Here is a 72,089-nt window from a genome sequence, read left to right as displayed (position 1 = left end):
GCCAATCACCCTACATAAACGTTACACTAGTGTCACACTAGCTACTAGCTATGTAGCAGCTAACTAAAATTAACGCGCGCCCAAAATTTCTCAACCGTCTCTGCCGGTAGCTAACGTAGCAACTATTTAGCTAACAGCTAAGTTATTGATAGGCGCTAACGTTAACACTAATTTAGACCATCACGTTAGCATCAGTTAGATAGCTTCTTTTTTTTACCTAAGCGTTTTATTCAAACACACTTTACCTTTCTAGAAAAAAACATACTTATGTATAGCTACATCTGGATGGATACAAATAATTATCTTATTTCAACTTACCTCAAAACGTCACGAAGGCTCGTATTGATACTAGCATGTTCCTCCTCATCTGAAAGTGGTCACGAACTCCTTCGCCAAGCATTTGCAACCTCATTTGGCGATCGCCTTGGAGTGTTCATGGTTATACTTAACTGCTACTACAACTTGAAATAGAAAATAGTGGGAAATACAGTCTATGCTTGGAACCTACTGTCCGTGTCTGATCTGCTGACTGCAATGAACGTTAAAGAACGTTAACTCATCTATATCCCCGATTTTAAATAAGTGAGCCAGATGAGGTCCAATCATTCATGAGAATCGCAACATTCGATTTAATGTGATTGGACACTGCAGGTTCTGGCGGGGATTCTCCAACAGCAGCAAGCAAGGTTAAAGCTCAGATCTCAGATCAGTGGGTAAAAAACGAAGACGCATCAGTAGTGCAATTTAAAGGCACACTATGCAATTTTTTTTAGCTTAATTGACCTTCATTTAACAGCTTCAGAGTCATTGGAATGGTTATATGACTTTTTTCGGGTTGAATGGTGGCAGTCTCGCTTCCCCCTAGCGCCTGTGAGCGGAAAAACGACCCTTGCAACTGTGGGCCGGCGGCCTCAGTGTCAGGAAGTATAACAAGTGTAACGAATGGCTTTACTGCATTCAAATACACATACACGCTAGGCACCGGCTAGAAAAAGGTAGCGATGGAATTTCTCAGACTTTCGTTATGACAGAGCCACCAAAAAAGAAGCAAAAACCAAGAAAACAGTAAGGAAATTGCCAATACTGCATAGTTTACCTTTAAATTAACCCGGTCCCTTACCTTTCGCCAAATTACATAATCCAATGTCCAAACTGGGCTACCTTCACTACTGTGAACATTGTGATGACCTGGTGTCAAAATCCACCTTCTACAGGCATCGAAGGGATGTTTCAGAAGGGGTGAGTTGGTTCTACCTATCAACATTTCCTTTTTTGTTGTTTTAATAAATGTATTTACCTTGATGTTCAAAACTAATAGGATGTGATAATGGTGAAAATATGACTAGACTACACCACTGGTAGTGAGTCATACATACACTGTGTGATCACCCCCAAATGTCAATAAGTATCCTTGCCTATTTTATGTGGAAACTGCATGAAATGTTCTCATACCCTGCAAATCACTTGATGAGGTCACAACTACCTGACCTCATCAATGACTTTCTTCCACGTAAACAGTTAAACACAAGGCAAACCGCTCGGACCAGTGGCACTGTTCCTCAGGTGAGTTTTGACAATGGCACAAACCGATTAAACCGATTAAAAATGAACTGTTTCTCACTAATAGGTCAATACAGACCTGCAGAGAGAGCAAGATGAGCAAGAGCAAATTTACATTCTAGATGAAATGTTACAAGAATATTTACTGAATACCTTCTTAAACACCCAATAAAGTGAAAATATTGGCTTCACATTACTCATATCACAGCTGTCAATTAACAATTGCTATTACAATTCAACAATAATTGGAATTTCACGCTTTACAGCGTTTCCCATATATTGACTAATTTGTTGCAGCCCACCACAGTATCAGAATTGACCACCACAAAAATGATTTTCTATGCTGTAGCCTACTATTGAAATAGGACTAAATTAGAATAGAATAGTGTTAGAACACTTGTGTTGTTGAGGTTAGCCATAATGTTACAGCTACAGTTAAGAACAAAATGATTAATACCCCCTGGCAAATATTGATTTAATGTTGATTTTCTCTTGACCAATATGTTTGTTCTGACTGAAAATGACACCGTCACATGCCAAAAGGTTGATAGACAATGTGAGAGAAACATGGAATCAAAAAGTAGTGTGTTCATCTTTAACATTTTTATGAAAAACGGCATGTCAAAATTATTCATACCCTTTTTAAATCAATAGAAAGATCTTTATTTGCATTCACAGATCTCAAAATGGTTCTTGTGATATCTACTATCTTTTTTGACGGACTGAGGTCTGGACTCTGGCTCTGCCACTCTAAAATGTTGGTATTCTTCTCTGTTCATTTTCAGTCAGAACAAACTTATTGGTCGAGAAAATCATTAAATCCGCCCCCCCCATACACCTACCACCACAAATACAAATTAATTCTGTGGGAAACACTGCGTTATAACTTAATGCTACTGTACAAAACTCCTGCTTTAGGTGGACACAAGTAAGCATGGAGACCAGAGTTGTGACAGTGAAGACATCATAGAAGACGAAAAGGTGAACATTACAAGCGTTCAGACTTTAATGATGGTAATCAAAACATGCACTGCCATTCAAAAGTTTGGGGTCACTTAGAAATTTCCATTCCACTCCATTATAGACCGAATATCAGCTGAGATCAGTTGCATTGTCATTTCTTTTTTTAATTTACGGTTCTGTGTTATTCAGATGAGCATATCCCTACCCTCAGACTCTGACTCCTTGGATGAGCAGGTAAACACATTTAGATTTCATATTTAATTTGTATCTGTAATCATGATGAATAAAACTATGTTCTCCAAAAGTATTGTAAACTCTCCAGTTAAACATTCAATTACATTTAAACTACATTCATTTCATGCAATCTGCACTCTATTACTTCTACACAGTCTATAAATGAGGATCCAGAGATTCTCAGTGACTATGACAGGGAGTAGCTTGAAGAAGCTAGCGACCCCATGGAGCCTTCAAGCACACACAATGTAATTGTGTTCCTTCTAATGATGCTTTCCAAATGGAAATGTTTCTTTACAGTTTCAGACAGGGCATGTCTCACTTTTAGGGGTACTAAAAGCCTTTCTTCAGGCAATAGGCATGCTGTTCCAAAGTGAACCTCTCAGACACCTCGGCAATCTCTTCCCAAAATCGATGTACCTCGTCAGAAAGCACACAGGTTTTAATAAAGATGACTTTCAAAAGTATATAGTCTGCCCTATGTGTAACTGTCTACACTTTGGATGAGGCAGTCAAGACTGTGTTAGATGAACGTGGCAACATTATTAGGAGGACTGCTAACACTTGTTACCATGTAGCCTTTCCAAGTCACCATCAAAAAAAGTTCAGGCAGAAATGTGGCACCATCTTGATGAGGTCTGTTTTGGGAAAGGGGGGAAAGGAGCACCTTTACCTTAAGAAGATGTACTGCTACAGGAGTATAATACAATCCATTAAGGATTTAGTGAATAGACCCAAATTTAGTGACGCCTGTGAAAAGTGGAGATCTCGCACTGTCCCGGAAGGGACCTATGCAGACGTTTTTGATGGCCAGGTATGGAAAGATTTCGGTGTAGTTGCAGGCCAGCCATTTTTTTAGTGCATCTGGCAATCTTGGCCTTATGCTTAATGTGGATTGGTTTCAACCGTACAAAGACATCCATGATTCTGTGGGAGTTATTTATCTTACAGTTATGAATCTGCCAAGGGAAGAGAGATGTAAATACAAAAATATCATTGTTGTCGGCATCATCCCTGGACCAAAGGAGCCAACACACCACATTAACGTTTTTTTAGAGCCTCTCGTTGCCGACCTGCAAAAACTATGGGGTGGGGTCTACTGCACTAACGGAAATGGCGGGCAGCTCCTAATCCATGCTGCTCTAATGTGCATTGCCAGCGACATTCCTGCAGCGAGGAAGGTGGCGGGATTTCTCAGCCACTTTGCCACAAGAGCTTGCAGTAAATGTACAAAGTTGTTTCCTAGGACAGCAGAAAATAAGGTAGACTTCTCTGGTTTTGAGGAAGATTGGCCCTCCCGAACAAACACAGAACACTGCATGTATGCCAAGAGAGCCAAGATGGCCAAAAACAAAGCCGAAAGAGCCAGAATTGAAGGCACATATGGGGCTAGGTACAGTTGTCTTCATGACCTACCCTACTTTGATGTAGTCCACATGCATGTTATTGACCCTATGCACAACCTATTAGAGGGCACAGCAAAAAGGGTCATGCAAGCATGGAAAGAGCAGGGGGTCCTGTCTAAAGACAACTTTGCAGTCCTTCAGGAGAGAGTAAATTCTCTGAAACTGCCAAGCAGCACTGACTCTGGTTTACCCTCTAAAATTGATGCTGGTTTTGAAGGTTTCACGGCAGCCCAGTGGAAATTGTGGGTTTGTGTTTATTCCACCTATGCACTGAAGGGAATCATACCTGAGAATGATTACATCATTTGGAGAATGTTCATTTCAGCAGCCCAATTGTTGTGTTCCCGTGTAATCTGTCAGAGGAACCTTGAGGATGCACACAGATGCCTTAAGATGTTCTGCACCTCATTTCAGGAACGATACGGAAAGTCATGGTGTACCATGAACATGCATCTTCATTTACACCTAAAAGCTTGCATTGAGGATTATGGGCCAGTTCATGGTTTTTGGTGTTTTTCCTTTGAAAGAGCTAATGGCACACTAGGTCAGTACCACACCAATAACCGTGATACCGAGCTTAATATAATGAGAAAGTGGCTCACTGAATGGCAGGTTGCTGGTAGCCAGCTGACATCCCCTTTTTCCTCTGAGACTTTTGATTTTGAGGTTCAATGCGTTTTCAGCACCAATCCCGTTGTGACATCTGAGCACTTTGAGGTCTTATATGGCCTTGCTCATGACCTGATGCTCACTAATTGGTATGAGTATGACAAAACTCTGGAAATAATGCTTCCTCCCGTCAGACAGAGCACAATGTCATTTGTCCAAAATTCTGCACTAATGTCCATGTTTAAAATCCTGTACCCAAGTGAAACAATTTTGAGAGTGTCTTTACACTATACATATTGTCACCGATTCAGTTTAGCTGGGGATGTCTTTTCGGCATCCAATTATCGTACTGGGTCCTCTGCACTTATCTGTGCTAAGTGGTTGAGATGTGATGCACTAACAGGTGATCCAATCATTGATCTGGCTGCAACGACACGCCTTGAGGGAGGATTCTGTTAAAGTAGCTGAACATGTTGCCGAAGTTAACTGGTTTGAAGAACATGGTGACAAGTGGCACTATGGTAACAACAGTACCTGCACTGTTTGGGGAACACAGTATGTCCCATGGTAACATGCTTCTTACATTCCCTTCAAAAGAATTCTTGGCCAGTGTGCTTCATGCTGCTGCAAAGTGGCTTTTTCTGCAATCAGAGAGGAAAGAGTTAATGTTGTAACAACAATTCCATCTGCAAGATGTGTTCAACTGTGATGCTTTGAATAGAACTTTGTATTCTTTGTATACATTTTGTTAGTCTTTATCCATTTTCCCGTTTTTTATCAGTAAGGCGTGAGGTTAGTTTCTGTTGTTGATTTTGTCTTTTGTTTTCAAGTAAATTAGTTCCACTCCAAATATGTAGTCTTGTTTGGTTTGTTATTTTGGTCTTTACCCATCCTGAAGTGTAAATAATGTTGTAATTTGAGTGTAATTCTAGATCATTTTAATGTTTAAATGTATATAATTTCTACTTGGTTCATCAATGAAATGTTTGCTTGCCCTTACTTGCTTTGTCAGACATTGCAAGACATTAACAAAATCACAGCACATATGCAACAACAACAATAAACTGTGTCTTTTCATAACCAACAATGTGATTTTATTAAGGAAGACCCTTAAAGCAACACCAAAGAACTTTCCCTCTGTCGCACGCACGCTATTTGTTTATCCAGCACCAGCTTTGCAAATAACGATGTCCACAGACAAGGTAGAATATTTTGCATGACTTATAAAAGTACGATGTATTGCGACATCAGATGCAAGTCAAATTTGTAGTTTCTTATGTCTCATTCCATCGAACTACAGATCCGCTACCCGATCTGGCAAACTTACATAGTGCGGTTATAGCCGATAGAGGGCTGCTGGGTTTAATGCAGAAGTGCCGTTCACCCTGTTACGAGTTGATGAACCACTGAAACGATTTTGGAAACATTATTTTAAGGTATAAAAAACTCTTTGGTGTTGCTTTAACGAGTGGACTGACCAATCGATCTGTAACAAAGACGTGACTTAGATCCCGTCTTGATGAGAGAGCTGACAGATTGCAATGTGTTTTTCCGATCGAATTTCCGTTTGAAATTTGCGACACACCGAACTAGGCCTCGGCAACCCGATCCCTCTGATGCGGCTCAGCTTTTGAAAATAATAATGAGTAGGCCTATTTAATTAAAATGTATTAATGTATCTGAGTAATTTATAACTTCCCACCTCACTTGACTCCGTAACCGTAGCCTGCACAATATTGTTAGGCCTACATTCGCAAACAAAATCACCGATTTCCCCCCATTTCAGTCAACGAGAACACTCGTCTTTAATAGTTATTGTAAGCGCTTGCTGTAGGCTAGTTAAGGAAAATGTCAAAAAAGGAAGCATCAGCGACCACAGCTTGCGAGCGCAAACACAAGCGGGCTGAAATGGGAAAGTCCGAAGACTGATTCTGAAAACGGGAAATGAACTGCCCGTTATATATAGCACACTGCAACGAGTTAGTATTGCTGTGTTAACCCTATTCCACTTGGATGTGAGAAATCTCTCACATCTGAAAAATATAAAGACAAACCTGCGCTCACGTTTAAGGGCAATTCCGCACAAAACTGTCACATCCATAACGCCAACACAATGCCATGGTAGGCTATTTAGTTGGCGTTATGGATATAGCCTATGACAGTTTTGCGTGGAGTTGCCCTTAAATAATGACATTCTCAATTCTTGCATGAACCTTCACCTCACTGAATATGAGCCAGCCAGACTCCAAGGCCATCACCAAATCTAATCTCTCTAATGTTCAATTTCGCCAATGACATGTCAATGAAAATTGAGTGTTGTGTTGTGAACTATGTTAGCCTACTTTGCATAGCCTACCAAAGGACACTGGGAAAATAGGGGATGATGTTTAGCTGCCTAAGGCCTACTTCTGTCATTCCACTTTACATTTCAAGTTACTTGCACATTACTTTTATGTGTAGACAACTAGTAGAAAATGGATTAAAAAACCCTCTGTTGGATGAAAATAGGCCTAACTGTATGTTAATTATACAAACGTTTTTTGTAACCGTCTTTATGTGACTCTTCTGAGACTAAAAAAATAAATAAATTTGGTAAAAGTGTCTCTCCAGGCAAAAAAGGTTGCCGAACCCTGGCCTAATCAATCATTAATCTATCCACTATCAGTAGCTAACATGTTTAAATAGAATAGCCCAACACTTACCTCAGGGATTGAACACTCCATCAAACTGGTGAAGTGATTCCAACGTCCTGTCTCTGATGCTTCGTCTTCAAAGCCCCACGAAAAAATCTGGCTATATCAAACCGTAAAAACAGCAGAATAAATTTTAGAATATACTATTGGAGTTAAATAGGCTATAGACCTAGGCCCAAAACGTCCAGACTAGACCTCGACATGGCTGCAACATCTGAACCTAATGAGTTTTTGACAGACGGGGAAGGCGGGAAATCCTTTATACCGCTCTGGCTTAGTCAGCATTTTGTCAAGATAGGCCATTGGTGTGGAAACATAAATAGGTAGACACATCATACTAGGCTTTATTAGGCTACAGCCATCCAACTATGAAGGGTCCACAATAAATAGCCTAGGACCAGAGATATTAAGCAAAAAAGTGCGAAAAACAGGCTATTTGGAAAACTAACTGTTTAAATTATCTTCATGAAATATGTGGTTATATTAACTTCAATCACGCCATCTTCAGTCCCTGTTTCAAGTTAACATGAGTGTCATTAATAATCACAGGATTAAATAATGAAAATTAAATGACCTGTACGGATTAGATGTAGGCTAATACACGCAAATGAACTGATTTTTTTATCGTGCATGCATTAACACTTCTGATGCGAACTATGGCTTATGATTCGTGTGCCACGCTATTAAATAAAATTTAACACAGCATCTTCAATTCTCACGGTTGGACCAATTACAAATGCTAAACTAGGCCTGTAACATATTTTTAATTCTGTTTGAACTTCCATGGTAAACATGTATGACTCCTCTAGTCAACAGGTTTCAAGTATCGTCTTTGTATAAATCGAGTTTGAACTGAGAAAATAGAAAAGTTACAATTGTACAGTTTTCCTCTGTTAGCCTTGTGATGCCTAGGCCTACCGCAAAATCCATTAACTGTGTGCGACCTGTGCTTTGGGTATATGCACCCCTGATATCTGATCACCAAATCAGGAGGCAAATAAATCAATATTTTAACTGATTCTTAAAAACTCAGGATATCATCAAATATGGTCCTGATATGCTGCGTAAAAAATATCCGGTCAACATATCCCCTGATTCCTGCTTATTTCGCCCAGTGCTTTTTGAACACCATCTCAAGAGGCTTATGGCCTGATTCCACATGTACCGTCTTACCATAGATGTACTGGTTAAATTTCTCACAGCCATAGACAATCGCTAAAAGCTCTTTTTCAATTTGAGCATATCTTTTCTGACACTCAGTAATAGACCTTGAACCAAAAGCCACAGGGTGTCCATCTTGCAGTAACACTGTTCCTAAGCCTTCAGAGCTTGCATCTACTGACATTGTCAACTCTTTGTTGACGTCGAAGTACTTTAACACCGGAGCGTTGCTCACTAGTGACTTGAGTCTTGTGAAGCTCTTTTGTTGCTCTGGCTCCCGCGTCTGACAAATTCGGGGATGAATTTTGCCAGATACTGAAGCATACCCAAGAACCTCATTAGAGCGGCTTTGTCCTCCGGTTCTGGCATACTCTGAATCGCTCTGACTTTCATGGTCTGGTTTCAAGCCATCTGCTGTCAAAATGTGTCCTACGTAGCGAACTTCAGTCATCCTTAGTTTGCACTTATCTCTGTTCAATTTCAGATTGATGCTCCTGATTCTGTCCAGCAGTTGTCTTAGTCTTTCGTCATGTTGTTCCATGTTTTCACCCCACACTAGAATGTCATCCACTATATTCACCACTCCCACCAAATCTTCCAGACGTTGTGCAATGCATTTCTGAAAAACTTCTGTAGCGGAAGATATGCCAAATGGTAGTCTCAAGAAGCGGTATCTTCCGAAAGGGGTGTTAAAGGTGCACAGCTTGGAGCTCTCTTCGTCCAGCTGTATCTGCCAGAACCCATGATTGGCATCTAGGACAGAAAATATTTTGGCATTTGGCATTTCAGCAACAATTTCTTTAACTGTGCGCAGTGGGTAATGTTCTTTGCGTATAGCTTTGTTCAGGTCTTGTGAATCAACACAAATTCTGAGTTTGTTGGGTTTAACCACTGTTACCATGCTGTTCACCCAATCTGTAGGCTCAGTTAGCTTCACAATGACTTCAAGACCTTCCATTCTATTTAGTTCATCTTTAACTCTGTCCTTCAGTGCTACAGGTACTTTCCGTGGTGGGTGAATGACTGGAGACACATCTTGGTTGAGCTGGATACGATGTAGTCCCAGCACACATCCTAGGCCAGTGAACAGGTCTTTGTATTCACTCAGTATGTCATCTTCTTTTTCAACTTTGAACACTCTTTTGATGAGTCCCAGTTTTGAGCATGCATCTCTACCTAAAATTGCTGGTGAGTTTCTATCTACGATCTGAAATTCTAACTGAAACTCCTTTACTTTGTGGTAGCATCTTAGCGTTGTCTTACCTTTTGGCTCCATCTTGTGGCCAGAATATGTAACGAGCTTGCCGTTAGACTTGAGCAGTGCTGCTTTCTTGTTCGATATTTTTTCGTCTTTATATGGCAACACGTTGCACTCTGCTCCTGTGTCTAGTTTCAATGTAAGTAAGCAGTTGTTTATTTTCAGTGCTTGTGTCATTTTCATGTGTAGGGACTGTGTCCACTTGTTTCAGACATGTGTTAGCTGCTAGCACGTTTTGATTGACTTCAATACAACCCATAAACATTTCAACATGTTATTCTTGTTCAATTTCATGAACTTTTCTCTCTGATTTTCTTAAGTTGCCTTTTTGTTTCTGAGTTTTGCACATGCAGCTGAAATGGTTCTTTCATGAACACTCATTGCACGTTTTACCATGGGCAGGACATTTCATTGGCTGGTGTGTATATCCACATCTCGTGCATTCTTCGTTGTCTCTCCCTGTCCATTTAGCACTAGCACTCTCTTGTCTGACTTTGGGCTTCATTTTTGTTATTTTATTCACAACTACTTCTGACTCCTCGTGCAGAGCTTTCATGTGGCTTTGTGTAACTTCGTTAGCTCGACATATGTTAATACCCTTTTCTAGATCCAAATCCGTTTCTCTTAGAAGTCTAGCTCTCAGTGTCGTTAATGCCACACACAATGTTGTCTTTGATCAATTCGTCAGTCAAAGTTCCAAATTAGCCTTGCTTTTCAATTCGGCCACATATGCGTCAATGGTTTCGTTTGGTCCCTGTGGTCTCGTGAAAAATACATGTCTCAGATACGTGATGTTTTTTCGGGGCTCGCAGTATCGTTTAAACTTTTCTTTGAGGTCATCCAAGTCTACTTCACCCTCAAAGTCCATGGTATTAAATACCTTTATAGCTTCATCTCCAGCCACGTGTAGAAATGTTGCACATTGCACTTTCTCGTTCTTCTCCGCCAAACCAGATGAGATGAGATACAGGTCGAACTTTTGAACCCATGTTCGCCAGTTTTCTGCTAGATTTCCTTCGAAGCTCAAACTGTTAGGAGGCTCCAGTTGCTCCATTTTTTTTACTTCTGACACTATGTGAAGTTTGTTAATTGTCTAACTGAGTTGTTCATAATAAATCACGGAGACTGTGTTAGGCATGACCATCAATTTATCCAACTGATACTGAACCCCGTATCTCTTGTTATACAGGTAATATTCCCAGGCCCACACTATGGAGGACGCCACCTACAGGTAAGGACCATACATCACAAACGTTATCAATAGCTAATTGATAACATTAACGTTAGCTAATTCTAACATGATTAGACTGTTAACAAACGGATTTGGTTAACATTACATTATAAAAACAATATTTTTCTAACTAATTCCTGTTTACTAAAGGCCTTCTTACCTTGGATATGATGACAGCAGAGTTTGTACAGCTTACACAGTCAGATGCATGACAGGACAGAAAAGTGACTGTTGAAGTCACTGGGTTGGATTTCAGAAGTCAGTCAAGGGTGGGGGATGGGTATTGCTGTGTGCGCATGAGCATATCAAGATGCGATAAGCATCCGTTAGATTTAAAGTAGCTGTGGCCTCACCAGAGTCCGTCTAAGGAGAGCCTCCCCACTCTCTATTAATCCCATACAAACTGAATTTGGCTGCAGTTCACCAGAGTTCACCTAGATGGCGATCGCGGGCGAGTCCAAAATACATGGGGTCCTATGGAGCTACATGGCTACATTTATTGTTTTCACCTATTTAACAACTGAAACCCTCAGATTTTATTTTATTTTTCGCAAAATGGATATGGATTATCAATCAAAAGTGAAATAATCCAAAAGGAGTCATGTCCTTTCGTTTTCTTACAGGTTGGGTCGTTGTTGCCCATAACACTAGCATTGATGCTATGCTATGCTATGATCATGCTAATGAATGACGTCATTGACACGTTTGAAAGGCTTTTTAGAACAATTCAGTGACTTTAAAAAATATAATACTCAACCAAGTGTATTGTCTTTGTCTCCCCTTTCGAATACAATATTCAAATTACTTGAAAAAAAATGATATCCCGAGAAAAGTGGATTTTGAGGGGTACAGCTCCATAGACCTCCATTCATTCTGGACTCGCCCGCGAGCGCCCCTAGATGCAGTACCACACCGGAAGAGTTCCGAGAGTGAAGGTTCTCCCCTTATTAGACATTCTCTGGCCTCACACATTTTTTGTATGCATATAGTGCAACCCAAAGCGCTCCTCACAAAACATTGACACATAAGGCAAAAGATGCTGAGCAGCATAGTCGACATCATACCTGTGACGCCAAGACATAAACAAGTTCACACTGTTCTCCATTTGGAAAATAAGTAATGGAATCTAGTGGATGTATGCCACCATATATGAAGACTACAAATATGTCTGCCACATATTCACACATAAAGTTCTCCATATATTTAGAAAATAAGTAGTGGAATCTAGTGTATGGATATGTATGCCACCATTTATAGAGACTACATATAAGTCTGTCACATATTCACACATAAACTTCTCCATATATTTGGAAAACAAATAATTGGATCTAGTATATGAAGATATAGCATCTTATGGGAAATTAAAATATTTTGTACACATGTATGGACATATAGCTTTGAATGTATGTTTGACATAAATATTTGAATCACATATATGCCCATATAAGTAAAATTACAAGTCCCTGTTATTTGACATATATGTTCATATATTGCCATATATCACATTTTTGTATGGGTTATATCTGTGGCCTGAAATGCCTTGTATGTGAAAAAAAAACTTCTTCCCAAAGCACTTTTGAATTTATTTCCTCAGCATATTAGGTCATATCATAGATTATTATGAAAATTATTTGAACAATGAAAATAATAATAAAAGAGTCTTTGAACTTTAATGTCACTAATGCTGATTATTCAATGATTCATTTGAATTTAAATATTTAAAATACTTTCACAGCAAAAATTATATATGCGATTAATTTAGATTAATTAATCACAGAGTATGTAATTAATTAGATTATTTTTTTAATCGATTGACAGCCCTACCTACTCAAAAAATAAAATAAAAAGTAAAAGTAAAATCAGTCAGTCCATAAGCCATCATGAAAAGATATGTTTTTTCAGCGTTGGTCTGACGATAGCAGTTTTAAAGGATGGTGGTACAGTGCCAGAGAGAAGAGAGGTGTGAAATATTGACGTAATCATCGGAGCAATAGATGGCAGGCAGCTCTTAACCAGTTATAATTATATTCCACAAAGCTTGACACTGATATGAAAACACTTTACTTTATTAATGTGTTTATAATATTTTATGGACCCTGGGTTCATAAAAAGTGCTACCAAAAATTCTCTCTAAAAGGTGATGATACACGAGGCAACTTTTTGAGCAATGTTGCTGGGCAGCCAGTTCCATTTATTCTGATTGCATGATCATTACGATTTTCCTACTGATGATTAAAATTCTCCACAATAATGAGGAACATTTCCCAGCAACATTGCTCAAAAATGTATCATCAGCTTTAGATTTGAAGATTTCTCCGGCCTAAGGATATTGCATTTTCTTCACAGTATGACTCAGTCTTTCGATAATTGTTCCAAAAAGATCATACTATTTTTAGATTATACTGTACTTTAACAAGGTGTCTGTTTGTGGCCAGTAATTTGTTCCCATAATGCAGTGTGCACAGCTATTATGTTCCAGTTCTCACACAGTAAGAAACAGCTTAAAATGCTGATATTTGCTAATTTATCTGCTTTGTACGGCACAATGACCCAGAAATCAGTGCTATTTTATATCAGAAAATTTGTGCTATTTTATTTAACAGTTTTATTAATGTGACGGGGATCATCTTTGTAGTTACATGTTTAGTTGTACATACCGCATTACAAACAACAGACCCCTGCATCCTTAAAATATTTGGAATGGAATTTTCCATAAAACGTTGTCAAATCAACAAAAAAACGTGACTTTATCCAATGTCCATACATCAGTTTCTAGACTAGTATGCAAATCACTGCACTTTTATGCAGATAATGTCTAATTTGCATATTCAAACATAAGATTTCATAAAACTTGTAATACAGAAAAATATTTGTCTAGTGAGTAAACAACTGGGTAAGAATCATGGTGATGGTGATCTATTAGTTAAATATTTTACCCTATTCACCTGTAGTGTCTCACCTTCAGTTTTGTGCTTTGTATAAACATTTTCAAAATCTCTGTTAAGCTCCTAGGCTAAAATCATTCAGTAGGTCCTAAAGAAGCCTCATGTGAAATGTGGTGCTTTTTCCACCCAGTCAAATTTATTCTCAAAATGTTGAGTTTAATGTCGACATGTCGAGATTAAAGTCGACATGACATTTCAACTTTATTCTCGAAATTTCGAGTTTAAATCATGGCAAAAATATTTTTTTTTCTTCATGTGTGGCTAGCCCGTAAACTAGCCTCCAAAAATTGCCGTTTTGATCAGTTAGAGATGAAGTCACATGTAAATGTAGTTTGTTATCACTATGTTACAAAAAACCCTCAAAACAATTCAACTGTACTAAAAATAAAGTATGACCATTAGAAGCCATTGAGGTGACCCCAATGCATAGCATATGGAAGGCATTCAATAAAAGGAAAATTCCGGTATTTAGCACTTTGAGTCCCTTTTCTGGTTTGTTTTGGATGAACTAGAGTGGTGGACACCGACATTTTGATGATTGGTCCTGTCTCGACTTTTCTGACTCGTTTTGAGAGCTTGTTTCGAGTTGTAGAGCATGTCTTAGGCTAACCAGCTATGGCGTGACTCATAAGCATACAACATATCATTTCGAGTGAAAAAACGAAGAGAAAATCAAAAAAAAGTCTAGGTAAAAGACTGTGTACATATTTTCATTTCCGAGCGAAGGAACTACTCATCCCATAAACCCCCGCGCCTCACTAAATAATATAAGCAAGCCACGAACCGGCACAAAATGCAAATTGTCTTGATAGAACAGAAAACATTGTGTGGTTAAAAAGTAAATTATGTAAAACATGTATAAATGTGGTGGTGATGTTTGAAATTGTTGCAGCACTACACGAGAACAACTAGATGAAGGTTGGTATACCTTTATGGTGTTCGTCATGGTGACGCCTCTCCATCTTTCTGACCACTTCTTCATCCAGTTCAACGTCAGCCTGACATAACAGCCTCTGGCTCCTCAGCCGATGGTTACGTTCCACCGCAACATCCAGAACCTGTTTCCAACGCACTTTTCCTCTGTGGTTGCCTCCGGTCTACCTCCACTCAACACCTTCTCCTCTCTGGAGGTTAATGAGGCCACAGACTCGCTCTGCTCCACACTGAGCTCGTGTCTAGACAAGCTGTGCCCTCTTACCACAAGGCCAGCTCGATCCAAACACTCTCATCCATGGCTAAATGATACCCTCCGATCGCAGCGCACCAAACTCAGAGCCGCGGCGAAAAAATGCACAAATCCAAACTAACCGATGACCTCAAAAACTACCAGACACTCCTGACCTCCTTCTCAGCCAGCATCACTGCTGCTAAGACAGCTTTCTACAATGACAAAATCAACAGCGCTACAGACACTCGAAAACTTTTCTCAACCTTCAAATCACTACTCAACCCTCAGCTGCCTCCTCCATCCAACCTTACTGCGGATACCCTTGCCTTATTTTTTACAAACAAAGCGGCGGCAATCAGCAGTCAATTCTCTACATGCCCACACAACGCATCTGACTCAGATACCGCACTCCTACAACCTCTAGGGGCTGCTGGAACATCTTTTTCAGCATTCGCGCCTCTCTCCGAGAATGAAGTATCTAGACTCCTGACATGTAGCCGTCCTACCACATGCTCGCTGGACCCTATACCTACAAGCCTACTTCAGTCCATCAGCCCGACCACCAACTATCACACATGTGATCAATGCCTCGCTAACCTCCGGTACATTTCCAACAGCGTTCAAAATGGCCCGGGTAACACCGTTACTTAAGAAAGCTTCTCTCAACCCTGCTCAAGTCGAGAACTACCACCCTGTCTCACTCCTGCCTTTCCTATCCAAAGGCATTGAACGAGCAGTCTCCAAACAGGTCTCTGACTTCCTTTCACAGAACAACCTTCTGGATCCAAATCAGTCTGGGTTCAAAAGCGGCCACTCTACCGAAACAGCTCTGCTGTCTGTAACAGAAGCCTTAAAAGAAACCAGGGCAACCGCTCGGTCATCAGTACTCATTCTGCCTGACTTATCGGCTGCCTTTGACACGGTTAATCACCGCATTCTTCTCTCTATACTCGCTAACATGGGAATCTCCGGTTCTGCTCTCTCCTGGTTTGAATCCTACCTCACAGGACGCTTGTTTAATGTATCATGGCTTGGTCAGCTATCTGCACCTCACCATCTCACCACAGGGGTCCCCCAGGGCTCAGTGCTTGGCCCCCTTCTCTTTGCTATCTACACCACGTCCTTGGAACAGATTATCCATTCGCATGGCTTCTCATACCACTGCTATGCAGACGACACACAGCTCTATCTGTCCTTTCCACCTGATGACCCCTTGGTTTCAGCACGGATCTCGGATTGCCTCTCAGACATGGCTACATGGATGAAGGCACACCACCTCCAGCTGAACCTCTCAAAGATTGAACTGCTGGTCCTCCCAGCTAAACCTACCATACACCACGACATCAACATCAAATTTGACTCCCTGTCTGTTTCACCTACCAGGACTGCAAGAAATCTAGGAGTTGTTCTCGACAACCAACTAACCTTCTCAGATCATGTTGCCTCAGTTGCCCGGTCGTGCCGTTTCACACTCTACAACATACAGAAAATCAGGACTTACTTGACTCAAGATGCTACCCAACTTCTGGTTCAGGCAATAGTCATCTCACGACTCGACTACTGCAACGCCCTCCTGACAGGTCTCCCAGCCTGCGCAGTGAAACCCCTTCAGATGATACAGAATGCGGCGGCACGCCTGGTCTACAACCAACCCAAAAGGACACATGTTTTCCCGCTGCTCATCCAGCTACACTGGCTACCTATGGCGGCCTGCATCAAATTCAAGGCTCTAACGCTTGCCTACAAAGTAGTCTCCGGTTCTGCTCCCGCCTACTTGAATGCCCTCATACAGACATATGCTACCTCTAGACCCGCTAAGGGCGCTCCTCAGGCTAAGCGACGTCTAGCTCTACCACCGGTATGCTCAGGCCAATCCAAACTTTTATCATCTGTTGTTCCTCGTTGGTGGAACACACTGCCAGTTCCTACAAGGGCAGGGACATCCCTCTCCATTTTCAAAAAACTCCTAAAGACCCAGCTCTTTAGAGAACATCTCCTCCCATAGCACCACTTACAACAAGTCTTGCTGATCCTAGCACTTACCAGCCGTCTTGAACTGACACGTAACTGTTAAAAACAGCACTCACTGATGCACTTATTCTTACTGTACTCTACCGTTTTTTAAATTGTCCTAAAATTGTTGAGAATTGCTTTAAAACTTAAACTGTTAACCATGTTGTTAGTTAGATTATTATGACCGCCGTGCAGCGAAGCGGCGGTTATATAGGTTTAGTCAGACTTTTTTTTTTTTTTTTTTTTTAGCATGTCCAAATGTCCGTCAATGATTCCCGGGACACTGAAAGACCGGGGTAGACGAAACTTGGTGGGCATGTAACCCCATATGGATAGCATGGAACCATCATTTTTCGTTTTGATCTGTAGCCAACCACCCCCCCCCCGCCGCTGGACTGCACCCTCCGAAAGGGTAGGGCAGACATAGTTTTCTGTGAATATCTCGAGAACCGTAAGGTTTAGGAGGTCCACCTTTTTTTGTATGTTGGTCTTAAGGGGGCATGTCAACCCATCCCATTACCACTTATTTCATGTATAGCGCCACCTAGTTAAAAATTAAAAAGCAAAACATTAGGTGTTTTCATCACAATAACTCTGGCTGACATGGTCAAAACTGCACAAAATTGAAAGTGTAGGATCATTATGACACCCTCCGAATGCATGCCAAGTTTTGTGAACTTTCGTTCATGGGGGGCCTTACAATAAAATAATTTATGTGTACACAGTGACCGTGCACCAACAAGGATTCCCGGGACACTGAAAGACCGGGGTACACGAAACTTGGTGGGCATGTAACCCCACATGGATAGCATGGAACCATCGTTTTTCGTTTTGATCTGTAGCCCCCCTCGCTGTACTGGACCCCCCGAAAGGAGGGTAGGGCAGACACAGTTTTCTGTGAATATCTTGAGAACCGTAGGGCCTAGGATGACCAATTTTTTTCGTATGTTTGCCTCTAGGGGTCATGTTAACCCATTCCATGTGCACACATGTGCATAAACAGATACACACGCACACACATACATTCACAGTAATCATCGTGATGACACATACTCACACAGTAGACATATGTATGCATGCATGCACATGCACAAACACACATCATGAGGCAAACACACAAGCACGCACACACACACACACACACACACACACCCACACACATAAACATAAACGTGTACACGCACACATGCACACAATTCAAGAATTTCTCAGAATTATGAACAGGCAAGATGGGGGTGGGGTTGTATAAAATGAATTTTACATGTGGAATCTATGAACTAATTATGTTTTGATACTTGTTGTCTAGCAGATACCAGTGAGAATTGAGTGTGGCTAATGCAATTTAGTGAGACAGTTAGAATTATATAGGCCTTTCAGCGTGATTTATTTTTGTGGAAAAAATGTGCTGGACTGGGCGGCGGTCATATTTTGTACCGCTCTGCGGTACATCTAGTTTTGTAGGCCTATTAACAGATGGAGACTAACCGTCGCTTATGGCGGGCACTAGATGGACTGAATCGTCTTCCGCCTTCCAAAGCTGCTTCGGGAGCATGTAAGTTACTGATGCATTGACAAGTCTGAGTCTGACTCGTCTCTTGAATCCCATCTGAAATCTGATCAAATCTCCGGCATAATCCTATGTGAAGTGAGCGCTGTCCTTGGTCACTGAAGCATCACTGAAATCAGCGCGCTTCATCTGGACAATTTTTACCCAGGCACGGAAAAGTTGCTTTTGTTAGGAAAAAAGTGGGATCTGTGTCCTGTCTGATTGGAATTTTTGCAACCCGCACAAACACAATTACGGAAGCGTATTGCTGCCACACTAAAATAGATAAAAAGGCTCAGTATTATGTAATTACGTGAAAAGTTTCTTGTTAACAAAATCTTTTTCACGTTTTAACAAAATCTTTTTCACGTTTTAACAAGATATGTATCACGTTATTACATGAAATTATCACGTTATTTCATGATAATGATATTTTCACGTTATAGCGTGAAAATATCATGTTATTTCAAAATATGATTTTTTCACGTTTTTACAAGATATTTATCACGTTTTTACATGAAATTATGTTATTTCAAAATAACGAAACTAAACTAAATGAGGCCACGAGAGCTCATGGCTGGCATAAATGATAACTAGTTGTGTCTATGAACTTGCACCCTGATTGCTATTACACAGTGCTGCTTGATGAGTGTTTGTTTTTGTGCCTGTGTGTAGGCTACGTGTGTGGTCAATTCCCAGCTGACTGAGGAGCAGCGAAGAGGGATGTGTGTGTATCGGCAGAGAGCCGCTGAAAAGGTGGCCGATAGAGAGGTTCTGTGCAGGATAGCCTGCTCACACAGCCTGATAGTTCTGCTTTATGTTATTATGAACACAATAAATAAAACATTCGCTAATTGGCGCAAGAGGGAAAAAGGGCTTTGATAAATATGCGAATCGTCACCCAATGTGGGTGAATGTACTGTATAGAGCGCTCTGGCTCGGTAGTCTGCATGTCAGGTCAGCGCTGTCATTTCTAAGGCTGTGGGGAAGGGACGCGGAGAGTGAGTGAAGCGCTGCAGTCAGTGCAGGCTGCTGGAGAGCACAGCAAAGAAAATATTAAACAGCAATAGCATGCGCTTTTTGAGATCACACTGTAATCAGCCCGGCCCCACCGGGAATCCTCCCGACTCTCCCGATTGCCACTCCGCTAGGCTAGCCTATACTGCACACAGGTGCAGAATATTCTGGACAATGCTTCGGTGTTCGCATATAATAGGCTATAGGCTTATAACAATATCATCCACCGTGTTCAATAACGAGAATGTCTTCCTCTGACCAGTCCCAGTGCAGAGGAAAATACCTAGCTGGAAGTTACCAAATGCCCAATGTCCCAGACCCAGGGGGGGACAACATGTATCCCACTCTGCCCCTCATATTGAGTAATGCTACTTCATATAAGTAAAGCGCTGCAACGTGAGAACAGTCTAGGCTAGCCTACATAATAATCTGACATATGAAACGCACCGTGACCGTCAGCACTGATGCTGCTGACACAGTGGCTGCGTGATAACTTAATTTGGCCTTGATCGTGCAGGACATTTCAGAATGTCGAGTGTGTAATCCAGTGGTCCCCAAACTACGGCCCGCCACCTCATTTTGGGTGGCCCCCCAAAACATGTCCGTGGTATATAGCAACCGGCCCGCACGGGAGTACGACATCGTCAAACTATAACCTCCGCAATTTCCCCCATTCATTCTCTATGGCGAGTCTTAACAGTACACATGTAATACTCTTTTTGTCCACTGGTGGTTGTTTTGGCGCTGTTTCGCGTTTGCCATCAAAAACGGAATGAAATGTAGGCCTATCTGCAAAAAATGCAATGAGGCTATGCTGACTGCATCAGTGCTCAAAGTATTCTAAAAGTTTATCAATGAATTGTTAATAACTAACTAACTTATATTCAAGTCATTTTTCTGGGACTTTCTGGGATAATTATTTTTATTTGTTCAAATGTTGAATGGTCATTTCAGACCACTTCAGCACTTCATAAAATTCTCATAGTTTGAGAACTTTACATTTTCAGAGTTCACACATTTTTAATGAAATATACTTTTGGGACTACCTGCTAATACTTTTGGGAATGCAAAAGTCTTTTTATTAGTATTATTTAATTTGAGTTACATTTTACACTGATATGGCATGATGGCAATATAAACACAGCTAACAATGGTATTAAATGGCAAAAGCCTATAGAATAAATATAATGGAATATTCAACTAAGGCAGACTGTTGTTGTTCACAGCAATAAGCTATTTATGGTTACTGATATACTCCGAGTCTCTGGCCCTCTCTTACAGCCATGCATAGTAAGCTGGCCCTCGGAAGAAAAAGTTTGGGGACCACTGGTGTAATCCATCATAAATGGCTAGGTTCAATGGAAAAGTTAGCTGGACAAATGAAAGAAAACGAGAAGGATTCAGTGAAGCATAATAATGTTTTAGAAAACTGATGCAACTGAGATGGAGGACAACTGCACATAGAGTAGAACGTAGGCCTGTCCGAAGGAACTTACATTAAATGAGGAGATATTTGCTGAATGTCTCAAAAAGTGTTACAGAAATTGCTTGGCATCGCTTATTCAATGGCTCTCTACCGAAACACCTGTAGTTTGCGGAGGACGAACGAGAAAACACTCGTTTGATAAATCAGCCAGTAGTAGACAAATAACTTTTAGAAATAATCTGTACTGCAAAAACGAATGTTGGTGGGTATTTAAACTATCTAGCGGGTGTTTTAACAGCTGCAAGAAATAGAAGCTTAATGGTCTTTATGTTCTGGTTCGTAAATTATTTTCATAAAACTTCAAGTTGCCCTATAACTTTACTCTCCAAACTCTTCACTGCACTGTAGGCAATTAACTGACAGTATGATAGGCTATTTATTTTCTGTAGGCTACAATAAACACATTTATTTTTTTAACTTTTGCAATATTACGCACTTGGCTACTGAACGCAAATCAGCAGGAGAGAGAATGCACGTAGCCTACGCAGCGTGTAGCGCAATGTGTAGGCTATTTGGTTAGCAACTAACAATGTTAGCCAATTCACTAACTTAAGACTTCAGTGCCATCATATACAATGTTTTTTTACACAACAAATACAGAAAGGATGGAAGCAGCAAAAGTAGAGAAGTCATTTCAGATGAGGCAAGAACAAGGTGAATTTGTATGCTTGTCAAAACGTAGTCCTACCCTGCATTAGAGGAGCTGATCATCATACCAAGCACACTCGCTGTTTAAAGTCATACACCACGGTAAACTAAAACTAAAATGTTACAAAGGTGGCAAAAAATAATATAGGGTATTATTAGCCATGACATTACTAGGCTATGAATCGTTCGTTCATTATTTATTTATTTATTTATTACATATTTATTTAATATATATAAAATATATTAAAATGAAAAAATCCCTTCCAGTGTTTTACAACTGTTTTTTCTAGGTGTACATTCTCATAATTCACAAAAAGTGCAAAACATCTGCAAAATTAAACACTGCATTCAAAACCCAATAATGCCATTTCAAAATATAATTTTAGGGACATTCAGGGTACAGAAGGTTGTAACTAGGGATGTAACGATTACCGGTATAATGGTAAACCGCGATAAAAATGTTGACGATAACAATTACCGTTTTCTTTTCAAATATCATAATTATCATGGTTGATTACTGCGGTGTAGAAACCGTGTGTTTAATCCTTCCCAGCTTCATCCGAGCCTGCTTTTGACATACAGTAGGCCTGGTACAATGAAACAAAACTGGTACCCTACTGATTCTGTTGTCTAATTGATGGTTTTAACTACAATTCGGATTAGGCTACACCTGATTTTAAAAGGCGGAACATGTTCACCGCAAAATGTGCACTGTATCATGTAGCCACTCTGCATCTTTTTATGTTCGCGTCCACATTAAATCCATTCCACTCACGTTATCAGGAGGACAATACAGGAGCCTAAAGTTTTTTTTCAAACGCTTACTTTGGTCTCACTCATTGGATCCAAATAACAGAAAAAGCAAACTCCAAGTTATGGTAGGGTAAGTTTAGCTATAAGCATATAGCCAATTAAACATGAAGAAACTTTTTGAAACTAGTTTAGCTTGTATAGGCCTATCAGTGCTTTCTGAACCTATTGAACACACTTTTAGAAATACCGTGATAATACCGAAAACCGTGAGGTTAAATTTTCATACCGTTACATCCCTAGTTGTAACAGTAATAAAGACTTTTATAGTGCATTACCAAAACAGTTTTTCAAGTGTGTCAAGGAGAGAAATACTGAGAGAGAAGTTGTTTAAAGTTTAGACAATTGCAGTAATAATAATTAGATTAGATTAGACTCAACTTTATTGTCATTGTGCAGAGTACAAGTACAATAACAAAGAAATGCAGTTTTAATCTAACCAGTAGTGCAAAAAAGTAGACAGGTGCATAAACAGGACAAGAAATATAGTGCAGCGTAGACAGTACAGTTGGTTTACAGAAGGTTGTTTAGAGTAATATAAATTAAATATAAATATGTGCTGTGTATTAGTAGTTACCTTAGACCAGAATAATTATGGCTATGTAATACATATATATATAATGTTGAGGTTACATAGAGGTGTCTTTGGCATCAATGCTTTAGGTTGAAGTTCTTCATGTCCCTGTTAGTTTTTGGACATCTGATTCATAGTTGATATCCTCACGTTTGGACGGTTTATCCTCATCTGTAAGTAATATGAGACCAAATTAGTTTTAGGCGTTCTAGTTGTATGTGTTTACTTGTCAGTATTTCCATAAACTCATACATCCAGCCATCCACTAACATGCACATTCTTATGCGCACAGTGTACATGCATGCACACACCAGTATTTTATACACCTGTCAATAAGTACTGTATCTGTGTGATTGTTATCAGAGACTTTCTAATGAGGAGACACAGCACTCAAAAATTCCTCCATAGAAATGCATGGGGTTAGTTTGTCTACACATATCCTACCCCTTCCTCGGCAAATCGTCGACATGTGAATACATTGAGCCAATCATATGGTGTGAGGTGAATACATTGAGCCAATCATATGGTGTGTTGTGAAGACATTTTGCCAATCATGTGAACTCGCCGCTGGAGCAAGATTATTGTCGTGAAGCCTTGCGCACACACATTTCTGCTGAATAGAATGCCCGATGAGTGCCCAAAAAGCGTTGTTATATGGCCGCCGAGTGGAGGGACTTGCCTAAAAGGACTTTGTTGTTATGATGATGGTGAAAATGGAAGAGAGGCAGTTGGCAGTTGGCACGGGACAGAGGTGTGGGACAGTTGGCAAGTGGCACGGGATAGAGGCGTGGGTCAGTAGGCAAGTGGTGTAAGACAGTAGGAGAATAGCACGGGACCCACTATGGGACATTAGGCAAGTGGCATGGAACAGAGGTGTGGAACGCAATAGACCTGGAAAGTGGTGCAGGTAAGTAGGCAAGTGGCATGAGACAGTAGGTGAGTGGCGCAGGACAGTGGCTCTGGTATGTAGGCAAGTGGTGAACGCCACCAACAACAGGACAGTAGAGTTTTTACTCCAACTGTTACTGAAATAGAAGTAATATATGAGCCTTCACTACTAGGCAGAGGAAATTGTACAGATAGCTGAGGACTTACATCGAATGTTGTGTCAACCAGATCTAAGCGCGGCCGAAATACTCCAGGGCTTATTTCATCTGACACAGACACGTCGTTTTCAATACTGTACACTCCATCTTGTCTACCTGGAAGTCGAACCAGAAAATTTCTATAATGTCCTGTAAAAACAAACACACACACACATGCATAATTTATCATCACACATGAATAATTAACAAATCATTTTAGATGTACCAAATGCAAATATAGAAATAAAATTACAGACCTCTATTTGAATAGTTGAACACGTCATCGTCAAAGGTTTCAAAACTTGTGAGCCTCTTGTCTGCAAACCTTTAGTGCAGAAACAGTTTTACAGTTAAACATAGTATTCCAAATGTTTCATTTCTTTTCATTTTATGGTGCTGTCTGTTTGTAATTCTGTATGTTTATTAATATATAATATAATGTATTGTAATGTGAAAAATATTTGAATGATCATGTATGAATGATAATACATTGTAGGAATATTACAATTATTATTTTTGGCTTACTGTTGGACAGTACATCATATTTAGATCAGTAAGATAGATATCAGTAATATAGGAGTCCTACAGATATTTCTATTTATCATTATAGATAGATAGATAGATAGATAGATAGATATACTTTATTGATCCCTAGGGGAAATTAAAAGTATATAATATAAAAAAACACAACTAAGCAATAAGGACTGTTGAAGATAAAGAATATAGTAAATATACAAAATACAAATTATACTAAATAAAACTTAATCAAAATCAATTCTAAAAAACAGTATCCACATAGTGGGTGAATAATCAATCAGGTGTGCTTGCAATGACTGAAGCAGGGACTGAGCCTGTGGTTCTCAGTGCATAAGGTAAGGTAAGGTAAGGTGCTCTGTGTAAATGAGTGTCATGGTGATGGTGCAAATGAGTAAGTCAAACAGTGCAACAGTGCAAGAATGTATGTGGCATGGAGGGAGGGGTTGTGCATATGTGCTAATACAGCACGCAAACAGTGAGGCAGAAGACAAATGTAAAGTGACTAGTGGACATACAGTTCAAGACATTGGAGGTGGTGACCATTATGGAAAACAAAGAAGAATATGGGCATTGAATCGTAACCCAAAACGTACCATGATCTGCCATGGCCTCTACGTAGAACCACAATGACAATTACAATGATTATGAGCAAGAGTAGGCCTGCTGACAGACATCCAAAGAGTATGGCATAGAATCCTACTCCCCGGCGAAATAGATCACACTGCGGCCCATAGTATGACTCAAGGAAGGACTCAAAACACCTGGCAGAGAGCACATAGGAAGAGAATGCCTAGTGAGACTTTTTCAGGTTCCTGGGATCTCTTAAAATTTCAGCCAAATTTAAAATGTTTAAAAATAAATTATTCAGGGTATGAAATAGGGATGGGACAAAATGTCAACACAGCAATATGTCATATGACTTCTTTTTGTAATACATTATCACAACGCTGCCACTAAATACTGATATTTTTTGCTAAAAATAAAATTCATGCATAAACATCATAGCATAAACACTGAAATGTGTCCAGAAAACATTAAAATATGCATTTGTAGTATTTGTAGATTTTTAGGAGGTACTAAGTTAAACTGCACTTAGTACTTAATCTGTCGTGAAATGCAGTGAATACATTCATAGTTATTTTTGTTTTGTCTTTTTCTTCATTTATATTGATATATCATAGGTTAATGTTTTGTAATGTGTGAGGGATTACATAATTCCTGAATCATGATTGTTATTGTGGGCAAAAACAGTATCGTGACAGTATTGATTAGTGAGATACACATGATACAGTAAGATTACAGAGTAATGATACACATAATAAAAAAAAGATTTCTACTTCTACTAATTTCTACTACTGTATACTAGTTCACCCATATTCATACTATCTGGCACCTCATGCATGTTTTGTTTTCCTTTCTAACCAACCACCAACCCTGAACCTCATTCCCCCACCACCACCAATTTACTTACTGGCAAACTGGCCCACTCTTTTTATTGAAGCACTCTCCATGTTGATTACAGTAGCCGGGATTTGTAAAACAAGATCCTACACATTTCCAGCCTCCTTCGGAAATCTCAATTGAGTAGTTACTAAATTCTATGTGGCAGGAAATGTATGGCCTCAGATCCATAAGGTCTACAAAAAATACATTTAACTGTTAAATATGCAGTATAGCTTATACATGGATGAATGCACAAATGAAGTGGAATTGTTACTTGGTTCACTTACTCTTTATATCAGTATCTGCCATTGTGAGTGTTGGATCTTCAATGGCAACATTTCCAAGAGCTTCACTCAGGTTTTTGAAATCACCTTGTTGAGTTACAACACTTTCTAATTTTGATCCCAACTGTTCATTAAGGAAGTTTATTTGTGATTCATTGTTGTGATACCTGTATCGTGCAACACCATCTGCAATAATACTTCCTTGCCTGGATAAAAAATTAAATGGGCAAATCAGTGACAAAAAGCAACATTACAATGGATTCATACGGTATATGAGGAATTCTCAAAGCTGAAATGTGACATTAGAAAAACATTCAACCTTAATCTGAATATTCTGAAGTCCTGGAAACTCAGAGGATCAGCTTGTCGGAAAAGAGGTGTGAGCTTCAACAAGAAAAAGGTGCATATTAATCACATAAAATCACAAGACATCAGAAACATCATTATTATGAATAATGGCATTTGGGATAATGGCCATATGGTACCATGTGCAGGCTGTTATCCCACTTATCCCCTTTATGCCATTCATGTATGTATGCAATAGTCATGGATTATAGCACACAAAGGTTCAGTTGATTTGTTCAGTTTGTTGCACGACTTTCTTTGGTAATTGATAGCGATAATGGTGGGTAGTTAGCTTGGTTACTACCTCCTTGGCAGCCAATCACAAAATAGTATTTATTTGTCTCTGGGGGATATAATGGTCACAAACACCTGGCGCGATGTTTACAGTTTTTCTCAGTCGCTTTGGTGCTTTTTTCAGATCAGAATGAAAATTCTCATAACTATTAGTTCAACCTCCACAACATTTAGTCATTTGTGCACATCATAGTAGCAATTTCTCCTTCCTCTGAACAAATTGCAAATACTTTTGGACATGTATCAGTTGCTTTCATACAATTCTCTGCTGTTTTTTAACATTATCATTTGCTTATGTCATGTCAGTCAAAATGAACTATACTTATGAATGCTGAATAGTCGTTCCCAATAAAACTAATAGTCTTCATTTCATTGCTTGAGTCATTACATACAAAATTGTTGAACTGTCACAATGCTGTAGAATTGCAAAGAGCATACAGTAAAAATGTACGTATTCAGTGTCTTGTACTCACTTACTCACCTAACTACAGCAATGTGTAACTTTACTGTAGTTTTTAAATGGCTGTGCAAGTGCTGTATAGTGCTGTCTTGAGCATGTTCAGGTAGTGTCACCGAGTTCTGACCTTTTTTTGCATTGGAAAACACTGAGAGAACTGTCATAATGAAAACATGACAAAGCCATTTGACTATCTTGTTCATAAACGATGGTGTCAAGACTTCTAATTTTGATGACACTGACAGTTTCATTGACATGAATACGTGCTTTTGAGGAATGGACTATCCATTTTGAGCAAGTGACGTGCTTTTGCAGGTCATCCACTAGGTTTTGCAGTTTGCACTAATTGTTTTGAGAAATGCACTAACTGCTGTGCAAATGTTAATAGTGATGTGAGAAAAGCACCAAAGCGACTGAGAAAAACTGTAATGTGATAACAGTGTAAGCATGCACACCTCTTCTTCCAGAATCTCAATAAGAGCTGCTTTATCTGAGGTTGTCAAATTGAAATCCCTTATTCTCAGTGAAAATTTTGCTTTCCTTGGTGGAATTCCATTATTATCTGTAAAAAAAAAAAATTAAATAATTCACAAAATAAATGCAATTTTATCAACCAGATTTGGGATACTTAAGAATTTAGCAGCAGTACTCACCTAATATCACATTGGTTTCATTGAAACCATACTGACAAGAGCTCCCAAAGGTGAGATCTTCATTGCAGTCACACTGACATTTTCCTAACGTAGCATTGAAAGAACATGGTGCGCCATTACACTGACATTCCTCCTCTGGACACACAGGTGTTGTTGTTAAGTGTGAGGTTGAGGTGACAGACGAATTTTGTGGTGGTGGAGTACTTTGAGTGGTAACTGTTGGGAACTGGGTGTGGGACTGTCCAGAGGTTACCAAAGTAGTTGTAGCATCAGAAGATGTTGGATGAAAAGATGATGTGGAGAACTGCACTGAAGTGGATGTGTGAAGAGGGACTTTGGAAGTGCTAATGATTCCAGGTGACGTTTCTGAGACGGTCGGTATGGCACTTGTGACTCTGGTGGATGAAGTCTGTGACTGACTTGAACTAGTGGGTTCTGAGAATTGTGTGGTTGGATGTGTCTGTGATGTGAAACTTGTGGATGTGGGAACATCAGATGAGGGACTTGAGTGATGAGATTGTGGCGATGTAAAGTATTGGGTTGATGTAATCAAAGTTTTAGTAGTCGAGCTACTGACAGGAAGAGGAAAGGTTGTAGAAGTGAGAGATGTTGAAGATGTAGACTGAGAAACAATTGGTGTGGAAATAGGCCCCTTAGTTGTGCTCGCTGAGTGAGGTGACGTGCGTCCTGTCTCTGTGACTTCAGTCGTGGCTGGCGCTAATGAAACGCCGGTGGTCACCATGGTGGCAGCTGAAGCAGTGATTGCCTGTGGAGTTGGCCCCGTGGAGGCGAAAGCTGTACTTGCAGTTAGTTTGCCAGTCGTCTGCGTGGAAGAGGCAGTGCCTTGCGTGGACATTGTCACTGGGGTGGAGGGCGAACCAGAGGTTTGAGTGCTTACCGGCGCCGAACTGGGCTCCTCAGAGCTTGCTGAAGTGCTTCGTTGGACTGTTGTTAGCTTGGACGTCTCTGAGACTTGGGCTGACGTCGTGACTGCTGCAGATGTAATGCCAGTGGTCCCCATGGTCTCATGCGTGGCAGTAGTCATCACGGTGGAGGGCGAGCCAGATGTCTGAGTGCTTACTGGCGCCGAGCTGGGCTCCTCAGAGCCTGCTGAAGTGCTTGGTTGGACTGTTGTTGACTTGGACATCTCTGTGACTTGGGCTGAGGTCGTGGCTGCTGCAGATAAAATGCCTGTGGTCCCCGTGGTTTCAGCTGAAGTAGTGCTGACCTGTGGAATTGGCCCTGTCGAGGCGAAAGCTGTACTTGCAGTTGTCTTGCCTGTCGTCTGCGTCGAAGAAGTGGTCTCTTGCGTGGTCGTCGTCACAAGGGTCGAGGGTGAGACAGAAGTCTGAGTGCTAACTGGTGCTGAGCTGGGCTTCTCAGAGCTTGCTGAAGTGCTTGGTTGGACTGTTGTTGGCTTAGACGTCTCTGTGACTTGGGCTGTAGTCATCGCTGCGGCAGATGAAACACCAGTAGTCCCTGTGGTGCCAGCCGAAGCAGTGCCGGCCTGTGGAGCGCTGACCGGCGCCGAACTGGGCTCCTCAGAGCTTGCTGAAGTACTTTGTTGGACTGTTGTTGGCTTAGACGTCTCTGTGACTTGGGCTGAGGTTGTTGCTGCTACAGATGAAACATCGGTGGTTCCCGTGGTCTCTTGAGTGACAGTCGTCAACGGGGTGGAGGGTGAGCCAGAGGTCTGAGTGCTTACGGGCGCCGAGCTGGGCTCCTCAGAACTTGCTGAAGTGCTTGGTTGGACTGTTGTTGACTTGGACATCTCTGTGACTTCGGCGGAGGTTGTGGCTGCTGCAGATGAAACGCCAGTGGTCCCCGTGGTGGCAGCTGAAGCAGTGCTGGACTGTGCAGTTGACCCCGTTGAGGTAAAAGCTGTACTTGCAGTTGTCTTGTCTGTCGTCTGTGTGGAAGAAGAGACCTCTTGCGTGGTCGTCATCACCAGGGTGGAGGGCGAACCAGATGTCTGAGTGCTTATGGGCGCTGAGCTGGGCTTCTCAGAGCTTGTTGAAGTGCTCGGTTGGACTGTGAATGGCTTGGACGTCTCTGTGACTTGGGAAGAGGTTGTCGCTGCTGCAGATGAAACGCCAGTGGTGCCCGTGGTGGCAACTGAAACAGTGCTGGCCTGTGTACTTGAGCCTGCGGAGGCGAAAGCTGTACTTGCTGTTTCCTTGCCAGTTGTTTGAGAGCCAGTGCTTATTGGTGCAGAACTGGGCTTCTCAGAGCTGGCTGAAGTGCTTGGTAGGACTGTGGATGGCTTGGACGTCTCTGTGACTTGGGCGGAGGTTGTGGCTGCCGCAGATGAAACGCCAGTGGTCCCTGTGGTGGCAGCTGAAGAAGTGCTGGACTGTGCAGTTGACCCTGTGGAGGTAAAAGCTTGTGTTTCCTTGTTGGTTTCCTTGCCAGTTGTTTGAGTGCCAGTGCTTACTGAAGTGCTTGGTTGAACTGTTGTTGACTTCCTCAGAACTTGCTGAAGTGCTTGGTTGGACTGTTGTTGACTTGAAGGACGTGCTGGACTGTGCAGTTGAGGTTGTGGATGCCGCAGATGAAACGCCAGTGGTCCCCGTGGTGGCAGCTGAAGCAGTGCTGGACTGTGCAGTTGACCCCGTGGAGGCGAAAGCTGTACTTGCTGTTTCCTTGCCAGTTGTTTGAGAGCCAGTGCTTACTGGTGCAGAACTGGGCTTCTCAGAGCTTGCTGAAGTGCTTGGTTGGACTGTGGATGGCTTGGACGTCTCTGTGACTTGGGACGGAGGTTGTGGCTGCTGTAGATGAAACGCCAGTTGTCCCTGTGGTGGCAGCTGAAGCAGTGCTGGACTGTGCAGTTGACCTTGTGGAGGTAAAAAGCTGAACTTACAGTTGTTTGCCTGTCAGTTGTGTGGAAGAAGAGTCAGTGCCTTGCATGGCTGTCATCACTGGGGTGGATGGCGAGCCAGATGTCTGAGTGCTTATGGGCTGAGCTGGGATTCTCAGAGCTTGCTGAAGTGCTTGGTTGGACTGTGGATGGCTTGGGCGCCTCTGTGAGTTGGGCGGAGGTTGTGGCAGCTGCAGATGAAATGCCAGTGGTCCCTGTGGTGGCAACTGAACTAGTGCTGGACTGTGCATTTGACCTTGTGGAGACAAAAAGCTGTACTTGCTGTTTCCTTGCCAGTTGTTTGAGTGCCAGTGCTTACTGGTGCAGAACTGGGCTCCTCAGAACTTGCTGAAGTGCTTGGTTGGACTGTTGATGGCTTGGACGTCTCTGTGATTTGGGCGGAGGTTGTGGATGCCGCAGATGAAACGCCAGTGGTCCCCGTGGTGGCAGCTGAAGCAGTGCTGGACTGTGCAGTTGACCCCGTCGAGGCAAAAACTGTACTTGCAGTTGTCTTGCCTGTCGTCTGCGTAGAAGAAGCGACCTCTTGTGGGGTCATCGTCACCAGGGTGGAGGGCGAGCCAGATGTCTGAGTGCTTATCGGCGCTGAGCTGGGCTTCTCAGAGCTTGCTGAAGTGCTTGGTTGGACTGTGGATGGCTTGGACGTCTCTGTGAGTTGGGCGGAGGTTGTGGTTGCTGCAGATGAAATATCAGTGGTCCCTGTGGTGGCAACTGAACTAGTGCTGGCCTGTGCAGTTGAGCTTGTGGAGGCGAAAGCTGTACTTGCAGTTTCCTTGCCAGTTGTCTGAGTGGAAGAGTCTGTGGCTGTCGTCACTGGGGTGGAGGGCGAGCCAGATGTCTGAGTGCTTATCGGTGTTGAGCTGGGATTCTCAGAGCTTGATGAAACGCCAGTGGTCCCTGTGGTGGCAGCTGATGCAGTGCTGGACTGTGCAGTTGACACCGTGGAGGAAAAAGCTGTAGTTGCAGCTGTCTTGCCTGTCGTTTGCGTGGAAGAAGCGACCTCTTGCGTGGTCATCGTCACCAGGGTGGAGGGCGAGCCAGATGTCTGAGTGCTTATCGGCGCTGAGCTGGGCTTCTCAGAACTTGCTGAAGTGCTTGGTTGGACTGTGGATGGCTTGGACGTCTCTGTGACTTGGGCGGAGGTTGTGGATGCCGCAGATGAAACGCCAGTGGTCCCCGTGGTGGCAGCTGAAGTAGTGCTGGACTGTGCAGTTGACCCCGTCGAGGTAAAAGCTGAACTTGCTTGCTGTTTGACTGTTGCCAGTTGGACTGTTGTTGACTTGATGGCCAGTAGTCCCCTGGGGTGGAAGCTGAAGCAGTGCTGGACTGTGGTTGTGGACGCTGTACTGTGTTTCCTTGCCAGTTGTTTGAGAGCCAGCTTACTGGTGGACTGGCCCAGCTTGCTGAAGTGCTTGGTTGATGAAATGGCCAGTGGTCCGAGATGGTGGCAGCTGAAGCAGTGCTGGACTGTGCAGTTGATCCCGTGGACCCCGTGGAGGCAAAAGCTGTAGTTGCAGTTGTCTTGCCTGTCGTTTGAGATGTGGAAGAAGCGACCTCTTGCTTGGTCATCATCACCAGGGTGGAGGGCGAGCCAGATGTCTGAGTGCTTATCGGTGCTGAGCTGGGCTTCTCAGAGCTTGCTGAAGTGCTTGGTTGGACTGTGGATGGCTTGGACGTCTCTGTGACTTGGGCGGAGGTTGTGGCTGGCGCAGATGAAATGCCAGTTGTCCCCATGGTGGCAGCTGAAGCAGTGCTGGACTGTGCACTTGAGCCCGTGGAGGCAAAAGCTGTACTTGCTGTTTCCTTGCCAGTTGTTTGAGTGCCAGTGCTTACTGGTGCAGCTGGGCTCCTCAGAACTTGCTGAAGTGCTTGGTTGGACTGTTGTTGACTTGGGACGTCTCTGTGACTTGGGCGGAGGTTGTGGATGCCCCAGATGAAAATCCAGTGGTCCCCGTGGTGGCAGCTAAAGCAGTGCTGGACTGTGCAGTTGATCCCGTGGAGGCGAAAGCAGTACTTGCTGTTTCCTTGCCAGTTGTTTGAGAGCCAGTGCTTACTGGTGCAGAACTGGGCTTCTCAGAGCTTGCTGAAGTGCTTGGTTGGACTGTGGATGGCTTGGACGTCTCTGTGACTTGGGCGGAGGTTGTGGATGCCGCAGATGAAACGCCAGTGGTCCCTGTGGTGGCAGCTGAAGTAGTGCTGGACTGTGCAGTTGACCCCGTCGAGGTAAAAGCTGAACTTGCTGAAGTGCTTGGTTGGACTGTTGTTGACTTGGACGTCTCTGTGACTTGGGCGGAGGTTGTGGATGCCGCAGATGAAACGCCAGTAGTCCCCGTGGTGGCAGCTGAAGCAGTGCTGGACTGTGCAGTTGACCCCGTGGAGGCGAAAGCTGTACTTGCTGTTTCCCTGCCAGTTGTTTGAGAGCCAGTGCTTACTGGTGCAGAACTGGGCTTCTCAGAGCTTTCTGAAGTGCTTGGTTGGACTGTGGATGGCTTGGACGTCTCTGTGATTTGGTCGGAGGTTGTGGCTGCCGCAGATGAAATGCCAGTGGTGCCCGTGGTGGCAGCTGAAACAGTGCTGGACTGTGCAGTTGACCCCGTGGAGGCGAAAGCTGTACTTGCTGTTTCCCTGCCAGTTGTTTGAGAGCCAGTGCTTACTGGTGCAGAACTGGGCTTCTCAGAGCTTGCTGAAGTGCTTGGTTGGACTGTGGATGGCTTGGACGTCTCTGTGACTTGGGCGGAGGTTGTGGATGCTGCAGATGGCGCCAGTGGTCCCTGTGGTGGCAGCTGAAGTAGTGCTGGACTGTGCAGTTGACCCTTGTGGGAGGTAAAAGCTGAACAGTGCTGAAGTGCTTGGTTGGACTGTTGTTGACTGGGGTGGGATCTCTGTGATGTTGAGTGCTTATCGGAGGTTGAGCTGGGATTCTCAGAGCAGATGAAACGCCAGTGGTCCCTGTGGTGGCAGCTGAAGCAGTGCTGGACTGTGCAGTTGACCCCGTGGGAGGCAAAAAGCTGTAGTTGCAGCTGTCTTGCCTGTCGCTTCTGTGTGGAAGAAGGGACCTCTTTGCGTGGTCATCGCCGTCACCAGGGTGGAGGGCGAGCCAGATGTCTGAGTGCTTATCGGCGCTGAGCTGGGCTTCTCAGAGCTTGCTGAAGTGCTTGGTTGGACTGTGGATGGCTTGGACGTCTCTGTGACTTGGGCGGAGGTTGTGGCTGGCGCAGATGAAATGCCAGTTGTCCCCATGGTGGCAGCTGAAGCAGTGCTAGACTGTGCACTTGAGCCTGTGGAGACGAAAGCTGTACTTGCTGTTTCCTTGCCAGTTGTTTGAGTGCCAGTGCTTACTGGTGCAGAACTGGGCTCCTCAGAACTTGCTGAAGTGCTTGGTTGAACTGTTGATGGCTTGGACATCTCTGTGACTTGGGCGGAGGTTGTGTATGCCTCAGATGAAACGCCAGTGGTCCCTGTGGTGGCAGCTGAAGGAATGCTGGACTGTGCAGTTGACCCCGTCGAGGCAAAAGCTGTAGTTGCAACTGTCTTGCCTGTCGTTTGTGTGGAAGAAGCGACCTCTTGCGTGGTCATCGTCACCAGGGTGGAGGGCGAGCCAGATGTCTGAGTGCTTATGGGCGCTGAGCTGGGCTTCTCAGAGATTGCTGAAGTGCTTGGTTGGACTGTGGATGGCTTGGACGTCTCTGTGAGTTGGGCGGAGGTTGTGGCTGCTGCAGATGAAATATCAGTGGTCCCTGTGGTGGCAACTGAACTAGTGCTGGCCTGTGCAGTTAAGCTTGTGGAGGCGAAAGCTGTACTTGCGGTTTCCTTGCCAGTTGTCTGAGTGGAAGAGTCAGTGCCTTGCATGGCTGTCGTCACTGGGGTGGAGGGCGAGCCAGATGTCTGAGTGCTTATCGGTGTTGAGCTGGGATTCTCAGAGCTTGATGAAACGCCAGTGGTCCCTGTGGTGGCAGCTGAAGCAGTGCTGGACTGTGCAGTTGACCCCTGTGGAGGAAATGCCAGTGGTCCCTGTGGTGGCAACTGAACTTGCCTGGCCTGTGCATTTGAGCTTGTGGAGGTCAAGCTGTCACTTGCTGTTTCCCTTGCCAGTTGTTTGAGTGCCAGTGCTTACTGGCGCCTGAGTTGGGCTCCTCAGAACTTGCTGAAGTGCTTGGTTGGACTGTTGTTGACTTGGACGTCTCTGTGACTTGGGCGGAGGTTGTGGATGCCGCAGATGAAACGCCAGTGGTCCCCGCGGTGGCAGCTGAAGCAGTGCTGGACTGTGCAGTTGACCCCGAGGCAAAAAACTAAAGCTGTAGAAGAACGACCTCTTGTTTCCTTGCCAGTTGTTTGAGAGCCAGTGCTGACTGGTTGAGCTGGGCTTCTCAGAGCTTGCTGAAGTGCTTGGTTGGACTGTGGATGGCTTGGACGTCTCTGTGAGTTGGGCGGAGGTTGTGGATGGTGCAGATGAAACGCCAGTGGTCCCTGTGGTGGCAGCTGAACTAGTGCTGGACTGTGCAGTTGACCTTGTGGAGGCTGAAAGCTGTACTTGCTGTTTCCTTGCCAGTTGTTTGAGAGCCAGTGTCTGAGTGCCTTACTGGTGTGAGCTGGGCTTCTCAGAGCTTGCTGAAGTGCTTGGTTGGACTGTGGATGGCTTGGGACGTCTCTGTGAGTTGGGCGGAGGTTGTGGTTGTGGAATTCTCAGTGGTCCCTGTGGTGGATGAAATGGCCAGTGGTCCCTGTGGTGGCAGCTGATGCAGTGCTGGACTGTGCAGTTGACACCGTGGAGGCAAAAGCTGTAGTTGCAGCTGTCTTGCCTGTCGCTGACTGGAAGAAGCGACCTCTTGCGTGGTCATCATCACCAGGGTGGAGGGCGAGCCAGATGTCTGAGTGCTTATCGGCGCTGAACTGGGCTTCTCAGAGCTTGCTGAAGTGCTTGGTTGGACTGTGGATGGCTTGGACGTCTCTGTGACTTGGGCGGAGGTTGTGGCTGGCGCAGATGAAATGCCAGTTGTCCCCATGGTGGCAGCTGAAGCAGTGCTGGACTGTGCACTTGAGCCCGTGGAGACGAAAGCTGTACTTGCTGTTTCCTTGCCAGTTGTTTGAGTGCCAGTGCTTACTGGCGCCGAGCTGGGCTCCTCAGAACTTGCTGAAGTGCTTGGTTGGACTGTTGTTGACTTGGACGTCTCTGTGACTTGGGCGGAGGTTGTGGATGCCCCAGATGAAAATCCAGTGGTCCCCGTGGTGGCAGCTAAAGCAGTGCTGGACTGTGCAGTTGATCCCGTGGAGGCGAAAGCAGTACTTGCTGTTTCCTTGCCAGTTGTTTGAGAGCCAGTGCTTACTGGTGCAGAACTGGGCTTCTCAGAGCTTGCTGAAGTGCTTGGTTGGACTGTGGATGGCTTGGACGTCTCTGTGACTTGGGCGGAGGTTGTGGATGCCGCAGATGAAACGCCAGTGGTCCCTGTGGTGGCAGCTGAAGTAGTGCTGGACTGTGCAGTTGACCCCGTCGAGGTAAAAGCTGAACTTGCTGAAGTGCTTGGTTGGACTGTTGTTGACTTGGACGTCTCTGTGACTTGGGCGGAGGTTGTGGATGCCGCAGATGAAACGCCAGTAGTCCCCGTGGTGGCAGCTGAAGCAGTGCTGGACTGTGCAGTTGACCCCGTGGAGGCGAAAGCTGTACTTGCTGTTTCCCTGCCAGTTGTTTGAGAGCCAGTGCTTACTGGTGCAGAACTGGGCTTCTCAGAGCTTTCTGAAGTGCTTGGTTGGACTGTGGATGGCTTGGACGTCTCTGTGATTTGGTCGGAGGTTGTGGCTGCCGCAGATGAAATGCCAGTGGTGCCCGTGGTGGCAGCTGAAACAGTGCTGGACTGTGCAGTTGACCCCGTGGAGGCGAAAGCAGTACTTGCTGTTTCCCTGCCAGTTGTTTGAGAGCCAGTGCTTACTGGTGCAGAACTGGGCTTCTCAGAGCTTGCTGAAGTGCTTGGTTGGACTGTGGATGGCTTGGACGTCTCTGTGACTTGGGCGGAGGTTGTGGATGCCGCAGATGAAACGCCAGTGGTCCCTGTGGTGGCAGCTGAAGTAGTGCTGGACTGTGCAGTTGACCCCGTCGAGGTAAAAGCTGAACTTGCTGAAGTGCTTGGTTGGACTGTTGTTGACTTGGACGTCTCTGTGACTTGGGCGGAGGTTGTGGATGCCGCAGATGAAACGCCAGTAGTCCCCGTGGTGGCAGCTGAAGCAGTGCTGGACTGTGCAGTTGACCCCGTGGAGGCGAAAGCTGTACTTGCTGTTTCCTTGCCAGTTGTTTGAGAGCCAGTGCTTACTGGTGCAGAACTGGGCTTCTCAGAGCTTTCTGAAGTGCTTGGTTGGACTGTGGATGGCTTGGACGTCTCTGTGATTTGGTCGGAGGTTGTGGATGCCGCAGATGAAACGCCAGTGGTCCCCGTGGTGGCAGCTGAAGTAGTGCTGGACTGTGCAGTTGACCCCGTCGAGGTAAAAGCTGTACTTGCGGTTTCCTTGCCAGTTGTTTGAGTGCCAGTGCTTACTGGCGCCGAGCTGGGCTCCTCAGAGCTTGCTGAAGTGCTTGGTTGGACTGTGGATGGCTTGGACGTCTCTGTGAGTTGGGCGGAGGTTGTGGCTGCTGCAGATGAAATATCAGTGGTCCCTGTGGTGGCAACTGAACTAGTGCTGGCCTGTGCAGTTGAGCTTGTGGAGGCGAAAGCTGTACTTGCAGTTTCCTTGCCAGTTGTCTGAGTGGAAGAGTCTGTGCCTTGCATGGCTGTCGTCACTGGGGTGGAGGGCGAGCCAGATGTCTGAGTGCTTATCGGTGTTGAGCTGGGATTCTCAGAGCTTGATGAAACGCCAGTGGTCCCTGTGGTGGCAGCTGAAGCAGTGCTGGACTGTGCAGTTGACCCCGTGGAGGCAAAAGCTGTAGTTGCAGCTGTCTTGCCTGTCGTTTGCGTGGAAGAAGGGACCTCTTGCGTGGTCATCGTCACCAGGGTGGAGGGCGAGCCAGATGTCTGAGTGCTTATCGGCGCTGAGCTGGGCTTCTCAGAGCTTGCTGAAGTGCTTGGTTGCACTGTGGATGGCTTGGACGTCTCTGTGACTTGGGCGGAGGTTGTGGCTGGCGCAGATGAAATGCCAGTTGTCCCCATGGTGGCAGCTGAAGCAGTGCTAGACTGTGCACTTGAGCCTGTGGAGACAAAAGCTGTACTTGCTGTTTCCTTGCCAGTTGTTTGAGTGTCAGTGCTTTCTGGCGCCGAGCTGGGCTCCTCAGAACTTGCTGAAGTGCTTGGTTGAACTGTTGTTGACTTGGACATCTCTGTGACTTGGGCGGAGGTTGTGTATGCCTCAGATGAAACGCCAGTGGTCCCTGTGGTGGCAGCTGAAGGAATGCTGGACTGTGCAGTTGACCCCGTCGAGGCAAAAGCTGTAGTTGCAACTGTCTTGCCTGTCGTTTGTGTGGAAGAAGCGACCTCTTGCGTGGTCATCGTCACCAGGGTGGAGGGCGAGCCAGATGTCTGAGTGCTTATGGGCGCTGAGCTGGGCTTCTCAGAGATTGCTGAAGTGCTTGGTTGGACTGTGGATGGCTTGGACGTCTCTGTGAGTTGGGCGGAGGTTGTGGCTGCTGTAGATGAAATGCCAGTGATCCCTGTGGTGGCAACTGAACTAGTGCTGGCCTGTGCAGTTAAGCTTGTGGAGGCGAAAGCTGTACTTGCGGTTTCCTTGCCAGTTGTCTGAGTGGAAGAGTCAGTGCCTTGCATGGCTGTCGTCACTGGGGTGGAGGGCGAGCCAGATGTCTGAGTGCTTATGGGCGCTGAGCTGGGATTCTCAGAGCTTGCTGAAGTGCTTGGTTGGACTGTGGATGGCTTGGACGTCTCTGTTAGTTGGGCGGAGGTTGTGGCAGCTGCAGATGAAATGCCAGTGGTCCCTGTGGTGGCAACTGAACTAGTGCTGGCCTGTGCATTTGAGCTTGTGGAGACGAAAGCTGTACTTGCTGTTTCCTTGCCAGTTGTTTGAGTGCCAGTGCTTACTGGCGCCGAGTTGGGCTCCTCAGAACTTGCTGAAGTGCTTGGTTGGACTGTTGTTGACTTGGACGTCTCTGTGACTTGGGCGGAGGTTGTGGATGCCGCAGATGAAACGCCAGTGGTCCCCGCGGTGGCAGCTGAAGCAGTGCTGGACTGTGCAGTTGACCCTGGCCGAGGCAGTTGTTTGAGAGCCAAAAAACTGTACTTGCAGTTGTCTTGCCTGTCGTCTCTGTGAAGAGGTTGTGGCTGACCTCTTGTGGGGTCATCGTGGCACCAGGGTGGAGGAGGCAAAAAGCCAGATGTCTGAGTGCTTGAGCCAGATGTCTGAGTGCTTATCGGCGCTGAGCTGGGCTTCTCAGAGCTTGCTGAAGTGCTTGGTTGGACTGTGGATGGCTTGGACGTCTCTGTGAGTTGGGCGGAGGTTGTGGTTGGTGCAGATGAATAATCAGTGGTCCCTGTGGTGGCAACTGAACTAGTGCTGGCCTTTGCAGTTGAGCTTGTGGAGGCGAAAGCTGTACTTGCAGTTTCCTTGCCAGTTGTCTGAGTGGAAGAGTCTGTGGCTGTCGTCACTGGGGTGGAGGGCGAGCCAGATGTCTGAGTGCTTATCGGTGTTGAGCTGGGATTCTCAGAGCTTGATGAAACGCCAGTGGTCCCTGTGGTGGCAGCTGATGCAGTGCTGGACTGTGCAGTTGACACCGTGGAGGCAAAAGCTGTAGTTGCAGCTGTCTTGCCTGTCGTTTGCGTGGAAGAAGCGACCTCTTGCGTGGTCATCGTCACCAGGGTGGAGGGCGAGCCAGATGTCTGAGTGCTTATCGGCGCTGAACTGGGCTTCTCAGAGCTTGCTGAAGTGCTTGGTTGCACTGTGGATGGCTTGGACGTCTCTGTGACTTGGGCGGAGGTTGTGGCTGGCGCAGATGAAATGCCAGTTGTCCCCATGGTGGCAGCTGAAGCAGTGCTGGACTGTGCACTTGAGCCCGTGGAGACGAAAGCTGTACTTGCTGTTTCCTTGCCAGTTGTTTGAGTGCCAGTGCTTACTGGCGCCGAGCTGGGCTCCTCAGAACTTGCTGAAGTGCTTGGTTGGACTGTTGTTGACTTGGACGTCTCTGTGACTTGGGCGGAGGTTGTGGATGCCCCAGATGAAAATCCAGTGGTCCCCGTGGTGGCAGCTAAAGCAGTGCTGGACTGTGCAGTTGATCCCGTGGAGGCGAAAGCAGTACTTGCTGTTTCCTTGCCAGTTGTTTGAGAGCCAGTGCTTACTGGTGCAGAACTGGGCTTCTCAGAGCTTGCTGAAGTGCTTGGTTGGACTGTGGATGGCTTGGACGTCTCTGTGATTTGGGCGGAGGTTGTGGATGCCGCAGATGAAACGCCAGTGGTCCCTGTGGTGGCAGCTGAAACAGTGCTGGACTGTGCAGTTGACCCCGCCGAGGCAAAAAGCTTGAACTTGCTGAACCATGGTGGCTTGATGTTGGACTGTTGTTGACTTGGCTTGCGAAGTGCTTGGTTGGACTGTGGATGGTGACTTGGGACTTGGGAGGAGGTTGTGGATGCCGCAGATGAAACGCCAGTAGTCCCCGTGGTGGCAGCTGAAGCAGTGCTGGACTGTGCAGTTGAGCCCGTGGAGGAACAAAGCTGTACTTGCTGTTTCCTTGCCAGTTGTTTGAGTGCCAGTGCTTACTGGTGCAGAACTGGGCTTCTCAGAACTTGCTGAAGTGCTTGGTTGGACTGTGGATGGCTTGGACGTCTCTGTGACTTGGGCGGAGGTTGTGGATGCCGCAGATGAAACGCCAGTGGTCCCTGTGGTGGCAGCTGAAGCAGTGCTGGACTGTGCAGTTGACCCCGTGGAGGCGAAAGCTGTACTTGCTGTTTCCTTGCCAGTTGTTTGAGAGCCAGTGCTTACTGGTGCAGAACTGGGCTTCTCAGAGCTTGCTGAAGTGCTTGGTTGGACTGTGGATGGCTTGGACGTCTCTGTGACTTGGGCGGAGGTTGTGGATGCCGCAGATGAAACGCCAGTGGTCCCTGTGGTGGCAGCTGAAGTAGTGCTGGCCTGTGTACTTGAGCCCGTGGAGGAGAAAGTTGTAGTTGCAGTTGTCTTGCCTGTCCCGTGGAAGAGTCGGTGCCTTGCATGGTAAAAGCCTGAACTTGCTGAAGTGCTTGGTTGGACTGTTGTTGACTTGGACGCTGCAGTCTCTGTGACTTGGGGCGGAGGTTGTGGATGCGAGGCAAAAGTTGTAAGATGAAACGCCAGTGGTCCCCAGGGTGGTGGCAGCTGAAGCTGAAGTGCTCGGTTGGACTGTTGTTGATTTGGACGCCTCTGTGACTTGGGCTGAGGTTGTGGCTGGTTGACATAATTGCTTTTTGTGCTATAACAGTTTATTTTTTATTTTTTTTAGCTTTTGCGGGTGGAGTAGCCTTGGTGGATAATGGTAATGACCAATTTGTTAACTAACATCAATTTGGATTTTGTGAGGCAGCGCAATACTGAACAGAATATTGTATATATATATATATATATATATATATATATATATATATATATATATATATATATATATATATATATATATATATATATATATATATAGACAACCATAAACAAACCAGAAATAATATATAAAACAAACAACCATAAACAAACCAGAAATAATATATACAATGTAAGTGTTTTGTATAGGGATTTTGTTTGCATGTATCATGAGTCTCAGTGCAGGCCTACGACAACAATTGTGTTTTTATAAAAATGGATTCCAATTATTAAAGGTTAAAAACAGTGTTTACATTCTAGACTTGTAAGGAGTGTTACTGTAGTGACTCTTTGTGATCTTTTCTAAAGGAATCTATTAACTTATGCTCATATTCTGGTGTCCACTGAACACTGAATACTGAAACATTGTATATATATATATATATATATATATATATATATATATATATATATATATATATATATATATATATATATATATATATATATATATATAGACAACCATAAACAAACCAGAAATAATATATAAAACAAACAACCATAAACAAACCAGAAATAATATATACAATGTAAGTGTTTTTTATAGGGATTTTGTTTGCATGTATCATGAGTCTCAGTGCAGGCCTACGACAACAATTGTGTTTTATAAAATGGATTCCAATTATTAAAGGTTAAAAACAGTGTTTACATTCTAGACTTGTAAGGAGTGTTACTGTAGTGACTCTTTGTGATCTTTTCTAAAGGAATCTATTAACTTATGCTCATATTCTGGTGTCCATTATTACTAAGAGGTATGCACAACCTAAACTTCTTCAGCTGCTGTAATGCAACTCTTTGACCACTAGGTGGATCTGAATCTTACTTTATGAGGCATTCATTTCATTCATTCACAAACTAAACTGATAAATGCACAATATTTCACTATATTCAAGAAGTAAAAACCCTTATACATTTCCTTAAGATCTGTTGGCACAGCATGCATAGTTTTGTCTTACTAATTAAATAATATAAGACATGTCTTAAGCACCCATTCGAAGGCACTTTTACAAAACAGAAACGTGTATACAACATAGGCACAAAAGAACAAACGTCCCCCTGTTCCACGCGCCCGCCCCACACTTTGAGAACCACTGCACTAGTGGATAAGGAGTTGCGCTAGTAATGCAGCAGCCAGAAAAGTTGTGGATTCAATTCCTGGCTGCCACCGTTGTACCCTTGAGCAAGGCACCCGACTTACTCCGGGGAGACTGGCCACCTTGTAATCATTGATGTAAGTCACTTCAGCCAAATTAAAAAGTAACCACAGTAAGATAGGCCCCTATTTTATCAATATTATTATTGTGGATGTTGTATTAAAATATGATGATGGTGACCATAGCATTCAAATTATTCATATTTTTTTATTTCATTGAAACAGATCAGAGGAGTGCATGTGCCGTTAGCCGTTTATCCTTAGACGAAATACAGTAGGGCCTATCAACTTTGACTGAGACATGTTGGAAGGAAAACTTTAGACTAAAGCTGTTTCCATTAGAGCCAAAGAGTTCTTGAAGCTCCGCTCTAGAATCTTTGGTTAACCAGAGCCGTATCTTTATATGGCTCTGGTTAGAATTGTTTGAAAATGATTGTATGCTTATGTTTCATATTTGTATTGACTGAAACTGATATGAAATAAGAAAAGTGATTCGGGTAAATTTCTCTCATCAAAGATAGTCCACAGCACCCTTGGACTGTCATGCTACCACTTCGACAAACCCAGGTTTAATCATGGTATTATAATAAAAAATAATGAACAACAGAAATTTGCTTTGATTAAATAAGATCGAATGACTAAAATATACAGTAAATGATCAAAAACAAATATTACACTACACTAACCCGCAGGCACCTTCACACCCACAAACTGGTCTAATATCTCAGTCCAACATTTGTGTTGCTGTAACCCTCAAGAAATATATATCTGCCCGCAACATGGAAAATTGCTGCGCTTCCTTGGCTCTGAGTCATAGAAATATCTGAACAATGCCACTCTTACCTGTATCTGCTGCAGAAACCATGATCATCACAATAAATAATATCAAATGAGTCCTGAATTCTGTGACATTCTTCATCTTATCTTCCTCTGAAAGACTCCAAGACACAACAATGTGGATTTGACTATTGAGTGATGATTTCAGATGCTTGAACACACCAATACTTTAAAGTCTAAATGTGTCATGAAATCAACTTGAAAATGTTTTGAAAATGTTTTGTTTCAATGCTGATATATCCTCCATCTTCACACTCTTAATCCATAGTGATGTGCAGTCAAATTAGGCATGTCCCATGAGGATAAGAGAGTTGATGTACTGTAGCTCACACCCTGAGCAAACGTTGCTATCGAAATAAGCGCACTGGGGACAGAGCAGTCTTCTGAAGTCTCAGTTCATTGACTTGCTATTTGCTATCCCTTCAGCATTGACTCATAATTTTCTGCTTAATGACGATAGCATTGATGGCAATAAACATGAACAAATGTACCTGCCCATCTTCACAAGGGCTGCGTGAGGTGAAAGCACAAGCAGGCCACACCTACTCACATGTCTAGCAGACAGGTATCACCCCCACTCCAACCCTCCCACCTACTCACACACACAGACACACCTAATCCTAAATGTTTTTATTGGACACATAGCCTATAGAGGGAGGGACGTGCACAGACATTTTGAGGGGCTATTTCCTTTGTGTTTGTTTGTAGGGGGGGGTATTCTAATTACATATGGCTATTTTAATTATAGTAAGATAATTTGGGTGTTTGCTATCTATTTATTAAGTTTCTTTTTGACATTTTGGTTTGGACATTTTTCAGAGCTTAAAACAAAGATAAAATCTGTAGCCTATGCCTACCATAAGGTTATCAGACATTTTTGATGATGGCTGGGCTGGCTTAAATCCTGCCCATTTTCAGAACTTAAACAGTCCGACCCATGTCTGAGCCCTGTTACATTACTAATTTTGTGTGCATTGATAGCTTACTCTTAAAAGCTGACAAAAAAATGTAGACTATCATAATAGCCTACTCAGATAATGGTTTACATAGGCCTATTCATATGCACTATAGTAATTTACACGTTTAGCACAGACCAGTCCAGGAACCTTTTAAATCCCATGTTAAGATTGTCTTTGTTGAACAAACCCATAAATAAACTTGTTTGAAACAAACAATATTTCCGACAACATTATTAAATTCAATATAGACTAGGTTTGCATGTGCAAAGATTGATTTTAAATGTTTTAATCTGTACAGGCTATGCAGATTCTGCTGTTTAGTTTGTCTAAACCAACAGGCTAATGCTGTGGGAACATTTAAACTTTGCCCTGTAGGGATACTCCTGTTGCAAATCACATGTAAAAATGCAACATAAGTTGTTTAGTCTAATATCGCTCACGTTAACAACATTGGAAGAAGCTTCTACTAGGTTACATAGCTGAAATAATAGAGGCTTGTCAGCGTTTTTTTCTCTGACAGAATTTTTAATTTTCAAAGTTTCATCTAGCCCACCTGTCACATCTCTAGACATCTCTGAGCTCGTCGACTCACACCACTATTCCAGCTGACATTTCGGCCGCGGCTATCGCTCTGGCATAGCAGAAGCTACTTTCGCTGTCTAAGAATGAGGCAATAGAACCGCGAAGACAGGTTTCAAAATAAAAGTGATATTTCATTTTTTGTACAACAAAACGTGTTTTCCCCTTAGGAATATATAATGATATCATGTCCACTACGGAAATAAGTTGACGGATATTTGTCTAAGCAACGGATAGGCCTAAGTTTCATTTTTTTGGAAGGGGCATTTGGCGGGCAGTTGCCCGAGCAACTTTAGACCTGCCCTGTGCACGTCTCTGATAGAGGGTGGAGGTAGCAGCCTACAGTTAAAGTGTTAAAGTTCAAAGTTTGCAGATGACAACACCGTCATTGGTTTGATCCAGGATGATGACGAGTCTGCTTCCAGACAGGAGGTGGAACAGCTGGTCCAATGGTGCAGTCAGAACCACCTGGAGTTAAACCCCAAGACTGTGGAGATGACAGTGGACTTTTAGGAGAAGTCACTCAGCGCTCACGACGCCCCCACTTCGACTTCTATGTCAAAATTCTATGATGGAATCTTATGAGATAGGGCGCCTACTCTAGCCTGTTAGTCCTCTAAAATGTTATATAACATTGAGAAAATGTAGAAACGCACATCATTAGCTACATATAGAAAATACCAAATATATATATATATATATTATTTTCTTTTTTTACCATCGCTTTTGTACCTTTGGTACTTTTTTACCATGGCTTTTGTTGCGCCCTATGCGCCGCATATAGCGCATACTCACTTTTTGCGCCACTGTGGATTAGTAGTGTACGCTTTGCAGTGCTGTGTTCTATTTGCAGAATTCACATGAAAAAATATAAAAATAGGCCACTATCCATTCTTTAGGACGGCACAGTAAATGGGTTATTGATGCTTATTTTGATTTTCAATTGAGCACAATTACGGTTTTCTGTTCAGAAGTTTGAAAATTGAAATGATGCGTCAATTTTCTCATTTTCCTTTTTTGCGCTTGTGGTTGGACTGAACGAGCACCAGGGGAAGAACACCATCTAGCCGGGCCAGAAAAGCCTATTTTTATATTTTTTCATTCGAATTCTGCAAATAGAACACAGAACTGCAATGCGTTACACGGACCACCCTGAGTTGCTCTGGGGAGACTGGCCCTTGAAACAGACATGTCAGATTTAAAACAGTGTTGATATTTCAAAATATTTAGGAACAGGTAAACATGGCAAAAAATAGTAGAGAAGATAATAAAAAGAAAACTTAGTGTGCATGTGGCAAGCATCAGCGGAAACACCAGTATAGTGCACTCAAAAATGTACTTGAGTTAATGTTGTTGCTTTCCACCATTGCCAACACTAATTTGTTGGACACTGGACAGGCATTTAAGAATAACCTTAAGAATGTAGTGGCTTTGGAGGGAAACATTCTAGGGTTAGCAATAGCAAGCCACACAAGTGGTCCCTAGCTGATGAGGATCCTATCATGGCATTGTTTGTAGACCACCGCAAGAAGGTCTCAAAACTGGTGTGTGTGTGTGTGTGTTTGTGAGTGTTGAAGGCAGGAATGCTTTGGCCATTTCTTCTAGGGAAGAGGGGAGGGGCACCCCATTATTTGGTGAGGGTCATGATGTTTCTCTCCTGTAACATGTTGCCCGTCATGATGTTTCTCTCCTGTAACATGTTGCCCTTTGATCCTATTATGTGGTTTAATTTGCATTTACTTTGCTGTTAACATCATGTGGGTTGTGTGAATGTTGACAATAGTTCAGACATTGTTCCGTTCTGTTAACAGGCCTTCACTGTTTACTTTCTAGTAATTGGTGACATATTGAAACATATTTCACCAACATAATAAATGGGTCAAACTTTATATTATGTCCATGCCAGACTGTTTGCTCATTGATCAGAGGTGTGGAACAGGGACACTAGTCAAGCTTCAGATATGCATAGATGACTTTCTCAAAGTAAATGGTAACACTAAAATAAGGGGCTACAGTAAGATTCTGGAGGAACAGATCAGGCAGTCTGCCGAGAGACCTGCCCCAATCGGCGGCATTGGACCATTAAACCACACAATGACCCACAACATACAGCTGGATTTTCTGGATTTCCATGGAGCTGGATTTTCTTTCACTGCCCCCTCCTACCGAATGGGAGTTTTCTTTAGCTACTGCTGCCAACATAGGGTGGCAGGGGTATGGAAGTGTTTAGTCATGACTAGGATTAAATGCACTAAGTCAATACTAATGATAATAATTGAGCCTTTTGATGTATTTTCTGAATGCTATAATATATGAAAAAGGAAGGCTTTAGTGGGGAAGGAGTGGGATGATCTAGTCTTTGGAAGCCCTCAACCTCTGGCTGCACCCCTTGTCAAGTGGTTTGTGATGGCAGTTCTGTTAATCATACAGCAGTTGGACAGTCTCTGCTGATGTTGTGCAAGATCAGCGTCAAACTTTTACAGAAAGTACTGCTAGAAATACCCTTTCTTTCAGTAAAAGCATTGACAAATGATCACTTGAACTATGGTTCATAGTGGTGGACTTTTACATATGACTCCACACCTTTGTTTTAACAGCATAGTTTTACATTTCAGAACAGGCTATACTAAGCAAAAAAGAAACTTACCACTGACACCCTTTACAATGAATCAGTAGTCAATCTCAGTGTTGATCAGAATGGGCGTGGCTGGAAAATGTGGTGTGTTGAGCCTTCTGCTTTAGAGTCACATGTCAAACTACCAAAGAATACCATGACAATGGCACAAGGCACAGCAAACAAATAAATCATAAAACTAAGAGTGAGTGATCCAAGCCCACCGTTACTCACAACAGGCAAGGAGAGATAATTGACTGTAATCAAAATATGCTGTATAGAATGGGTGTGGATAGGTCTGTAGAGACAAATGAGCCTGACTATGTTTGTCCCAATGGACAGAGATTACATGGTTTCTATTTAACTAAACACCATCACAAGATAGTCAGAAGACAATGGTGCCGACATTTAAGGCCAGTAATTTCCCTCACTTAGCCCTTATGAACATCATAGATCATAGTTATAGATTAATGTCATGCAAATGTTACTTTGGGTCAGGGATACCTCTGATGCTGGCTTAAAAAGTTATCAGACTTACATCTGACTTAGTTTTATGGTAGCTTATCACCTCTTAGCTGAGTCACTTTCATACGTTGTAGTTACAAGATAAAATCTACATTAGTAATAAGCAATAATGCCAAGTGTTTGTCCATAGAACACTTAACATCTGATGCCTTAGTCCTTTTCTGTTTAATCTATTTGCAGTTTCCCAGATGTCTATAATATTTGTCTGATTTGCTTTAGATTTATATACTAGACAGGAGGTTCATATGCATTTTGTTTCACTTTGGCTAATATTGCATGACAGGGTTGTGTCGTGAGTGTCTGGGGTAATCTGATTGACCTTGGCTGTTTTTTTCCACAGACACACACCAACACACACACACACAGACCCAAATGCAATGGCCTCGGGTGGCACCCACCCGTAACGTTAGAAAAGGTTTAAATACTTAATAACAAACACTTTCTGATGCTAGGCTCAATCTGAGATATGTGACATAATGCAAAGAAAACCAAATGTGATGCGTGTCGGAAAGAGGGAACAATGAGTGCCAGCCAGCCAGATAGCCTGTTTTATAGCTCCAGGCCGCAATCAGGCAACTACAACCTCCTGTTCAGTAGCTCTGCCCTGCAAGACCAAGAAACAGACAAACATAGACTGGCAGGCAGAAACAGAGAGGGCCGTAACAATGACCACAACCATAGTGTTGTGCAGTGCAGGGGCGCCTGCAGGAATTAATGCTATGGTACGCACGCACACCCAACCCCCGCCCCCGCCAAAAAAAAAAAAAAAAAAACGCGTGGACAATATTTGTCCTTTTCCCGGTTTTAGCCCCGTGCTTTGGTCAGCAAAAAAGTAGGCTACATAGCATAACAACATCCACATGCAATAATACAACAACGTCTACAATGACCTATTCATTTGGACAACTTGATACAGCCCAATACAGGCTAAACTAAGGTTACCTTATTTTGTTCTAGTGTAACGTGACATCTGGCTTTAAACAGCTGTAATAGTTAGTCAAGTCAAGTCAAGTCAAGTCAAGTTTATTTATATAGCACATTTCATTCACAGAGGTCATTCAATGTGCTTTACATAAACAAAACCAAACGATAATAACAAATAAAAGCATAGAAGAGCAATATAGTCAAAGAATAGTTAAAAGGTAAAGATCATAATAAAAAGAAAACATAAAACACACGGTAAAATCATTTAAAAATAAAGAATAATTAGTAAGCAAAAACAAAGGCAAAAGTAGTAAAAAAAAGTAATAAAAGACAAAGTAGAATAATTATCGAGGCAGATTCAGAATTTGTAACTCGGCACAGTTAGCAGAAAGCGTCTGAGAACAGTTTGGTCTTAAGTCTAGATTTAAAAGTGGCTACAGTTGGGGCCTTTTTAATGTCATCCGAAAGTTGGTTCCACAGCTGAGCCGCATAGCAGCTAAAAGCTGCTTCACCATGTTTAGTTCTAACTGTAGGTGACAATAGTAGTGCAAAAGTAACACCAATGTAGAAGCTTCAAAAATACAATATTGCAGATAGGCTAGCATATGTCAGCAACATGTTGAAGTTCGTTGAGTTTGAACAAGATTGTAAGCAAGAATACAGAGGGACAGTGGGCAGGTGGTGGAGCCTTGCGGCTACATGATAAAACTCGGTGGAGCAGGTAGGCTATATGTGACATGCCATGCTGACGATGATGATTATGATGACTTAATTGCGATAATGTAATGATGTGGTTATGATAACGTAAGGCCGTGCTGTGATTATAATAACAAACAGCGTAACTTAAATGTTGTAAATGAATGATTTGCAACCCCGGACTAACCTGACCCTAGCCAGAGGAATGTCGTTCCGCTTAGCTCCGCCTAGCTTCACTCACATCCATCTGGGACCTCTTCCATTGAGAGTGATTTCTCCAACCAACTTTATGGTTTAGCCAATCAGGACGCAGGGCGGCAGTTTCATAGATGTGACATAGCGTAGAAGCGACTGTGAGTCTGTTATTAGCGTCACGGGTTGGCTTTGATGTGAGTGGTTGAAGTAGCACGTCAATAGATGACGGACAAGTGGCTAATTAATATACAGTTAATTAATATACAGGCTAGCCAACTAATATACGGTAACCTATACGATAGGCTACTGGAAGACATTAAAGATAATTAGTTAATGTAGCTATAATGTTCCAAAATGTACCAGCAATGTAGTATAGCCTACAGGAATAAAATATTTCCAGCAACAGCCCTATTTATTTTTTGTTGTTTCAGTTGTCCTACAGTGATTAACGTCTACTACAATCTAGGTAATTTAGCTCTTTACACATCTAGGCAAATTCCTAACTGTTTGGTGCTGCTGTCAGTTGAGCATTGTATAGTTTAAATGTAGCCTATTGAATAATTTGAAATGATACTTTGAATTCAAGCAGAAAATACTCCATGGCTACCTCTGATCAGACAGAGTGATAGCCACTGAGGCCTATCACTTTCAGTGCTCCATGACAGTTGAAAATACATGCTTATTTAAGGATAATGCAAAGATTTTGTATTTTATTAGGTGTGCCTGACCGATTTGAGGGCCGCTTGGGCCAAATATGCCAGGGCCGATTTTTGGTCCCAGTCCGCCCCTGGCTATGCCTATAGATAGATAGATACATAGTGGAATGGTAGATAGTAAATAATATGATCAATTTAAAGAGCAATTTAATAAGGACCCCTTTCAAAAAAACACACAAGTATTTGTCTCAACAATGTTTTCCTTTTTTAATGTCATGTCTCTATTGTCTACAGTCTCCTGAGCAAGAGCAAAGATCAGTGCACTTGAAGGCAGCCTTCTTGCACCTGCAACGCATAGTACACCCTTTTTTGCAGCCACAATGGATCGGTTCATAAAAGCCATGGGAGTTTCTAGATTATCAGGGTCTGGATTTTCCAGTCTAAGGATTACCATTAAGGAGAAGACCATTATTAAAATATATAGAATATTTTAGAGAGTAGACATATCTCCTTTCCGGGTTCAATGCAAAATTGATTACTTTCTCAATTCGTTTTGACCTGCCCACTTGGAGGTGTCACAAAGTTGGACACTCAATGCTTACTTGCATTATGTGTCTGTGTACTTCCTCCTGGGATTGATTTTATCTTCACCTTATATGGTTGTGGTTCTTGGACTTTATATGTTTACTATGCATATAATGGATATGAAAGCTGTAGCAACTGGATTGATAGTAAAAAGAAAGTTTATATTCATGATGTCAACACTGCACAACTAAGTTTATATACATCTGTTCCTGACTTCTGATGATGTTGTGTCGACCAGACATAAATGCTAGGTCAAATTCAGGACTCTTTTCCTCAGTGGTTCCTTGTTAGTGGAATGAGTTGCCCAGTGCTCTCTGTTCCTGAGATAGTTTTGGGTCTTTCAAGAGGGGTCTAAAGGCATATCTGTTTAACATTAGTTTAAGTCTTTCTTATGCATTATGGTTTGGTCCGCTTAATATGTTGCTCAAGTGCAGCCTTTGTGGGTGGGATGTTCTCTAAAGCTCTACATTTCTTTGCAAACAGGTTTTCTGGCCTCATTCACCTCCATGATGTCACTTGTCCTATACATTAGCACTATAAAGCGCTCCAGCAGTTCACTCTGATCATTCTTCAATTGCATGAGCTCATTGAAAGCTTCAGTAACTTCTGTGGAAGATTTCCATGTCTCCCATGCAGTTTGATGTCATTGGTATCAAGGACCAGCAGATCTTGGCTCTCTTCAAGAAATGGGTTACCCATCTCCTCAATCACTGTTATGAGGGACCTAACATGCTTCCTGTGCTGCTCAATGCTGGTGATGGTTTTCAGGTTGTGGTGACCATTTTGGGATTACATTCTGGGATGGAATGAGCCATCAAAGTGAAACATAGAATCAAAAATCTCTCACCAAATGCATAGCATCAATCATGATCGTGGTCACAGGCCTTCATGAGAGCATCTCTGATATCCTCTTGAATGTTAGAAGTGTTTCTCTCACCTGTGCATGAGCCCTTAAGTCTGGTTATACTGTACATCTTGCCTAGATCTATATATCTGTTATAACTTTATAAATTAGGCAAATTTCCAATATTAATGAAGGAACATTGCTTAATACATTAATAAAATGTGCAATAGTACTGCGTCATGTGCTATTACTACTACGTCTTACTATAGGCAACCTTGCGTTTTTTTATATTTATTATTATTTGCCATTCTAACTTCCAAATAGTTTTTTTTAATATAGTTAATGATCAGAAAAATCACTTCATTTAATTTGCCAAACTATAAGTCTAAAGGTGAAAAAAGAAATCACATTTGTATGTGATTAGAATGTTGCCAGTTAAAGGTTCCATTTGAAACTGTCATAATGAACTCAAGCAACCAGTTTGAATGGCAGTTAATGTAAGTTCTAGATCTACACAGTAGAATTCTGGAATGACTTGTACAAATACTCCTAAAGGATGTGTACATTATACAGCAAATATCTAGCCCCAGAGGTCAGATCTGAAGTGGCTCCACGTCTGAAAATAAACTTCAAGGTGTGTAGAGACACTGAACAAAATGTCATGCTTTAGTCAAAAAATGCACAATACTTCTCATTATATGAGCTTAACCAGAGACTTTCTAATGTGGAGACACAGCACTCAAAAAATACTCTATAGAAATGCATGGGGCTAGTTTGTCACGCCAATATGGCCGTTGTCTACACATATCCCACCCCTTCCTCGGCAAAATGTCGACATGTGAATACATTGAGCCAATCATATGGTGTGTTGTGAAGACATCGTGCCAATCATGTGTTGTGATCTCGCCGCTGGAGCAAGATTGGTGTCGTGAAGCCTTGCGCACGCGCAGTTCGACCCAAAGACTGTGCCTGATGAGTGCCCATAAAACGTTGGTATATGGCCGCCGAGTGGAGGGACTTGCCTAAAAGGACTTTGGCTTAACTGCTCCACTATAATGCAGTCTAACGTTCTGACAAGCACACCGATTGCCTACCTTGTTCTTGCCCATCTGGAATAACTCCTCTAGCTTTGCTACCTCCATACTTTCTGTTTTCGTTGTTTAAACTTGTGATATCCATGATGAGTATTGAGTTAGTGAATTAGTGCAACATTGTGTGCTAATAACCATATATAGATAGCCGAGTAAAAAAAAACAAGTAGCCTAGTTGCGTGCCTGCGTGCATATTCTGTTTCCTGCTCAAACAAAATGTGTGCACGTTAATTTTGATAAAGTTACGTAATAGAAAACTGGAAATAGCCTGATGGCATGCAGCTAATGGGATACTGTGCATAGGCCAATTTGGTGTGAATACTCATTACACACACAAGAAATTTTCTCTCGTTGTTGAGTAGCCTGATGGTACGCACAGTGCATACGGACGTACACCTGCAGGCGCGCCTGGTGCAGTGCAATATTGTGCAGTGCAGCCGCAGTCATAACTATTCCCATTATGTATCTAAAGTACATTTTTCACCTTTCTTTTCCATGTGCCTGAAGCAAGCTGTTCATTGGTTGGAATCCACATTCGAGGAATGATCAGCTGAATTTGACAAAAAAGTGTACAGAATTAGAGTCACAGGCGTTTAAGTACTTCAGTTATATCCTGATTCCTGCCCTAGGAGGCTCAGATCTTGGGTTTAGGACAGCTCCTCATTTGCCAGCACAGGAATTTGTCAGTGAATCTATTTGTAGAGACAATTATGGAAATATATAAACAAATTAAAAAGACAAATGACAATGAAACAGTACTTATCACAAAAATGGATGAAAACATTTTATTTAATCTGTTTTGCCCAGATGCATCCAGTATCAGTTGTAACTTTTATAGAAGTCGTCATGTTTAAATATAAAAAGAATAAAGAAAATAGCCAGTCTGAAGGTGTTTTACTTTTTAATCACTGACAATGAACAAGGGAGAGGGAAATCTGTGCTCACTGTACCTGCATATCTCCCTCGCCTGACTTAACTGCTGAATTGCCTTCAAAGTAACTCAATTTCCTCATACACCCATTGCCTTCAAAGCAACTCAATTTCCTCATACACCCATTTCTGACGACATTACATATTTTCTGATCTGATTAGTGAGCTTTTATCATGGCAAGCGTACGATGGGTAACCCCTCTTTTGTCCTGGAAACCGTATCTGACCTCAAGCAAAATATTTAAACAGTGATATATATACACAAAGATAACTTTGAGATCAACAGATTGTTACAATTCATCTCCTTTCAAAAGCTGCACTTAAATACTCTAATCGGTCAAATGTGGGTTTTTAGAGAAGCCTGTGACTTTGCATAACACTTCTTAGTAGAAGTGTTTGCATTTCTTAACAATTCTTAATTATTTCCTAATAGTATTTTTGGAGCATCTCTTCAAAAGGGCTCAATTGGGACTGAAGATGAAAAAAAGGTCCATGGTGGCCGGATGACAAATTACTGGGAAGAGGAGAAACCACCGTCTTAAAGGAGTGTCCCACTAGGAAACTCACAGTCTCTCTACTGACCCCTAGCCATTGTGGAGCGCCGCTGGTGGCCTACTGGTCCAGCTCATGCTCCTTGGCCTCCTCAGCGTTCTCCACGGCTGTGGCCGCGGCGATGGCCGCCTCCAGCTCGGCTCTTTTCCTCCGTCGTTCCGCCTCAGTCACCGTCATGGGATGGAGAGGGAAAAATCCTGCCAGCCCTGTGCAACAGAGTGAAGAGCAGAGACCCATGAGGTGATTTAAGATTCTTCCTGTACAACAGCGTGAAGAGCAGAGACCCATGAGGTGATTTAAGATTCTTCATGAAATTATTACAGGCTTGACACCTTTCTAAGGCTGACTGATGGGTTTATGACTTGGATGAAAAAAGACTACTCTATAAGTGAAGCTCACTGAGAGCTATCACACACAAGCCAAATCAAAGCATTGGCTGAAGAGTTATTACATCATATAACATATGTAACATAACATACATATAACAGTTATTTCTTGAATTTCCCCTGGGGATCAATAAAGTATCTATCTATCTATCTATCTATCTACTGTACTGTTATAGTATAACTGATACAACTGACAACCTGGCATGGTCAGCAGTTGTGTATTAAAACATCACCTAGTTTTGAAGAGAGATATTGAAAATACAATACAATTTTGCCAATTTTCTTTCAATCAAAGCCAGAACAAAGACATTCTTAAATTATAAGACAAATGTAAATTTGTGTGTGAAACTATTCACATATACATTTAACGGGTGTAACAGGACCCATATTAATACAGGACAGTTTCAGTACAGGAGGTACGGTGCAGATATGTGCTGAATGTAATCTTTAACAGTAATTAACAGCAGGCTTTTTTGTGTGAGGAACATACTTCACATATGACTTCCTACACAAACATATTACCGGTAAGTGGGGGAAAGTATATTCCCTTGCACTTCCCTCCTATGCACTTCCTCTGCACTGACAGCTATGTCTAATCATGATCAATTATCCTTATCCTTAGGTCTCCAGTTTGGGAACACTTTTGTTTCCCTGTGAACCTACAACAAGTAGATAAGACGAAAGCAGTGTGCCAACATTATTTAATAGTAATAATAATAATTCAACCAGACAGCGGAATTAAAGAGGTAGAGTTGTAATAGAAATAAGAACTAAGAACTAGAACTAAGAGCTTACAATTTATCCTTCATTCATTGCTTATCTTTGTTAGCAAAAACATTGCCAAGTTTCCAGAGAAAAGTAGTGTTGTGATATGGTATATTCTATGGAATGACAAAATAGGTGAATAACCATAATTCATAGTAGAACACACTAAATTGTACTCACATTGAAGCACTTCAACAGTGTAAATTGAACTTTTGAGACACAAGAAATTCCACAGTTTTGAATACATAACATTAATATGTTATCCATTAAATACAGTGAAGTCACACATGATATAACATCTTTTGTCTTTGTGGTGGTGGAGTCAGGGTGTGTCACAAGATAAACAGACAGGGTCATTCCATGTCAATTCAACCAGGGCCCACGCACTTAGGTCTCAAAAAAATTCTGAAAAAATTACCAGGTGTACCTATGTTACCCAGGAGACACACTGTAAAATTACTCTTATGGAAGATCAATACTTTCCAAGATACAGCCAGTTTTACAGGGGGAGGGGGGTGTCGATTTTGTTTGGCTCTTTTTTTTGTCAAAGTTCACAAGCCCACAGCACAAGAACTAAACCATGTAGGAGGCTCAAATTTTGCATACTGGTACATAAATAGGAATAGTATGTAGCAAAACCGTCACGTTTGGTCTGGATAATCCTGCATGGTCATAGCTGTCCCTCAAAGTTGATACAAATTTTATTGGAGTTTTTGGCTGGGCTCTGTTTAAGCCTTCAGAAGACATATTTGTACTCAACATAGGCTCTTGATTTATTTTCCTTACTGAGATAAGTAGAAACACTCTCACAAAAAACAATGAATAGAAAATAAATTCCTTCAGGGTCTGAACAGCAGACCTTAGAAGTCTAAAAAATCTTTTTGGTTCTCATTTTCAGAGCACCTAAACACCTTGTGGGAATATACAAAGATTTTTTAAATATTTTTTTCTTTATTCTCAATGATCTTTTCTTTTTAAAAACACCAATTTCACTTGTCTTATGCAATTCTTTCTTTTTCACTTTCCACCCTGAACATGGGCAAAATGCACCATTGACATCAATAGACCTCTCCAGAATAAGTCCCGCCTCTGTAGCTTCATTATCCATCCAACTTCCGGCGATTGTCTATGGGAAATAACATGGCCGAAATATCATACCCGGTAAAACATCTGTAGGTAGCGAAGTAGAAAAAGCTGGTGGGCAGATTATTTACACACTTCTGCCATCTAGTTTCCACTGGATTTTTGATTGACAATCAAAATCCAGTGGAAAACTAGATGGCAGAAGTGTGTAGGCCAATCTGCCCAACAGCTTTTCTACCTTTGTCACCTACAGAGTTTGACAGGGAATACGATCTTTCAAAGCGCCATGTTATTCCCATAGGCAGACATTTGACGACGGAAGGATGGATGGATACGGAAGTTAAGGACGGATTATTCTGGAGAAGTCTATATATTTTGTATAGAGCTACCACAGGTTACTCTATACAACCACAGGTGGCAGTGTGGTGACTCTATATAAAACATATTGATGTCAATGGGGCATTTTGCCCATGTTCAGGGTGGAAAATAAAAAAGAAAGATTTGAATAAGACAAGTCAAATTGGTGTTTTCAAGAAGGGATCGTGAGAATAAGGAAAAACATATTTAAAAAATCTTTGTATATTCCCACAAGGTGTTTGGGTGCTCTGAAAATGATAAACAAAAATGATTTTTCAGACTTGTGAGGTCTGCTGTTCAGACCCTGAAGGGATTTATTTTCTGTTCGTGCGTTTTGTGAGAGTGTTTCTACTTATCTCAGTAAGGAAAATAAATCAAGAGCCTATGTTGAGTACAAATATGTCTTCTGAAGGCTTAAACAGAAACCCAGCCAAAAACCAATAAAATTTGTATCAACTTTGAAGGACAGCTATGACCATGCAGGATTATCAGACAAACATTGACGATTTTGCTACATATTTATGTACCACCATGCAAAAATTTGAGGGCCTCCTACATGGTTTAGTTCTTTAGTTATTGGGCTTGTGAACTTTGACAAAAAAAAAGAGGCTGGACAAAATCGACACCCCTCCCTGTAAAACTGGCTGTATCATGGAAAGTATTGATCTTACAAAGAGTAATTTTACAGTGTGTCTCCTGGGTAACATAGGTACACCTGGTAATTTTTTCAGAATTTTTTGAGACCTAAGTGCGTGGGCCCTGGTTGAACTGACGTGGAATGACCCGACAATATGTGAGGCAATACTGTACAAATGATGGAGTTTGATAGCATAAATACACTTAAGAAGGGGAAAATAAAAAGCTACAATAAAACCTCAATGATAATTATGCCATGAAACCAAAACAAACAAAAATAACTTATAACTCTTTATGAGCCCATAATACAGTACTTATGTGCACTATGATTCATCATGTACTCACCTAAAAGTTTGGCAACAGGCTTGGTTGGATGAGCCCCACACCCAATCCAGTACTTAATCCGGTCATAATTGAAACTGACCAACTTCTCATTGTGAATGTTGGGCAGAGGATCGTATGATCCAAGCTGCTCTATGTATTTACTGTCTCGAGCTCTCTTGTTGTATGCGGCCACAATGCGGTAAAACGGTCGGTTGGTTGCACCACCCAGAGACATTCTGAGGACCACATGTCCTCCATGGTACTTCTTCAACAGTAAGGATGCTGTGAGGTGACACAAGCAAATATGGCTTTAGATTATTCTCTCATAACATGCAGAGCATCACATCAAGTCATCAGAGAGATAAAAAAAATAAGATGATTAGTAAATATGGCTTATAACTTTTAAATTAATTAACTTAAAATCATTTATTTTTCAAATTGTCATTGTTCCATTCTGTCTTACTCAACTATTACTTATTTCTACAATTACTTTCTGTGCAGCACTTTGTTTACACTGTAGTAAACACATAAAAAAAGGCTTCATATTATTCATCTAATGTCATGTTTGTAGATTTGATGATGATACATCTTTCCACACTCTTAGATAGTCCTGGATGCATTTTTTTTGGGCAGGGCCCCAAAGCTAAGATACCAGAATTTTTGCCAGAATAATTCCCCCCCATAATTAATTTAGATCTATACTGTTCATCAATGTTTGCATCCACTATGTGTACATTTAGTATGTATACCAAAGACTAATTAGTACAGGAAATATTTTTTTTCACATTTGAGGTTTAGGCCCATATACTCTGGTTGAATAGGCTGTCCAGCCTCAGGAGTGCTACTGCAGGTCCACATCAAGGTTTCACATCAATAATTGACGCACGTTGTAGAGTGCCCTTGTGATTTATCACGACACCAACAGAAACATAGAACCTAAGTGCACATTTGAGATTAAAGGGTTTGAAATGGCATGTTTCCACTAGCGCCTTAAACTTTTGGAGTGGTATGCTTGGCAGGTGAGGGGTTAAATAAACTATGATGATTATTCTTATTTTACTATTAGATATGACACTCGAGCATTATGGTTAATGTTGGATACCATGTGTTTCTAATGTTTTGCTACTGGGCCCATCTTAATGTTGCTCTTGATCATTAGACATGAAAAATAACATCACATAAAGTGTATTTAGTAATATAGTAGTCTGGTTTGGATAGTCTGGTTTATTTTCAGATATCTCTCAGTGAGGAACTTCATACCGTCATTGAGGCTTGTAAGCAGATTAAGAGATACGTGCATGTTTTGTACAACTTCTAAAGAAGCAACTAATATGTTCATGCATACGAACGAAAACTTACTGAGATGAACCATGATCACTTCTCACGTCTTCATGCAAGAAGCGAGGTAGAGATCTAGAGAAGACAATAGCAAAAACCATAAGCAAATAAGTTTCACTTCCCAAGGGCTGTCAATAATTACCTGCGTAGACATTAGCCATCTCAATGTCCACAAATGAACACATGACAACTATAACTAGAACATATACATGAAGATAGCCCTCTCATATAGGATATATATAACGGTACTACATTATAGTTAATTAACCCTGTGATAGTCAGAGTTACATAATTTCAAAACATCTAAGTTAGCATCTTAGTTTGCGCTTACGTTACCTGAAATTTCAATTAATTCAGCTTCCTAGATCATTAAATAATGTGTTTGAATACCCGTGTTAAAGCGACTCAAAGCTGTGTTAGTTGCTCGTAGTCAGACTCGATAAATCCAGATACAATTAGTAAACATTTACAATTCCCCAGTAGACCAATGTGACATTCATAAGCATGGATAGACGGTCCAATGTTGATGACGTAGAAACGTTCGCCTCTCTGCAGCTTGCAGGGACTTCTCAACAAAATAGCATAGTATCGCCATCTACCTACTAGGAGAGTAACGTTTTTACAGCGCACCAGATACTTTTTAATAGGAGAGAAAACGAATGGCTAAAACGTGTGCGTATGTTCAAGTTTTTATTTGTTACGAAACACAATCACATAGCGGTATGTTTAATCTGATTCAAAAGGTCACATCGAGTGGCTCTTGCCTGTTCAGGTGGTTTATGTAGCCTATCCGCAGCTTAATTTTGTGAGGAGAAGTGTATCCCAAATGTGTCTACTCCAGTAAACATTTTGCAACAGGATTATTTATGTAGTAGATTTACAGTATACAGTAGAGTAGACTATTGACCACTGACAACTTGACAAGGCCGATGAGGCTGTGATTGACATGCGGGACTGGAGCTGAAAATCACACAAAATAGGCGGGATGTTCCGAACAATTCGGGACAGCTGGCAACCCAAGTGAGATTATGCCCTATTGATCTTTCGGTAAACCATGTTAGTATTCACCCTGGTATGAACTGCACATCGGCCCATAGGCTACTCTAAGTGATTTTTCATTAGCCTATCCGTAAAGTCTGACAAGGCCTTTAGATCACACTCACCGTCCACCAGGTGGCACTAGCCTACTGTACTACAAACCTGACGCCAATCACTTCATTGAAGTTTGGGAGCATGAGATCCACCTTGTCTCAATTAACAGGGCGGAGACGGTGTTCCAACTGCAGGCGTAGGAAACAGCAGAAAACACTTTTTTTTTTTAGGAGATCACATCTACGATCAGTTTACAGTAGTAGGCCTAAACACCTTCTGCACGTGAATGTTGGTCTAGGCTACTTAGAGACTCGTCAGTAGCTGTAGGCCTAAACAAGGTAGGCCTACACGAAGTGTTAACTGTTAAATATATTTATACTTAACTCCTCTATATGATAATTTGCTTTGTCACTGTTGTGTTGATTTACAAGAACAATAGGAAGAATTTGGAATCCTGAAATACCAAAGTAGGCTAATGATGCGTGTAGGCCATCTTGGCCATAACACTAGTGAATCTTTCACTCAAACTTAGTTCTCTGAAAATTACAAGATAAATGTCACCTTTGAAATACAGACCATGTGCATAGGCTGTGCAGGTGTAAGTGTCTAACAACCTACAACATGCACTAGTCATTTTATGTGCAATTATGAACCAGTGTTGACTTAACGAGGCGGTCATACAATTGCGACTCTTTTACATGCAGTTCATACATGCATCATCACCTCTTTTTGGCCCAGTTCCATTTACAATGTAATTGAAATGCCTTAGTAAAGGTAACAATGTGTGTATATATGTGTGTGTATATATGTGTGTGTATATAGTGAAATGACCATTGAAATTTAATTGCATAATTGTTTCTAATCTATCTAATTGTTTCTAATCTAATCTTTTTTTTTTTTGACAACACCTTGGCACATTATTGTCAGTATAAAACAGTAAGTCCACTTTGGCTAAATCCAATAAATCCAGCTAAATCTTCATCTGTTGCCCACAGAAAACCAGTGTAAGTCAGATCAATATACAGTACATGAACCAATAGTGGAGTAAAAGCCAAATTGATCAGTTGATCTGCAATCATATGAACTTAAATTAAACAAGAAATCTGTATTTCATGTACTTCATGCATCTGTGCATGTGTGTATTTACACTATTGCTCACTAAATATCGTCTCATCAGAACTTTAACTGTCATATCCTCAAACTGAAGCAATTTCATGTAAATCATGAGCCCCAAACTACACTTCCTTCCGTGATCTCAACAGTCAAGGCCTAACATGCAATGCTCTCCAGAGGGTGAAAACACGTCAGCGCTTCCCTGACCACCACGGTAGTGACCTGGCAAAAATGAATAGACACTTCACACAGTGGCACAGCACACCAAATGCATCTTACATGGTGAATCCGCAGTGCACGATCAACTGAAAAACTCATTGATTCCAACGGACGCTCGTGTTCTCGTGAAGGCCCCATGGCCCTCCAGACAGCATTCCATGTTGTGCAGGCCGTAATTGTCTGTGACAGCCAGTTAGTGATGCCCAGATCACCAGATCATGCACCAGAGAAGAGAAAATTCCCCATGTCAAGAGCAGGCCCTCATCAGATGATGTCTGTCTGTGCTGACGTCAGCTCTTCAACATAGACTTAATGTACACCCTCTGAAAATTATGTTCATAATAATTTACTTTAGCCATATCTATTAAAAAATATACCTACATAAATGTTCACCTAAGATAGAATTTTCTTTTAGCTATGACCGCAATAAACATCACTTAAACTATTGATGAGGTAAACCTATGTTGAGTCTATTCATAAAGGCATGGTTTGTGTGAATATCTGGATGCTGTGTGGAGCAGACTCACCTGCTGTTTGATTGGTGTTTTGAGCATGGATGCCAAACGCCAGCCACTAGCTGCCCACACAGAGAAAAGAGAGGTGGCGTGAAAATGTGAATAAGCTTCAGACTGAAGCTAGTGTTTCATTTCACAGCATGTTTAGAAGGGAAATGTTTTTTGTACCATTTCTGTACCAAATACCCATTTAATATGTTAGATTGCTTAAGAAAATAAAACACACACACACACACAAACACAAAGAAAGACAATTGACCCAGATAACAGGGTGAAGCCCCCCAAAAAATTCTCGTCCTCTCCCATGACGTCCATCTCTAATATGATAACCAGCTTTGGCCACAGCTGTTTCTCACCCACCCACAATTTGATTATTTGTCAGTCTAATATTTGTGTTCCACATTTCCAGTGACACCTCCATGTCGTCATCTGTGTGATAAGCTGGAATAGATGGGTACTGGATGCAGTTTGACCGAGTTCACACCTTAATTCAGTTGGATTTCAGAGGATGTTTCAAGATTTTTGGATTTTGTCTCATAGAGTATGGAAATGTCAGACCATTTTTGAGCAATCCTGTGTGATTGTCCGATTAAACACCACATATATACAACTGCAATATCAACCAGTTTACCTCATCTTAGGCTTAAGTCATCCAATTTGTGAATACTGCACTAATAATTTGAGGCAACATATATAAAACTGAAAGAGATTAGATCTGCTGTTCCAGGTGCTCTGGTTGGTCATAATGGTTGAGTGCTACAGGTCAGTCGATTTTAGTACATGATAACTGAAACAAAATCTTTCTTTAGCTACACTTTCTCTCGATTTTAATGTACTTTTAATGATTATTGTTCAAAAATTCAGCATATTACAGTACAATAATCAGTGAGTTAGAATTAAATACACAAATAAAGCGGCAATTAAGGTAATTTCCATTTATGTAGCCATTTTACCGTTTGAGGCTACATTGTGTCATGAGCTGAATGTCTGGGATCAAGTGATCCATTTCTTGTCATGGAATGACTCACGATCGATTAAGTGGGACTAATGAGAACCAATGTGAGACCAGCAGCTTTTATCACCATTCAAACACAGCAGTCGTTTTAGCAAAAATGTCTTAATTGATTAAAGCGGAACACAGGCAGCCCATCACATGTCTTAGAGTGAGATGTCACAAGAGGAGGTCGCCTTGTGGCAAGTGAAGAAATTCCCAAAATGAATTTTCACTCTTATGGTCTTTTGAAAACGACAGACCTCCTAATCATGACTGCATCAGAACTCACCTATTCAAATCAGGATACGAATCTTGCTTTATTGGCTGACTATGTTGTATAAATATATGTATACTAGGAATATGATTCTGGCTGTTGGTTGGCATATGTGCATATTCAATATACATAGTACATCTAATCAGTGTCTTGGATTCACCATCTACTTCATCAGAGAGCATAATCAGTGAAAGAGATAGTGAACAGACGGACGCTCCCTTTGTGGCTGGCTAAATTAAAGCCTATCCTGGAGGTGGCCAGTGAAAGACAAGCTCTCGTTCCCTGTAAAAGGGTGCATAATGTGACTGTGAGGCACTGTTTCAGAGGGGCAGTCTGAGCGAGCTCTTTGGACTGTGTGTGCATTTGCCGGACAGAAGATGGGCAGCCAGGCCATGCAGAGCCTGGGTCAGGATAGTCACAGTTTGTTAAAGATAAGAGTCACGCTCCTCTCTCTGTTTAAGGGCAATTCGTAATTCACTGTGACCTCCTATCTGGATCATGACCCCACTCATGTGTTGCTACGTCCAACTGCAAGGCAATGAAAGGATCCCCTTCTCCTGCTGAAAAGAGCATCTACTCCTCAATTGTGTTCATAAGTGGTTAGACTACATGATACCATACCAACTCTATGGTCATAAGTTGGTTAGTAGAATCTCTTCCTAATGATAAGTTACTTTTGATAAGATTGTTTGTTTCATAGCAGCCAGGAGGGAGAAAGGAAGATGAGTAGAAAGTGTGAGATCTACAAAATGATCGTCGTGGCCTACTGGTTAGGGCTTCGGGCTTGTAACCGGAGGGTTGCCGATTTGATCCCCGACCAGTAAAAACGGTTGAAGTGCACTTGAGCAAGGCACCTAACCCCTCACTGCTCCCCGAGCGCCGCTGTAGCAAGGCAGCTCATTGATCTAATGTGTGCTTCACCTCACTGTGTGCTCTGTGTGTTCACTAATTCACGGATGGGATAAATGCAGAGACCAAATTCCTTGTATACGCAAGTATACTTGGCCAAGAAACCTGATTTACGTTTACATTTTACATTTACATTTTTACATTTACATGATCAGACATCGTTTTGTTCATGTGGTATGACCACCAATGAAACTCTCTGTTGTCACAGGGTGTAGTACTTTAAGGTATGACTGAATTTTAGTTTTTAGCCATTGTTAGTTTTTAATTTGTGGAACACTGTTGAAGGATTTCTTAGCAGTGTCCTCTATCAGAGGTGGCAGAAACCTTATTCACCTCTGGAAAGCATCTCTTACAAGAACTACATAGCCTATATTTTTCACAGCTTGGTTCATTCTGATGTGATATTCTTAGATGATTTGATAAGTTTCTTTAACCCCCATAAAGCACATGGTTTCTCCTGTACAGATTTCATATAATATTTATTAATTCAAGTCAAATACCTTTCAAAGCTCCCCGGGGATTTCAAAGTTGTAATTAGAAACCCAGCAGGCCTTTAATTCAGGTCAATGGATTTTGATATAAATTACATTTCTCTTGCTGTGCCAGCCAGAATAATTGCTTATTTTTAGAAATGCTGCCAAGTCCTCTTCAAATCTGTCCTTGCTTTGAAAAAAAAAAAAAAAAAAAACATACCGGTAGGTGAATGAGAGATTCTGCTTCTCATTTTAGAGGATAAGTAAAGATTATATAGTGAAATAAGAAAAATATTTACTGAAACAGAAGCAGCATACTTTATGTAACTTGCAATTAATGAGGTTCCTGTTGCATTATAATCAGGCAGCTAATGTCCTTCACTTTAAATCATAAAACATTAAAGATTAATATTCAGACGGAAGGAGCTCGATATGTGATTAGCTAAACTGAAAAAAATGGGTAAGATAGGATTTCATGATTCCCCACTTTGATTCGTCACAGACATAGCAGTGAAATATTCGTGCCCACGTTGAAATGAAGAAATACACTCACTCTGATCCATAGTCATATTTTTCTGAGGTAATGTAACTTTCATGAACTCACTCTGAATAGAACCAGACATGGGTGTGAAATCACAGAGACACTGAGGGCCGGCATTAATCGAAGACCGCTATGAAATGGGGATAATGAAATAGCACTTTAATGTTGTGTAATTTAGTTGAGGGGGCCAGAGGTCAGTATCTCTCAGTCACACATGTACATGTCTGAATTAAACCCTTAACAGTCTCAGAAATTGGATTGATAAACTTTTGTCTTTAAATTATTTGTGAGTGTTGCATTATAGGTGGTTGGGCGCTCCATGCCATATTGTGACAAGTTGAGTTTCATACGTGAGACTGATGAGAGATGCAGGCATCACATTATGATAATAATGAAAGCTATTGAGAAGTTTTGTCCAGAAGAGCAGTTTTCACTCCTTGGAAGTGTATGTTGGCAACTGTTTATTATTACACTCTTTGTATTTTCCATACTGTTTAGTTCCATTCAGATGGCATTCTAAAGGAAATGTCGACCTGTCGCCCTGTTTCTTTGTGCCAAATTTGAAGGGCAGACATGACCTCCTCAAAGTCCTCAGCCCCGGAGGCATCTTTAAGCACACAGAGCAGAGCATCAGGGTTTATCTGGGTCTCGCAGTTTCAATAGACTGTGTGTTTGTCTCTTTCCCCCTTTTTCCCATTTAAGTGAAGAGAACAGGTGAGGTCTGCCGTTAGGTGATAAGGGTTCTCTTGGCAGGGATGAGACCTGCCTGTTTGTCCCTGTTGTTCTATAAGTTATAGAGTATACCCTACCATTTACCTTAGTATTGCCTGTGTGTTGAAATCATTACAGCCCTCATCTAAACAGTTGTATATCTTCATGCTGAAAGGTTAGACAATGTGTTTTTTTGTTGTATAAGGAGCATTCCTTCTCCGAAGTCGTTAATCTTCATAAAGACACATCCTCCTTAGCACTGATGAAGACTGTGTATGTCCTCCCTAAGGAGACCATAGATAGGAAACACGCATCTTTGCTGCCGTGACTTTATGTCTGAGTGTGTAGTGAATGTCATTTGAAGTTTTTAGGTCCTACTGCCTCCATTACCTCCAAACAGTTGCGTCCAAAATTGTATACATTCATATTTGGATTCCCGTCCTCATTACTCATTTCTCTGCTTATACTGTATGATCATAATCATCTGCTCTGATGGTAATTTTGATACCATAGATTTAATAGAGGCCCAGTCAGACCAATAGTATGAAAAATAAGGAACAGAGTTTATTTACAATGATGCGCATCAAGGGAGAGACAGCATGACTTCACCTAAAGATCCATCAGCTGCTCTAACTAGACAAGTTAGAGTTTAAGTATCCTTCCAGGCTGACGGGAGATGGCGTTGGTCATCCCATCTCACGTGGACTACACTGAATCAGACCCTGATAAGTGGCAGCCTGGCAATCCGGAGCAGATAGCTACTGACGCAGCCATGCAGAACAGTGAAACACTGCAAAGTCATAATATTCCTGCTTATCTCTAAACACAGTCACACAGAGATATACACAGGGACAGTACAGATATCATACAGTCATTACATAAAATCATACTTTTAGTATCAAAGTGACCTACTAATGAGAAATGCAGAACATTAAACCACATATTGGAATATTGGACATAATGCAGAACATTAAACCATATTGGAATATTGGACATAATGTTCTATTCCACTTTCTCTCAGCTCCTTCTATTGATATGAACCTTCTGCATGTACACCAAGATGTGTTGATGTGTTAAAATGTTGAAGGGGAATTGTTCCTTTCCTTGGGCTTGCTTTGTGCACTATTGTGAATGGTACGTTATAGATTAATTAAATTGACTTGAATACCCAAGAACACTCCACTTCCTTGGTTAACCACTGGCTAGCATTTGCTGTGAAAACAAAGAAATTGTAAAGTATGTCAGGCATTTTTGCAAACTTGCAAACAATTGGCTGGCATTGGCCATCTATTTGGAGGAGTCCTTTTACAGTGAATAGAGCTGAGCCAAGCTGAAATACAGTATGATGTTGCTGTTTACACATCCCAGGACAGTTTTGTTTGTTCTTAGAACATCCATTTCAGTATTAACTTTACTCAGGATGTTAAGAAAATATATACATCACCTTAAACACTACCAACACTTATTGCTAATACCAATTTTAAAAGACAGTATATTATTTGCTATGGTATGACATGGGGATCCAACACAAAATAATTGGTTTAATGAATACACTTGATTGTAAATTGTAGCCTATAGCTAAATTGTATGGAAGTTAGATATATGTACTGTTTCTTCCATTGTGTACGGTGCTGTAATACACAGACACAACAGTTCACCCAGCCTCCACTGAAAAGCTAACACACACTGTGACCCCCACCCCAGGTCCTGCCATGCTACCTGTCGCTTCTGATGGAGACCAAACTGCAGATGGAAAACCTCAATGGCAAAGCTACTCCAGACATTTTTGAGCCAGCAGATACCTGCGTGTCTCAATATGTGAGCAAATGGCGCCGCAGGGCCCTCGCGCCTCTCACCACCCCTGAGATCCGCATCTCGCCGTCGCACTGTTCGTGATTAATGTGGGTGTAAGGTAAAGTAAGCAGCAACCGTCTCCTCTAACAAGACATTTTATATACGCTCGAGTTCATGCTCACACTCGTGCTGTCCAGATCAAATAATTGCCAGAAGGAAGCAATAACACATTGAGATAATTCTCTGCAGATATAAAGAACGCAGGGTTTCTGCAAGCTAACAAGGTTTAATAGTGAGTGCTGACATGGACGGGTGGGTGTGTGGGGGTGGGTGGGTGTGGGTGTGTGTCTGTTTGTCTGTCTATGTTTTCCATCACTAAGCTGTGGCAGTCCACTCCTTTTCTTCTCCTCAGAAGTCTAACCATAATGCCCTTATTTAACTGTGAAAAGGCTTGTGTGTTGTCTTTCTTCTACCTGCATGTCCAAAATGTGCTGAACACCAGTTGCAGTGCTTTGAATGTTGTGTCAGTGTGTTACTTGTTGGAGCCTCAATGGGGTTAAAATTAAGGAGGTATGTGCATGTGTGTGTGCACGCAAACACATTAATGTGTTTATTTCTGATGTGTGTACATGTACACGTTTGTATTAATTTAACTGGAAATATGTTGTGTGAAAGTAAGGAAGAAACCATAATAATTTGTCATGCATTAATTCCTGCAAACTGCTTCAGACAGTATGTCTGCTATAATGGATTGAAAAAAAGATTAATTTTAATCCCTCTTTTTTCTCCGCGATTGAAAAAGATCTGCATTTAATCTCTCTTTAGTCCCCCATTATAATAATGTGTCTTTTGTGTACTCAAACATGAACGGCAAAACATCAGAAAGACACCACTTTGATTCAAAAACCAGATAGGCTGCTTTGCAGAGAAATGATTGCATTCACCTAAGAGCAGGATAGGACCTTGGTAATTGCCATGTCACAAATATTGGGAGGCTATGTAGGGAAGTGTTTGAAGAAGGAGCTTCCGATCAAGATAAGATTTCAGGCAGCATCTGAAGAGAGAAGGAGTGCTTTAGAAGTTTGGAGGAAAGCACAAGTGTGCAGCCTGCTGCAATCAGACATAAAGGGGTTAAGCGTTGGAGCATACCTTTGAGCACTTTGTGGTCTATCAAAGCTCTGTGCCTCTGGGGTTGAGTGGTATCAGTCACTATGGCATTTTCACCAACAAAAGCGGTGTCTTTTGCAAACTGTGTGTGTGTGTTGGTGTGTGTATGTGTCCATTTGTTTACATCAATGCAATCTGTAAAAGTAGAAAAATAAATGATTTTTCACAGTGATGATTATGACAAGCAACAACAAATCAGGAAATCTGAAATGATATGCTGAAACGATAGTGTGTAACTCTTGTCCATGGAGATTTTGATAGCACAGGTTATTTTGTCATTGTGTTATAAAATATTTAAAATGAATTAATGATGATGTGCACTTGGATGTTTGATGGATTGTTTTGTAGGCTATTGTTTTATGATCTAAGATTTGTGATATATTTATACACCCCTGCACGTTGACTTGAATTGTCAGTTTTTTTCCCCCATATGCTTATATGATCCTTGCAAGATATACTACGTTGCGACAGTGTAGCTCATTTTATAACTGTAGATTTTAATTCCCACCTTATATGGTACGACCACAGGAGTTTTTATTTTCGGCTGTCTTCTGTCTTTAAAAATTATCACCTTATGCGTAAGCAGCTCCAGATGTGGTTTAGGTGTGAAGCGCGACTCTTCAGAATGTTCCGGTTCTCCATCGGCTTGTATTTTGACCTTGTGATTGTGTGGTGATTGATTGTAACCTGTGCGATGCAGTGAAATGAACATGACCGGCTCAGCAACTATCACAATGCACGAATTAGGCTACACGTTGAGCATATAACGTAGTATTTACACGTAGCTATCTTAAAAGTGACAATGTCATTTCTTTGAGAGAATAGTCTTGTTGCCAAGATGTGGGAAGTCTTAGCATTCTTTTTCGATTCTCAGCCTACTCTTCCGGATATTGAAACCAACACGTCTTGTTTTCATAACATTAACCACATCACTTGATTCAAAAAAATAGCAATAATAGAGGTGGTCTTTACCGAATGTTTTTATTCTGATTTGCACTCCTCCAAGTCCATATCAAGTAGGCCTATCGCTTTTCCAAGTAGGCTATCCTACCTTCTTATATCCAAACATTTAGCAACAACTGACCCTATGGGTGTAGGTGGGATTTTTTTGTAAATACCCTACTTTCAGAAAACTTAAATGTTTAAATCAGGTTTTCTAGCAACGTATTTCATTTCGTAGGGAATTTTGGCATGTAGTGTGTGTGTGTGTGTGTGACAACTGGAAGCTGGACAGGACACTGCTCTTTAGAAGGCATGCGAATCATTCATCAACCGTCAGTAGGCTATTTAACACAGGCTGAGAGCCGTGAGTGCACGCTCCGGGAGTGTTCATCTTCCCGCTGTGTTCGGCATTCAGCAGGTTGTTGCACGCAACTTGCATCTCTCCTCCTCACAGTCTTCAAATGTGAGACCTGTGGATTGGCTACTCAAATAATAGGGCTGTTAAACGTCTTGCAACACATACAAAATATTGATCTCGTTGTGCGCTGGTAATAATTTTAATAATGAAATCAGTTTTCTCTCAAGTAGACGTGACACCTGTACGTTTTATTATTCGCCCTTATAAACCAAATGCATTATTCAGATGCATCAGGAAATGCTTATGGACAGATAGATGTCCATTGGTCAGATGATATACGTGTGTGTGTGTGTGTTGTAGAATAAGTAGTTTAAGTGATGAGAGAAAGTGTTGGTTGGGCAGAGGGTCCGATAATGTAGCGTTGACGTGTTTTTAAAAACCTGCAGTGAGTTGTCCGTCAAAGCCGTCCGTTTTTCTGGAAAACTCTTTTGTTTGCCTTCACTTGATTGATGCTCGACTTAATCCAAGGCTCGGCGAGTCTTCCCAGGAGGTTGAGCCGGGCTCTTTGTGCCTCCCCAGCCCATGTGAAGCAAACCAAAGCGGGAGAGGGTCAGAGTACTACGGCTGGGTACCAGTTCCTCCCCACCAGCGCATCTGCATGTGAAATCGCCATTTCACCCCTCCACACTCCCTAATTGTTGTAAAAATTATTTGTGAAATTGCCTTCCTCCAGGAGTGTTTTCCACGGCAATTGTCACACAATTTTCTATGCGCGGCAGTCCCACAGAGTTGACACACGGCCCCGTCCATTCAACATATGTGACTTTTCTCATTCCACGATGAAGCTGAATCATGCACTCCTGCGACAGTTTGTCCAAAGGCTATTTATTAATGTAAGAAGGGAGTTCCGCCACACGTTTCTCACTAGGCAACGTATTTGTTGCCAGGTTTGCTACTGAGTCAGACAGTTGGATAACACCTCCATGTAACTGTTGAAGTTCTGAATCTTTGCTATAGCTGCTTCATTATAATTCTCGTATTTAATATAGTTTGACAAATGTCCCAGCAAGATAAATTATGGATTTATTGTCGTCTATTTTTGTTTAACATAATCGACTTATCCTTAAATAGGTTAC

The 72,089-nt window shown here is 42.1% G+C and overlaps 3 protein-coding genes and 1 long non-coding RNA gene across 5 annotated transcripts in view; all 4 read right to left on the bottom strand.

Annotated features, from left to right (window-relative positions):
- Window positions 1-550, bottom strand: part of LOC125301966 — a 12,644-nt gene extending 12,094 nt beyond the window's left edge. The window contains exon 1 of the long non-coding RNA XR_007194817.1: window positions 319-550. This is a non-coding gene — a long non-coding RNA (uncharacterized LOC125301966). The remainder of the gene's footprint in view (window positions 1-318) is intronic.
- Window positions 551-23,113: 22,563 nt separating this feature from the next.
- LOC125301771 (mucin-19) lies at window positions 23,114-33,029 on the bottom strand. The gene is made up of 13 exons (XM_048254498.1): window positions 32,679-33,029; window positions 31,557-32,616; window positions 31,340-31,468; window positions 30,855-31,253; window positions 28,421-30,787; window positions 28,223-28,329; window positions 26,991-27,055; window positions 26,675-26,877; window positions 26,416-26,581; window positions 25,538-25,705; window positions 24,665-24,732; window positions 24,418-24,557; window positions 23,114-23,493 (listed from the first exon to the last, which is right to left on the bottom strand). The coding sequence occupies exons 1-13, from the start codon at window positions 33,027-33,029 to the stop codon at window positions 23,434-23,436; spliced, it is 5,283 nt and encodes a 1,760-aa protein (XP_048110455.1). The 3' UTR covers window positions 23,114-23,433.
- A 116-nt stretch (window positions 33,030-33,145) lies between these two features.
- Window positions 33,146-43,840, bottom strand: LOC125301770 (pneumococcal serine-rich repeat protein-like). The gene is made up of 7 exons (XM_048254497.1): window positions 43,819-43,840; window positions 41,058-41,494; window positions 36,095-40,930; window positions 35,876-35,943; window positions 35,674-35,836; window positions 35,436-35,584; window positions 33,146-33,530 (listed from the first exon to the last, which is right to left on the bottom strand). The coding sequence occupies exons 1-7, from the start codon at window positions 43,838-43,840 to the stop codon at window positions 33,146-33,148; spliced, it is 6,060 nt and encodes a 2,019-aa protein (XP_048110454.1).
- Window positions 43,841-54,239: 10,399 nt separating this feature from the next.
- Window positions 54,240-60,384, bottom strand: mrps16 (mitochondrial ribosomal protein S16). Of its 2 annotated transcripts, none has more exons than XM_048254979.1 (4): window positions 60,242-60,384; window positions 59,873-59,926; window positions 58,535-58,795; window positions 54,240-55,168 (listed from the first exon to the last, which is right to left on the bottom strand). In XM_048254979.1, the coding sequence occupies exons 2-4, from the start codon at window positions 59,883-59,885 to the stop codon at window positions 55,023-55,025; spliced, it is 420 nt and encodes a 139-aa protein (XP_048110936.1). In that variant the 5' UTR covers window positions 59,886-59,926; window positions 60,242-60,384; the 3' UTR covers window positions 54,240-55,022. The 2 variants fall into 2 exon arrangements, with proteins under 2 accessions (XP_048110936.1, XP_048110937.1); XM_048254980.1 differs by having other exon boundaries at window positions 60,188-60,382.
- Between the last annotated feature and the right edge of the window lie 11,705 nt (window positions 60,385-72,089).

This window comes from Alosa alosa, chromosome 10, assembly GCF_017589495.1.
Source record: "Alosa alosa isolate M-15738 ecotype Scorff River chromosome 10, AALO_Geno_1.1, whole genome shotgun sequence".
Classification (NCBI taxonomy): domain Eukaryota; kingdom Metazoa; phylum Chordata; class Actinopteri; order Clupeiformes; family Clupeidae; genus Alosa; species Alosa alosa.
Note: the sequence above shows the minus strand (reverse complement) of the source record. Positions and strands in the feature narration are given on the sequence as shown.

Bases quoted from the DNA above. Each gene is read 5' to 3' on its own strand.
- LOC125301770 (XM_048254497.1), bottom strand. From the start codon at position 43,840: ATGGTTTCTGCAGCAGATACAG. The intron at 35,837-35,875 runs GTAAGGCACTCA...ACAACTGGCAAG, and splicing joins GAGAAGCCCAGCTCACACCA to GAAACAGCAAGTACAGCTTT. The intron at 33,531-35,435 runs TTCTGAGGAGCC...CACTTCAGCAAG, and splicing joins CAACCAAGCACTTCAGCAAG to TTCAGCTTTTACCTCGACGG.
- LOC125301771 (XM_048254498.1), bottom strand. From the start codon at position 33,029: ATGGGGACAACTGGCATTTCATCTGCGCCAGCCACAACCTCCGCCCAA. The intron at 26,878-26,990 runs GTTGAATGTTTT...TTTTTTATCCAG, and splicing joins TTCAGAATATTCAGATTAAG to GCAAGGAAGTATTATTGCAG. The intron at 26,582-26,674 runs GTAAGTGAACCA...TATTTTTTGTAG, and splicing joins GGCAGATACTGATATAAAGA to ACCTTATGGATCTGAGGCCA.
- mrps16 (XM_048254979.1), bottom strand. The intron at 55,169-58,534 runs GTGAGTACATGA...TCTGTTGCACAG, and splicing joins GCCTGTTGCCAAACTTTTAG to GGCTGGCAGGATTTTTCCCT.